The sequence below is a fragment of the Mesoplodon bidens genome (genome assembly GCF_964165515.1).
Source record: "Mesoplodon bidens genome assembly, chromosome: 11".
NCBI lineage: Eukaryota > Metazoa > Chordata > Mammalia > Artiodactyla > Ziphiidae > Mesoplodon > Mesoplodon bidens.
The window spans coordinates 40,049,648-40,121,736 of NC_138167.1; positions in this window are offsets into that span (position 1 = coordinate 40,049,648).

Genomic DNA, 72,089 nt, shown 5'->3' on the forward strand with positions numbered 1-72,089 from the left:
TGGCTTAGATGAAATGAAGCTGGAGTGATGTTAATAAGCTACATTGTCATTTCCATGGGAAGAGTAAAGGAATGACATAAAGTTTAATCCTCTATGCATGGAGGCCAAACTACTTAGCTCTACTTTTGATTTTGGTTTATTTATAAATGTATCCCACATTTTCTTTTGTAATCATTAGTACAGCAAATGTTGCATAGCACTTGGCACAATGCAGTTACTGAATAATGAATGAAAGAATTAATTAATTAGTGAAAGAATATAAATTTCAGATGTCTTTACTCATTTGCTTAACTAAGATCCCAATCAAAACCGAAAGCCTCTTTTGGGTTATCCTGTGAGTATTATAAGAGAACAATTCTCTCATTTCTCAAAAGAAAAAGGACTGACTTCTTTTTAATCAACTGAAACCCCCATCATTATTCTTAAATTTTAAAACAGAGCTTTAAAAGAATTCCTCCAATTACTTTAAAAGAAAAAAAACACAACTTCAAGTGTGATTTTCTGGTGACTTGGGTTCTTGATATTCTTTGATTTGCTTACTTTTTCTATAAAATGAATGGTGATTAAAGTATCTTATCATCCAAGTCACTATGAGTGGTGTAGTAAAGTATACAAAACATGAAGAAATATAATACGTTATATTTCTGATTAGCTGTGTGAATTTTGGCAAGTCATTTAGCCTATTTGGACCTTAGTTTCCTCGTTGTGAAAGTTTCACTCAAGAGCTGTTGTGAGGACAAATAAGGTATGAACGTAATATAAGACATGATATCAATGGAAGACATTTCTGCAATATTTATGTAAATCATATTTTTCAAGTTAGATCATTTAGAGAGAAAAACATCTAGATTTAGAGAGAAAAACATGTCTAGAAGAGTGGGTAAATGAAAAGAATACTGGACTTGGTATCAAGAGACGTATATTCAAGTCCCAACAGTTTTACCTTTGTAGACCAGAGCCCTTAACCATTCTGAACCTCAGTTTCCTCATCTACAAAATGGAGGTAATAATACCTCACAGTGTGGTTGTGATCTAAGATATAGAGAAAATTAAGGAGAGACAGGAGCTAGTCTTTTCTGTGAGGAAACTCATAGTTCAGCCTCCTTCATTCCATGAAGATGAAGGGAAAGGCTGCAGGACCAAGGTGGGTTCCATCTCCCACCAAAAAGAATCCAGAGCCTCAGATGAAGGCAGCGTTCAGGCATGTAACAGCTATCTACTTCCGATTTTAAACTCTAGGGGTTTTCCCACTCACTTTGAGAGCCTCCACCTTGTTGTTCCAACATCACATCCAGTCTCTTCATGGAAAAGCCATAACCAAGAGAACAGAATCACTTGGCCAGAAGGGATCTTAGAGGTCCTTTTTTTTTTTTTTTTTTTTTTTTTTTTGCGGTATGCGGGCCTCTCACTGTTGTGGCCTCTCCCGTTGCGGAGCACAGGCTCAGCGGCCATGGCTCACGGGCCCAGCCGCTCCACGGCATGTGGGATCTTCCCGGACTGGGGCACAAACCCGTGTCCCCTGCATCGGCAGGCGGACTCTCAACCACTGCGCCACCAGGGAAGCCCGAGGTCTTTTGATAGCAGTTAAATGTTTGCTCTTTGGTGTCATCCTTCCTGGTGTCCAGTTCCAGTTCTGCAACTTACTGGGTGTGAGTGCTTGAGCACGTTACTTGGCTTCTCTGAACCTCAATTTTCACATGCTATAAAAGAGGAATAATAATATCTATTCCAGTGGATTTTGAGAGGATTAAGTTAGAGAATCAAATGCCTGTAACTTGGGAAATTTTAAATAAACATTGGCTATTATTTGGGTTAATTCCTTCATTTGATGGGTACAAAGAAAATAATAACAATAAATATAAGTAATTCCTGATATAGCTCCTTGCCTTTTGAGTGTATTTTCCCATGTGTTCCTTATCTAATCCTTTTGGTGCCCCATGGAGTGGGTTATTATTAGTACCATTTTGTAAAACAGGAAACTGAAGTACAGGCAGATGATGTAATGCACCCAGGATCTCTTCCAGAGCTCTTAAGTTAGGTCTCTTTGACTCCCAGACAATACATTTTCAGTTGGATCAGGCTAACCCTAGGCAGAAGGATTAATAATAGCTAACATTCACTTTGGGTTAGGCATTGGTTGGGCCTTTACATGTGTTATCTTACTTAAGCCGCATAACAACTTTATAGTAAAGAAAATATTAGAGTCTCCATTTCAAAAAAGTTAAAGTAACATGCATAGGGTAATTGAGTTATTAAGTACTGGAGCCAAGTTTGAACCCAACTGATTTCATGTTTTATCATTAAACTAAACTGTCTCCCGATAGAAAGCTATGCTGGAGCACAGTGTTCAAGAAAGAATGTGTCTTTATCCAGCATTATGAGAAGTGAGGGAGAACACGGATTAATAGCAATATGCCAAGACCTTCATATAAGATCTACCGTGTTAAGCACTTTACCTATGTTATCTTCATAGCTACCTCAAAAGGTATATGTTATTACTCCCACTGAAACAGACTCAGAGAAATTATCCTTCACTTAAAATTACAAGGTTAGTGGCAAAGCTAAGATTTAAACCCAGATGTGAGAGTGAAGCTCTTGACCTTTCTATGACAATGACACTGTAGGCTTTTAAAACATAGGTGAATTTAGACATCATCTCCACTGGTTCTCACCCTTCCCTATGAGCAAACTGAGGCTGTAGGAGCCCATGTTTTTCCTCACAGTTAGAACTTGTGACAGAGGTCAACTTGCCCAACTCCTAACCCAGTGATCTTTCTAGCTCACCAGGAAGTATAAATGTGACCTCTGTCCTGGGGAACTCATACTCTAGGTGGAGAAACACAATCAGAAAGCAACACATGTTAACATGTATCAGAGGCTGCATCCTGTGCGGAAGGGGCATGTTTTCTGAAGTTACAGAGACACTGGGTCAGTGAGGACAGAAGAGATAAGTGTGCAGACTCTCCAGTTTAAGACACATAAGAATCACCCCTGAGGAACCCACTTACATGCAGATTCCCAGGCTGGGAACAGAAAGTCTGAAAACAACAGTCTACATTGTTTAATAAATAGCTCTGATTCCGCAGCATATGCTCTAATTCCCTGCTCTGAGAAATAGGAAACTTGTGAGTATGTTGAAAGAGCAGTAAAAACATAAGATTGGGTGTAGAAGAGCAGATTGAAGAGCATTTTGGAAACCAGGTAAAACAATGCACATTTGATATAATAAAGAGGGGAGCTTTGGAGAAGGGGAGCCAAGATGAGTGAGGGCTCCATGAAGAATGGAGTGAAGCAGTGAGTTCATGGGATGAGGAATAAAAGGTAGGAAGATGAAGGGGTGCGTTTTAGAAGCATTTCAAATGGCAAATCCATAGAACAGGCAGCTGGTCAGATGCAGGGCATAAAGCAGATGGACTGTACGAGCACCTGGACAGAGGAGAAGGGGTGGGTCTGGCTATGGATGTGCACACCTACGCATGGCTAAATGCTAATAAATACCACTTCAGTCGTACACGGTGACAAAGTTAAAAATTCTTCATGAAGCATATAGTCATAAAAGACATAAAGTGCTCCTTTCAGCAATTCCTATGTGAAAAAGGAGGCCAAACCTCACATTCCTCATAGAGTCCTGAAAAGAACCCTTTTAAAAGGACACAAATTAGAAAATGTTTTGCTGATACTTGATCTCCCCCAAACCGGGAGGCCCTCGGTTTGGCTCGGAAAAGGTTGGTTATTTAACTCTTCTTCAGCAGTTTTCTTCATATCTCTTCATTTTTGTCCTAAGACAGAACAGTGAAAAACTAATACTGGATATTCAGAAAAATCTTAAAATGCTCAACCAGCATCTTTTTAAATCCTTTTTGCAGTTAGAAGAAAGATGAGGCACTAAAATTGTATATCAAGGAGCTCTAGTCTGGAATGGGTAATCTTGCCAAAAAAAGAGAAAAAAAAATCAATAAGATAAGAATACAACTCAATTTCAGTTAAACCAGATAAACCACAAATAACTCTAAGAACTTTCTAATTGTTTTTTTTTATAACTAAACGATCCAGGTCTTTGAAGTTTTTTCCATTAACACTTGAAAATAGAAGCAGGACACTACGGTCTATATCAGTGGTTCCCAACCTTTTTGACACCAAGGACTGGTTTCGTGGAAGACAATTTTTCCTGGGGTGGGGAGGGGGGATAGTTCAGGCAGTAATGTGAGAGATGGGGAGCGATGGGGAACGGCAGATGAAGCTTAGCTCGCTCACCTGCGGCTCACCTCCTGCTGTGCAGCTGGCTACCATCCGAGGCCCAGGGGTTGGGGACTCCTGGTCTATATCATGTTTAAGATGCATGCGATGTAAAATGAAAACCTGAGACTTAAAGGCTAACCAACTAAGTGACAGTATGTGTACGTTTTCTTAACAACTCATACATTATCACTGAGCACTGCAGAGACACTGAAGGGGTTGGGTAAAAAAAGGAGGGCATTATAATTCAACTACAAAGTCTAGTTCACTAGCTAGAACATTAGTAAATGTCAATGGATCAGCTTTGTTAATCTATGAACTTCATACTTAAAAATTTTTGCTTTATACATGATCGTTGATATAACCTAAGTTTTTCAATTTGAGGACTTCAGGTCCCATAGTATAAAAAGGAAAAAAATCATCTGCTCTTATTTAGACAGTTTATTTCAGTAAAACAACAGGGATCTTTTGGTTGTTTCTGCCTCCACCCCCCGCCAAAATATACTAATGTTACCGAGTCTAAGCTTGTACTGCTTGCCGCACGACAGGCCAATAATCGAGAGATGAGCTGTTGGGGCAGGGGATAATGACTTTATTCGGAAAGCCAGCAAACCAAGAAGATGGTGGACTCGTACCCCAAAGAAACATCCTGCCTGAGTTAGGATTCAGGCTCCTTTTATACTAAAAGGGGAGGGAGTAAAGTCAAACACTTCCTGGTTCCCATCAGCCTCCAGAGGGTATGTATTCATTTCTTCCTCCCTGCAGTCATTCACGGGTGGGCCTGGTCAGGATGTTCCCTGTGAGCCAAAGGTATTTTAGCGTAATGTTCTTTACCTGGGAAGCAGGGTTCCCAGAGATGGGCCATTATGTATAATTTAAGCTTATAGGCAACATCCGTTTAGTGATTAACTTGTAATAGAATACAAAAGGTTCTTCCTTATTACACTGAGAGTCCACCTACTCATCAAGGAATTCTGATTATTATAGCAAATGTTATTAGATGAACCAGTCATTTTGGGCTCACATGAACAGAATCTGGAGTATTTCTATGCTAAAACTAATCTGATCATTGGAAATATTTCAATACTTTATTTAAATTGTGGTCATCCTCATTTATTCATTTATTTCTTATTAAACTGAGTACCTATTATAAAACAGGTACTGCTAGGTGTCAGAAAAAGGATAGTTGAAATATGTGGGAAGGTGGGATTCTAAAAATGAAGAGCTCACAGTCTAGTGAGAGAGAGTTAATTATGCAAATAGCTAGAATTTAATGTGAGAAACACCATAACAGATAAATGCCAAATGCTGTGGGTACACAGAAATATGAGGGGGAAGGTTTCATTTGAACCCAGTCTAAAAGAATAAATAACAACTAAGTAAAAGGGAGTGACATTCAGGGCAAGGCATTCTTGGCAGGTAACAAGCTATGAAAATGCTAAGATATATGAAAAGAGAGACTGTGTTGGCGGGATCATGAGTATGTCTATGTGGTAAAACAAAGGGAATCTTAGGATGTCCAGATCTTAGAGAGGATCTTAGGAGGACGATGATAGGAAAACACAATCTAGCCAGATTGTGAAGGAGGTTATATGATGTATCCTATAATAAAGTGGGAGCTGTTGGCAGTATTTACATAGAGGGAGCTCCATATAACGTTTGGATCTTAGAGAACTTCCATCTTTGTCAGAAGGATGGATTGGAGTGTGGAGATGACTCAGTTTAGAGAGAAAGCTGGCACAGATGTGGACAAGGATATGGGGTGGATAGAAGGAGGTATACTGAACACCACTGGCGAAGGGGAGAGGTAGGCTGAGGATAAAGATGTGGTTTCCCACTTGGGTTGCTGGTAGGCAGTTTTTTGTGTACCAGTTAAGCTATAGGATAAAGCCTACCGTATTATATGATCTCAAGGACTACCTTAAGTGTCTACTAAGACTTAAGACTTAAGTGTCAAGAGAATATGTTCCACTCTTAGCTTTCTTCTTATTTATCCAGGACCCTAGGAAGTGAATGTGGTATCCGTTTACTGTCTGCATCATGGAAGAGGACACATGTCCCACAGCCACTGATGCCATTTGGTGGAGGACAGGGTGGGTAACAGGATGCAGCTGGAGATTCTTAGATTTCTAGGCTGCATATAGTACATTCCCATCTTTGTCCAGGTGAGTGATTATCCCCAGGAGGAATTCAAGTCAGTTCTATTGTTAAGAGAGGCCATGGAAGTCAGGGTTTGGGGAGGTACAGAACTCATGGCTATGGAAGATGTGATAGAACACAGGAAGTCAAGTGCTGTAAGATGTTTAATCCCTGGGGAGTTAAATGGTTATCTGAGGGATCCTTTTCTATGGCCCACCACTTCCTATATACGTCATCACTCAGAATATGCAATTTGGTGGGCATATAAAACCAAGTACATAAGTGACTACTACCACAGAGTTAGGAAAACTATTTAAGAGAAGTTCAGAGTACCACAGTGCTCAGAGGAGGGTAAAGAATACCCAATTAGTGAATCAGAAATAATATATGGAAGTAAGAGCATGAAGCTTTGAACAATAGCTTAAAATTCAATGAATTTTAGAGAGATTAGAGAGGAAGAGCATCCCCGTCAGAAAGAATAGCACGTCCAAAGGCTCACAGAAGGAAAATGCTTGGTTTTTTAAGGAACAGCAAGTAGCAGGGAGGATTGGAAAACAGACATAGGAAAAGAGAAGTTCTTGGCAAGGTTGGGGTTAGAGAAATGTACATGATGGGAACAAAATATTAAAAACAGAAGGCACATAATTGGTAATCTGTATTCTGGAGTCCCCTGTGCCCAAGCTTCTCAATATATATGATAGAAGAATACCTTCCCCTCTCTTTTTCACCATAAGCAATTATGAATTTTCACTCTGTTCCTAAAAGGTGAAAAGAAATCCAGGATATTATTATGAACCTGAATAATAATAGCTCATGTTTATTGTGCTAGGCATTGCAATAATAGATTATCTAATTTAAATAACAACACTATGAGGCAAGTGGTATTATTATTCATACTTTACAGATGAGAAAACTAAAGTTTAGTGATGTCAGCTTTCCAAGGTCACAAAGATAATAAGCGGGGAAACCAGAATTCAAACAGTAAATGCAAAACTCAGGAAAAGGATTTGTTCATGTGCTCTAGATATATGATCTCTATAAGGGCTTCCAATTAAGTCAAGTTATACAAATAACCAAGTTTACCATTTTTGTTAAAAAAAAAAGTAAATCAACTGAAAATAAACGTCTTATTCTGCTAGCAGCTCAGAGGAACGTTTCCCATCCATTCAATCAATCACAGCTTTCTGACAGTTCTCACCATCAGGATCAGCGTAGCATAATACTGAAAAATTCCTGCCAGAGCCCAAAGGTCCCAAATGACCTTGGAAGATCAGATAATCCCTCTACTAAATGCCATCATCAAAAAATCATTACTTTTTCCCCTCAAAAACAAACTACCAACATTGGGAGAAAATTTACCTTAAATGAAAGCAAGACACTGATCATAAGAAGAATTTTCTTGAAAATTCACTACTTTGCAATGGTTTTACTTTTCTTCCATAATGTAAGAAGAAAAATATGCAGGATTACATGTATGCTGTCTTACCATGTCTCAAGGGACTCCAAGAAAGAGTCATACTTCAAAATAGAGGGAGTATTTCTATGTAAAACCCACATAATGGTAATTATGATCTTTTCTTTAGTTTTATAAAGCCAGCCCACCTCAGTGAATTCCTACATCCCAGATGGAAACTGAATCAGCTAAACAAAAAGAATAAAAGGTAGAGATGGGGCACTAAATAAAATACATTTTCCAAATTCTCCAGAATTCACCCATATGGAATATTTGAATTAAGCATTGAATACAGGAGCTTCTGAGGGAAATTCTCACTATTAGAAAAGCAGTAGACAAGGAAGCAAGAAGTGGTACCAGTTGCCTCCCGCTTTCTCTACATTTTCCAACTTTAATCCCAAGGAAGAATGCACCAAACTTCTTATTCTTTCCTGGAACGATAGAATCTCTACAGTGCCCCTGAAAGCAGTGATCCTGATAAGTAAAATGCCATTAAGCCTGAAAGCAGCAGTTTTATGGACAACATTTAAATTATTTCCATGCGCCCTCTGCTCACGCAGGATCAATCACCGTGATTGGTGTATTATAATTTCCCCTGACTAAATTGGTCTCTCTTTTGCTTTTTTCCCAAGGAACTCAATTTGCCAGCAAGGAGCCTTCCCTGCCGCCCTCTATTTTTTTTTTCTTTTCATATTAACTATAATACAAAGGACTAAAGTAAAACCCAAACTCAGAGATTCTCATTGTTAACCACTGGCAGACATTTTGAAAAGCTCCAAGCATATTTTATCCTACATTTCCATACATTTTTGTGTTAATTTCCAAGACCAAGTTTTGGGACAAAAAAAAGCTCTTAGTATTAACGAGGAAACAACTTAGAGGGCAAAAAAATTTAAGTTTACAAATTATTGTTCTATTTCTGATACAATGTTTAACATTTCAGATATTAGCCTTTACACATAATTAAAAGAAAAGTGAACTTCAGAACCAGGTGCATTTTTTAATGTACTTGATATAGGAAATGGAAAAGGGGAAAGATGTTATTTAAATTCTAGTTCTAAAGCACATCTTTCCCGTAATTGTCATAGAACATTGGAAAATTTTACCGACTATCCCTTGATCCTAGACACTGTTTCACCAATAGATTTTTGCTTTCGTTTCATAATTTCTTTTAATATTTGTACATGTCTTAAAGGCAATGGCCAAGTCTCTTTGTATTAAACAAAATGTATATGCCATCAATGCCCTAGAATCTCTATGAATGAAGGTAATTATCTACAAAGGGGCAATATGAAAACAAGATCCCCACCCCTTTCAAAAGTATCTCTATTTCCACGGTTTCATAGAATGCCATTTGCCATGTTATTCAAATCAAGTTGAAACATAAATGTGCTTAAGAGGGGTCATGTCTGGCACTTCTCAAATTTTTCTGCGAGGCATCGCTGATGAGGAGGAGACTGAAGAGTGAATACATACAGCCTGGCTTTGGAGGGCAGCTCCCAAAGCAACCCACTTCCAAACTTGAAATTTCTTTGAAATCTTGTGATATAGTTTTAAAATGCATGCAAATTGTGCCTACTGGTGCCTAAGGTATCTGTTTGATTTAATATGAAGATTAAAGTACTTATCTGGATAAAAACCAGCACATAAAAACAGTGTTGCTTGGCACTTCTGGCACTCCTTGAAGATCTACTGAGGCATGCTTACCTTTAAGCCATGAACAGTCATCAGAATGATTCTGTGAAGACGGGATCAGCAATGAGAGATCAAGTGCCTCAACTCTGGCGAGGAGTTGCTGCTCCAATGTGACTATAGGTCTAGGAGGAAAATGATGCCATAAGAAAGAAACAAGTGGCTAGAAGGAAAGCTTAAAGGGAAACAAAGTCAAACTTACTTCACGATTTGCCCAGGGTCAAAGAATGATGCTTAATAATTACAATGACTTGATTTAGAAAAAAATGCTATTAGAAAATGAATGGAAAAAGACAAGGAATTAAACTGTTCTTATAGCATAAAAAGAAGAGGTAATTTCTCATTCATTTGCACACTTTAAAAACATAAAACTAAAGATTTTTAGTTTCTTGTTATATAGTAAAATAAAGTTACATAGCAAATCTCATTTTAATAAGATGTCTTTAATTACATGAGATTGAGCAGAATGTAGGTATAATTGTTTTGATGACATAGTTTATTAACAAAAGAAAAATTATGACATGCTAGTAGCATAAAGGAAGCTATATGCCATTATCCTTTAGGATCTAAATATTATTTGAATGGAAGTATTATTTTTAATTAAAATTCAGTGAAAACATATAAGATTTGTATTAAAGTGATATTATAGTGCTATCTTCAGGGGACAAAAATTTGAGTTTAAATACCGAAAGTCAGGTCTCTTTTGGTTGAGAATATACATTATCATATATCTCTGAGATTCATACCTTTATATCATTAAGTTATATCTTATCGAAAAATATTTAATGAGATCAGTGCTTGCTGAAAATATACACTCTGGATGCTGCCTGATTATGCTAACGATTTGAAACACAGATTTTTAACCATACAAAGTAGAGCTAAAAATCTGAACATATATTCAATTGGAGCAATCAAACTTTTCTGGTTTCTCAGCCTCAACCTAATAGCTATGAGTAGTTGATTGCTTTTTTAAACTATTTATTGTATAAGTTTTCACATATATACAACAGATAAATTCCCATGTACTGTCAACTTTAACAATTTTTCACCAATCTTGTTTCTTCCATCCAACCCACTGTTTTGTTTTGTTTTTATGTTTTGTTGTTGTTGTTGTTGTTGGAGTATTTTACAGCAAATCCCAGACATCATGCTGTATTACCCATAAATACTTCAATGTGTATATCTAATTGATTCTATATAATCTCCGTTGCCATTATAATGCAGTCCTTTAATGTCTTACTTTATTATGTCTCCTAGTAAATTTGTCAGTTGAATTTTACTGAATAGAGTGTATATGATTTAGTATCTCAATAATATTATTTCAGTGTAAATATTTAGTCTGGCCATACCTATACCATCCAAGTCTAATATTTTAATTGAATTTGGTAAATTCAGTTATGAACTGCACTAAAGGGCTTTTTTTGTTTTGCTTTTTTTGCAATATTAAATAGTCAAACCAGTAAAAACCACTTGTGGTTTTACCATCTGAAAAATAAGCATCTGAATGTGTATATACTGGACCAAATCAACCACATCATAGTCAAGTTATATAGATGCCAGATTATGAAATCCTTAGAATAGTTGACTACTATTTAAGCAATTAGATTATGTCAAGATCACTTCAAAACAATAAAACACAGAGAGGCAGTAAGAGTGTGGAAAGAGAACTTTGGAATCCACACAAGCCTAGGTTCCAATCTCTACTCTGCTACTTAATTAATGCCTTTGTTAACTTCAGCTAGTTAGTATTCTTAGTCTCAATAACCTCATCTGTATTATGGGGATAAAAATGCCATTGTAACTATCATAAAACTTGTTTGAATTCAATGTATGTAAAGCATCTGCTATATGATAAATAAAATTCCTTCCTTAATAGCTTCCCAGTCAATAGTCAACAGTGAGATGGAAACAACCTAAAAATTATCCTCAGTTCATATGTCTTTTAAAATCTTGTAGATCGCCCCGGAGGAAGATGGCGGAAGAGTAAGACGCGGAGATCACCTTCCTCCCCACAGATACATCAGAAATTCATCTACACGTGGAACAACTCCTACAGAACACCTACTGAACGCTGACAGAAGACCTCAGACCCCCCAAAAGGCAAGAAGCTCCCCACATACCTGGGTAGGGCAAAAGAAAAAAAGAATAAACAGAGACAATAGGATAGGGACGGGACCTGCACCAGTGGGAGGGAGCCGTGAAGGGGGGAAGGTTTCTACACACTACAAGCCCCTTCGCGGGCGGAGACTGCAGGTGGCGGAGGGGGAAAGCTTCGGAGTAGCGGAGGAGAGCACAGCAACAGGGGTGCGGAGGGCAAAGCGGAGAGATTCCGGCACAGAGGACCGGTGCCCTCAGGCACACACCAGCCCGAGAGGCTTGTCTGCTCGGCCGCCGTGGCGGGCGGGGCTGGGAGCTGAGGCTCGGGTATCGGCTTTCAGTCGGAGCGCAGGGAGAGGACTGGGGCTGGCGGCAGGAAGAGAGCCTGAAGGGGTTAGTGCACCACGGCTAGCCCGGAGGGAGTCCGGAGAAAGGGTCTGGAGCTGCTGAAGAGGCAAGAGACTTTTTTCCCTTTTGTTTCCTGGTGCGCGAGGAGAGGGCATTAAGAGGGCTGCTTGGGGAAGCGCCGGAGACAGGCACGAGCCGCGGGTAAGGCACGGACCTCGGAGACGGGCGTGGGCCGCCGCCGCCGCCGCCCGCCGCCGCCCGCCGCCGCCCGCCGCCGCCCGCCGCCGCGGCCCGCCGCCGCCCGCCGCCGCCCGCCGCGGCCCGCCGCCGCCGCCGCCGCCGCCGCTGCCGCGGGGCCTGTGTGCGAGTGCGGGTCACTGTCCGCCCCGCCTTCCGGGGGGCCTGTGCACCCCGCCACTGCCGGGGTCCCCGAGACCCGGGGACGGCTTTCCCGGGAAAGCGCACGGAGCGCCACGGGCTCCTGCAACATCACGCCGGCATCTGCCGCCGCAGGCCCGCCCCACACTGCGCGCCCCTCCCTCCCCTCTGCCTGAGTGAGCGAGAGCCCCCGAATCAGCGGCTCCTTTAAACCCGTCCTGTCTGAGCGAAGAACGGACGCCCTCCGGCGACCTACGCGCAGAGGCGGGGCCAGGTCCAAGGCTGAGACCCGGGAGCTGTGAGAGCAGAGGCAGGGAAATCTCTCTGTGCAGCCTCGGAGGCAGCGGATTAAAGCTCCACGGTCCATTTGATGTGCCCTGCGTCTGTGGAGTGCATGAATGGACAGCGAATCATCCCAAATTGAGGAAGTGGACTTTGAGGACAAGATTTAAGACTTTCCCCCCTTTTCCTCTTTTTACAACGAATTATTCCAAATTAAGGAGGTGGACTTAGAGAGCAAGATTTCAGACTTCTCGCCCTTTTCCTCTTTTTACAACGAATTATCCCAAATTGAGGAGGTGGACTTGGAGAGCAAGATTTTTGATTTTTCCCCCTGCTCTCTTTTTGTGAATGTGTATGTGTAATCTTCTGTGTAAGATTCTCTCTGTATAGCTTTGCTTCCACCATATGTCCCAGGGTTCTATCGCTCTGGTTTTTTTTTTTTTAATAATTGCTTTCTAATTTTAATAACGCTACTATATTTCATACTTTATTCTATTTTACTTTACCTGCTCTTTCTTTTTTTCCTACTCTCCCTTCCTCCCTCCCTCCCTCCGCTCCTCCTTTCCTTCTTTCTTTTTCTTTCCTCCCTCCCACCCTTCTTCTTTCCACTTTCTTTTACTTTCCTTCCTCCCTCCCTCCTGTCTTTCTTCCTTTCCTTCCTCCCTCCCTCCTTTCTTTCCTTCTTTCTTTCCATCCTTCCTCCCTCCCTCCCTCCTTTCTTTCTTCCTTCCTTCCTTACTTTCTTCCCTTCTTCCTTTCTTTCCCTCTCTCTTTCTTTCTTCTACTAATTCTTTCTTTCTACTTTTTCTCCCTGTTATTCTGAGCCGGGTGGATGAAAGGCTCTTGGTGCTGCAGCCAGGAGCCAGTGCTGTGCCTCTGAAGTGGGAGAGCCAACTTCAGGACACGGGTCCACAAGAGACCTCCCAGCTCCACATAATATCAAGCAGCGAAAATCTCCCAGAGATCTCCATCCCAACACCAGCACCCAGCTTCAGTCAACGACCAGCAAGCTACAGTGAGGGTCACCCTATGCCAAGCAACTAGCAAGGCAGGAACACAACCCCACCCATTAGCAGAGAGGCTACCTAAAAACATAATAAGGCCATAGGCACCCCAAAACACACCACCAGACGTGGACCTGTCCACCAGAAAGACAAGATCGAGCCTCAACTACCAGAGCACAGGAATTAGTCCCCCCCACCAGGAAGCCTACACAACCTACTGAAACAACCTTAGCCACTGGGGTCAGACACCAAAAACAACGGGAACTACGAATCTGCAGCCGGCAAAAAGGAGACCCCAAACACAGTAACATAAGCAAAATGAGAAGGCAGAAAAACACACAGCAGGTGAAGGAGCAAGATAAACACCTACCAGACCTAACAAATGAAGAGGTAATAGGCAGTCTACCTGAAAAAGAATTCAGAATAATGATAGTAAAGCTGATCCAAGATTCTATTTCCAAGATCCATAATCTTGGAAATAGAATAGACAACATGCAAGAAACAGTTAACAAGGACCTAGAAGAACTAAAGATGAATCAAGCATCGATTAAAAACACAATAAATGAAATGAAAAATACTCTAGATGGGATCAATAGCAGAATAACTGAGGCAGAAGAACGGATAAGTGAGGTGGAAGATAAAATAGTGGAAATAACTGATGCAGAGCAAAATAAAGAAAAAAGAATGAAAAGAACAGAGGACAGTCTCAGAGACCTCTGGGACAACATTAAACGCACCAACATTCGAATTATAGGGGTTCCAGAAGAAGAAGAGAAAAAGAAAGGGACTGAGAAAATATTTGAAGAGATTATAGTTGAAAACTTCCCCAATATGGGAAAGGAAATAGTTAATCAAGTCCAGGAGGCACAGAGAGTCCCATACAGAATAAATCCAAGGAGAAATATGCCAAGACACATATTAATCAAACTGTCAAAAATTAAACACAAAGAAATCATATTAAAAGCAGCAAGGCAAAAACAACAAATAACACACAAGGGAATCCCCATCAGGTTAACAGCTGATCTCTCAGCAGAAACCCTACAAGCCAGAAGGGAGTGGCAGGACATAATTAAAGTGATGAAGGAGAGAAACCTGCAACCTAGATTACTCTACCCAGCAAGGATCTCATTCAGATTTGATGGAGAAATTAAAACCTTTACAGACAAGCAAAAGCTGAGAGAGTTCAGCACCACCAAACCAGCTTTACAACAAATGCTAAAGGAACTTCTCTAGGCAAGAAACACAACAGAAGGAATATACCTACAATAACGAACCCAAAGCAATTAAGGAAATGGGAATAGGAACATACATATCAATAATTACCTTAAATGTAAATGGACTAAATGCTCCCACCAAAAGACACAGAGTGGCTGAATGGATACAAAAACAAGACCCATATATATGCTGTCTACAAGAGACACACTTCAGACCTAGAGACACATACAGATTGAAAGTAAAGGGATGGAAAAAGATATTCCATGCAAATGGAAATCAAAAGAAAGCTGGAGTAGCAATTCTTATATCAGACAAAATAGACTTTAAAATAAAGACTATTAGAAGAGACAAGGAAGGACACTACATAACGATAAAGGGATCGATCCAAGAAGAAGATATAACAATTGTAAATATTTATGCACCCAACATAGGAGCACCTCAATACATAAGGCAAATACTAACAGCCATAAAAGGGGAAATCGACAGTAACACAATCATAGTAGGGGACTTTAACACCCCACTTTCACCAATGGACAGATCATCCAAAATGAAAATAAATAAGGAAACACAAGCTTTAAATGATACATTAAACGAGATGGACTTAGTTGATATTTATAGGACATTCCATCCAAAAACAACAGAATACACATTTTTCTCAAGTGCTCATGGAACATTCTCCAGGATAGATCATATCTTGGGTCACAAATCAAGCCTCAGTAATTTTAAGAAAATTGAAATTGTATCAAGTATCTTCTCCGACCACAATGCTATGAGACTAGACATCAATTACAGGAAAAGATGTGTAAAAAATACAAACACATGGAGGCTAAACAATACACTACTCAATAACGAAGTGATCACTGAAGAAATCAAAGAGGAAATTAAAAAATACCTAGAAACAAATGACAATGGAGACACGACGACCCAAAACCTATGGGAGGCAGCAAAAGCAGTTCTAAGGGGGAAGTTTATAGCAATACAATCCCACCTTAAGAAACAGGAAGCATTTCGAGTAAACAACCTGACCCTGCACCTAAAGTAATTAGAGAAAGAAGAACAAAAATACCCCAAAGCTAGCAGAAGGAAAGAAATCATAAAGATCAGATCAGAAATAAATGAAAAAGAAATGAAGGAAACGATAGCAAAGATCAACCAAACTAAAAGCTGGTTCTTTGAGAAGATAAACAAAATTGACAAACCATTAGCCAGACTCATCAAGAAAAAAAGGGAGAAGACTCAGATCAATAGAATTAGAAATGAAAAAGGAGACGTAACAACTGACACTGCAGAAATACAAAAGATTATGAGAGATTACTATAAGCAACTCTATTCCAATAAAATGGACAACCTGGAAGAAATGGACACATTCTTAGAAATGCACAACCTGCCAAGACTGACTCAGGAAGAAATAGAAAATATGAATAGACCAATCACAAGCACTGAAATTGAAACTGTGATTAAAAATCTTCCATCAAACAAAAGCCCAGGACCAGATGGCTTCACAGGTGAATTCTATCAAACATTTAGAGAAGAGCTAACACCTATCCTTCTCAAACTCTTCCAAAATATAGCAGAGGGAGGAACACTCCCAAACTCATTCTACGAGGCCGACATCACCTTGATACCAAAACCAGGCAAGGATGTCACAAAGAAAGAAAACTACAGGCCAATATCACTGATGAACATAGATGCAAAAATCCTCAACAAAATACTAGCAAACAGAATCCAACAGCACATTAAAAGGATCATACACCATGATCAAGTGGGTTTTATCCCAGGAATGCAAGGATTCTTCAATATACGCAAATCAATCAATGTAATACACCATATTAACAAGTTGAAGGAGAAAAACCATATGATCATCTCAATAGATGCAGAGAAAGCTTTCGACAAAATTCAACACCCATTTATGATAAAAACCCTGCAGAAAGTAGGTATAGAGGGATCTTTCCTCAACATAATAAAGGCCATATATGACAAACCCACAGCCAACATTGTCCTCAATGGTGAAAAACTGAAACCATTTCCACTAAGATCAGGAACAAGACAATGCTGCCCACTCTCACCACTCTTATTCAACATAGTTTTGGAAGTTTTAGCCACAGCAATCAGAGAAGAAAAGGAAATAAAAGGAATCCAAATTGGAAAAGAAGAAGTAAAGCTATCACTGTTTGCAGATGACATGATACTATACATAGAGAATCCTAAAGATGCTACCGAAAAACTACTAGAGCTAATCAATGAATTTGGTAAAGTAGCAGGATATAAAATTAATGTACAGAAATCTCTGGCATTCCTGTACACTAATGATGAAAAATCTGAAAATGAAATCAAGAAAACACTCCCATTTACCATCGCAACAAAAAGAATAAAATATCTAGGAATAAACCTACCTAAGGAGACAAAAGACCTGTATGCAGAAAACTATAAGACACTGATGAAAGAAATTAAAGATGATACAAATAGATGGAGAGATATACCATGCTCCTGGATTGGAAGAATCAATATTGTGAAAATGACTCTACTACCGAAAGCAATCTACAGATTCAATGCAATCCCTATCAAACTACCAATGGCATTTTTCACAGAACTAGAACAAAAAATTTCAAAATTTGTTTGGAAAAACAAAAGGCCCCGAATAGCTAAAGCAATCTTGAGAACGAAAAACGGAGCTGGAGGAATCAGGCTCCCTGACTTCAGACTATACTACAAAGCTACAGTAATTAAGACAGTCTGGTACTGGCATAAAAACAGAAAGATAGATCAGTGGATCAGGATAGAAAGCCCAGAGATAAACCCACGCACATATGGCCAACTTATCTTTGATAAAGGAGCCAGGAATGTACAGTGGAGAAAGGACAGCCTCTTCAATAAGTGGTGCTGGGAAAACTGGACAGGGACATGTAAAAGTTTGAGATTAGATCATTCCCTAGCACCATACACAAAAATAAGCTCAAAATGGATTAAAGACTTAAATGTAAGGCCAGAAACTATCAAACTCTTAGAGGAAAACATAGGTAGAACACTCTATGACATAAATCACAGCAAGATCCTTTTGGACCCACCTCCTAGAGAAATGGAAATAAAAACAAAGATAAACAAATGGGACCTAATGAAACTTCAAAGCTTTTGCACAGCAAAGGAAACCATAAAGAAGACCAAAAGACAACCCTCAGAATGGGAGAAAATATTTGCAAATGAAGCAACTGACAAAGGATTAATCTCCAAAATTTATAAACAGCTCATGCAGCTCAATAGCAAAAAAACAGACAACCCAATCCAAAAATGGGCAGAAGACTTAAATAGGCATTTCTCCAAAGAAGATATACAGACTGCCAACAAACACATGAAAGAATGCTCAACATCATTAATCATTAGAGAAATGCAAATCAAAACTACAATGAGATATCATCTCACACCAGTCAGAATGGCCATCATCAAGAAATCTAGAAACAATAAATGCTGGAGAGGGTGTGGAGAAAAGGGAACACTCTTGCACTGCTGGTGGGAATGTGAATTGGTACAGCCACTATGGAGAACGGTATGGAGGTTCCTTAAAAAACTACAAATAGAACTACCATATGACCCAGCAATCCCACTACTGGGCATATACCCTGAGAAAACCATAATTCAAAAAGAGACATGTACCAAAATGTTCATTGCAGCTCTATTCACAATAGCCCGGAGCTGGAAACAACCTAAGTGTCCATCATCGGATGAATGGATAAAGAAGATGTGGCACATATATACAATGGAATATTACTCAGCCATAAAAAGAAACGAAACTGAGCTATTTGTAATGAGGTGGATAGACCTAGAGTCTGTCATACAGAGTGAAGTTAGTCAGAAAGAGAAAGACAAATACCTTATGCTAACACTTATATACGGAATTTAAAAAAAAAATGTCATGAAGAACCTAGGGGCAAAACGGGAATAAAGACACAGACCTACTTGAGAATGGACTTGAGGATATGGGGAGGGGGAAGGGTAAGCTGTGACAAAGCGAAAGAGAGGCATGGACATATATACACTACCAAACGTAAGGTAGATAGATAGTGGGAAGCAGCCGCAGAGCACAGGGAGATCAGCTCGGTGCTTTGTGACCGCCGGGAGGGGTGGGATGGGGAGGGTGGGAGGGAGGGAGATGCATGAGGGAAGGGATGTGGGAACAGATGTATATGTATGACTGATGCACTTTGTTATAAAGCAGAAACTAATTAAATAAATAAATAAATAAACTTTAAAAAAAAAAAAGAGACATGTACCAAAATGTTCATTGCAGCTCTATTCACAATAGCCCGGAGCTGGAAACAACCTAAGTGTCCATCATCGGATGAATGGATAAAGAAGATGTGGCACATATATACAATGGAATATTACTCAGCCATAAAAAGAAACGAAACTGAGCTATTTGTAATGAGGTGGATAGACCTAGAGTCTGTCATACAGAGTGAAGTTAGTCAGAAAGAGAAAGACAACTACCGTATGCTAACACATATATACGGAATTTAAAAAAAAAAAATGTCATGAAGAACCTAGGGGCAAAACGGGAATAAAGACACAGACCTACTTGAGAATGGACTTGAGGATATGGGGAGGGGGAAGGGTAAGCTGTGACAAAGCGAAAGAGAGGCATGGACATATATACACTACCAAACGTAAGGTAGATAGATAGTGGGAAGCAGCCGCAGAGCACAGGGAGATCAGCTTGGTGCTATGTGACCGCCTGGAGGGGTGGGATGGGGAGGGTGGGAGGGAGGGAGATGCATGAGGGAAGGGATGTGGGAACAGATGTATATGTATGACTGATTCACTTTGTTATAAAGCAGAAACTAATTAAAAAAAAATAAAAATAAAATAAAAAAAAAATCTTGTAGATTATTTCAAATACTAACTGTCCCATATAACTAACAATTAATAGATGGCACTCATTCAAAAATACATAATAATTTTTAAAATGTTTTCACTAGATAGATGTATGAATTTATTTGTTTCTTTCATGTTGGATAATACAGTAAAGAAAGATAATTAGCAATCTCAACTTTACTTGTAATTAGTTGGTATGAAATAAAACTCCTCATTCGTATTTTTCTCAGGTAAAGTACTTCAATGAGATGTGTACTTTGGGAATCAAGAACTTTTTGAAGTGGTTATTATGAATCTTTAAATTCACGAATGAAGAAACCAAGACTCAAGGATACAATAAGGGTCAGAATAGAAACTTAGACTGTTGCCCAAAACTAAACACATTCCAGTAACTCATCTCTCCTCTACTTAATTGAGGATAGTTTGAAAAGCATTTTATTCCCCCCCCCAAAGTAGGAGAATACATTATCATGTATTTGGCTATGGTACTATTTTACTATATAATATTGGAATATCAAAACTAAATTCTGATGTAGCTATGCGACAATGACCTTGTGAAAATAGCATACATACATGCATGCAAATCCCACCTGTTCTAATAATCCCACTATGCTTTTGCGGCTCCCTGAAACTCTCTTTGTTGATGAAGATGCTTTTTCATGCAGCAAGGTTGAGGGTTATTGATCTATAAAAGTCTTTATGATTCAGCTGCTGTGGAACTGTCTAGTGTCTGTGTCTCCAGAGTGTGATTTTCCAGTGACACCAAGTTGATTCTTGGAAATTTACATGCTGTTATCTGTTTGACAATAAATTGCTGTGTAAATCCTTTATGTGATACACATGCAGGGCACTTTTTAATAACAAGCTATATATCTTAATGACTAATCTGTGTTTTTTCTTTTTCTTTTTTTTGGGGGGGTGGAGTGGGGGGTTGCTTTTGAAAACTGGCCTTAATCTGCTACAGAGGTCACTTATAAATCGAGCGCATAGGTTCTGTGTGAAGCAAGCAAGTTGTTTTAGCTTCAGATTTCACCCCAAAGTAATCATTGCATTGAGTTGCTTACCTGAGAAACTGACAAGATTCAGTTATTAATGATTTATTTCTAAATGAGAAAACACACTTTAGGGCACAAGCGCCAAAACCAGACGGCCTGGTTGGAATCCTAGTTCTTCCATTTACTGGCACTGAGATCTTGGGCAAGATGCCTAATTCTCTGTGCTTTTGGTTCCTCAGATGTGACACAAGGAAATATGTAAAACTGTTCCTACACCATAGGATTGTTGTGAGGATAAAATGAGTCAAAAACACTGGAAGTTCTTGAAGCGCACCTGATACATAATAGTTCTCTATAAATATGAATCATTGCTATCATGAACATATATAAAAGATCTGTCTTGCTATAAGTAATATTTGAACCCCTACTGCATGCCAAGCATAGTGCTAGATGCTTTCAAATATTTTAATCAATTTCATAGTAATATTAAAGTACATGTTTTTCCCCGTTATGCTAATAAGTAAACTAAGACTCAGAGAGGTTACCTAAATTGCCTAAAGTCACAGAGCTGGTAAGTGACTGAACTGAAGGTCGACTTGAAGAGCAAAGAGAACGGCAGGTGCACCCTGAAGACCCAAAGGTCAGCCCTCCAGGAGTCAGCTGACAGTATGCCATGTACTCACATTTCTCCAAAGGTTAGGGATTTTTTTTAAAAAGTCATTTTCTATACCAGTTAATATCAATATTGTAGTTTATTTTAAATGCAGCTACAATAACTGCTAACTAATCTGACAATGAAAATATTTTAATGCATGTGTGGTTTTGCTAGTAGGGGCTGGCGGATGGAAGCAGGTAGATGGGCCACAGAACTTTCCTGGAGGGAAAATAAACTCACTAAGCAATGAGTTTAAAGTCAAGTTCTCTCCTCATATTCTTGGAGATGCCATTCCTCCGACTTGCTTGTGCTATACTCCTTCCCACATTCTTGCACGTGGCTGGCTCTTTTTCATTCTTAAGCTCTAAGCTGAAATTCTCTCAGAAAAATGTCCTCTGACCAACCTATATGATCTCTCTATTACTCTTCATATCCCCACCCTCTTCATGCTGCTGGAAGCCCTTGTCAGAATCCTCACGTTAATCATATATTTACTTGCTTGTCGAATACTTCCCTGTTTATAGATCATGAGGGAATGGACTGTAGTAAATATTCAATAAATAAATGCATCAATGACCCACAAATATTTCGATTTCATCTCACATGTCTCAATTTTCTGGTCTTAAAAATATGACTTCTAGTGTCCAAATGTAATACTTTGCTTATGGAACTCTTTGTTTTTTTGATATACCACTATAGCTTTAAAAAAATCATAATACTTAAGTATATAGCATTATAACTCACTTAAAAAATAAACCTCTAAATTAACCCTCCATTTTATATATTATTATATAAAAGTGGATTAACTCTTTTTTACTCCATTAATGTAAAATATGTATTACAAATGACACGTTACAAAGTGTACATTGTAAAATGAGGACAGTAAGAGAACTGAATTCATAGGATAGTTAGGATGATTAGATCATGCATGGTAAGCACTTAGAATGAGGGCCAGCACATAGTAGCACTTGTGTAATTTACTGTTATTTTTTAAATGATGATGAAGATAGGTTTTCATGACCTTAGCATTGTCATTGCTTGGTATGTTTTAATAATGGTAAAAAATCACCAATGCTACCCAACACTGTTTGGCATAAAATAGGTAGCCCACAAATATTCATTGTTTTCTGCAAGAGGTGCACCGCAATTTAAGAAAATGTATACTATTAAATGTTAATAGTACAGTTATTTTAATCAGAGAAAGATTACTCATCCTGTGAACATTATACATAGTTTTTGTTTTGTTTTGATTTTTTTTAAAATTATACCTTCCACAATTGGATAGACAATGTTTTTTAAAGAGTTATAGATCCTTTCAAGCGGATAGAGCATCACACAAATTATAATATAAATGAACAGAAAATGTGTTTCAATGTACCAGACTCTGATTTACATCAGCTTTTCAAGGACATATCAATTGGATCAAGCAGCATGACCCCTGCCATTTAAGGAGTCAATACGTTGTGGAGGATGAAGGGCTGGTGTGATGATTTGAGCCACAGGAAGTGAAAAAACTATTCGTCCTTATATCTCCCGATCTCCTCTCAGAGAACACAAAGGGAGCCTTTTTAAAAAGAGTGGTTTGGGCAAGCAGTACTAAATAATCACTTCTCTTACTGTGTAATCTTAAAATTAATTGCAAAGTCTATGTACTCTTCAGGTGTGGTGCATACAGGGGTTGGAAAACTTTTCTAGAAAGAGCCAGATGGAAAATATGTTAGGCTCTAGGGGCCATAAAGTCTCTGCCACAACTACTCAATCCTGCCATTGCAATACAAAAGCAGCCACAGAGAATACATAAATGAAGGAGCGTGGTTGTGATACAATGAAACTTTATTTATACAACACTAGTGGGCCAGAATTCACCTGCAGGCTTGACTGCTGGGCTAGGGGATTATCAAAACTAGTGTTTCTTGAGTCATTGCCATATCTTCAGTCCACTGGAATGTCTTTCACTTCCAAAATCTTTTTTGTTACTTTACACTCTGAGGTCACTTTCCCTACACGTTGTGAAGATTAAATGAGATAATCCATGTTAAATGCCTGGGACAAAGTATCCAAAACAATTTAGCTCAATACATGTAGACCTGAAAGCTCGACTGAATTCTAGTTCTGCTACTTATTACTGTGTGGCCTTGGACAAGGTGCTTAACTTCTCTATACCTCAATCCCTTATGAAATGAGATAATAACTACTTATTTCATAGGTTATTGAGAGAAAGTGAAAGAAGATGGATATAAATTGTTTAGAACAGTACCTAGCACATGCTAAGGATTATATGAATGTCAACTATTATTATTATTATTATTACAGGTTCACAACTCTTAGGCTCACTAAATACTGTTTTCTCCATTTAACTAAAAATCAGGAAGAGCAGCATTAGAATGTTATATTAAAGAATTAATTGTAGGAGAGCCAGGAAAGACAGAGACCAGAATGGGCTAGTTAGTTGCTCTAGGTGGTTAGTTGCTGGAGTTAGTTGGGGTTAAATTATGCGGAATGTTAAATAAGACAAATATTTTGGACTTCATCTCCCAAAGAAGAGAGGAGTTGCCTAGGGAAATTGCTACTCTGGACCTGAATCTGATGAATGATGAATAATCAGTTGGTGAAGCTGACAAGACTTTTAAAAACCATGTACAAAAGATTTCAGAAAATAAGAATTAAAAAAGAGAGGGCCCCAGAGACTCATGCACTCCAAGTATCATGGGTACAACACTGACTGTTTTGCATGAATTTATGCACGTGGAACCTGACTGGTTTTCCCCAGAGCTCCTATTGTCCTCCAGTTTACCTGGAATAGAGTGGAGAGGGGCAGGGAAGAAGGGCTCAAAGCCAAAAACTAAAATCAGCTTTCTCCTAGAATGTAAGGACTGCAACAAGAAGCTAAAGCCAAAAATGACCTAATTTTCTCACACAAGATTGAGGAAAAAGAAGAAAGTCTAGTATAGACACTAAAGCCATTGTAGCAAATACACAAGGGAATGGACAAGAAGGAGTAGGGTTATTCACATAAAGAGACAAACATCAAAGTGAAAGTTTAGGGCTTCCCTGGTGGCGCAGTGGTTGGGAGTATGCCTGCCGATGCAGGGGACATGGGTTCGTGCCCCGGTCCGGGAAGATGCCACATGCCACAGAGCGGCTGGGCCCGTGAGCCATGGCTGCTGAGCCTGCGCGTCCGGAACCTGTGCTCCACAACGGGAGAGGCCACAACAGTGAGAGGCCTGCGTACCGCAAAAAAAAAAAAAAAAAAAAAAAAAAAGTGAAAGTTTAAGGTATATCCATTTGTAAGTAATGGGCCAAACAAACAGCCGTCTATATTTTACTCCAATGGCACATGATAGTCCAGGACTATGTTTTTAAACTCAACCTCAAATTGATAATGGTAGGATCAGGAGAAGGCCAAAATGCACTAGAGTTCTAGATGACCAATAAACATCACTGGAGTAGTTGGCCCTGAGGTCCAGGTACATGTAGGAGTTTAGTTTAGATCTTATTTATCTACAGCAGTGCCATCCAAAAGAGATATACTGCAACTCACATGTGTAATTTAAGATTTTCTAGTACTCATCTTTTTAAAAGTAAAAAAAAGAAAGAAAGAAATTTTAAGGATGTATTTTATTTAACCCAACACATCCAAAATATTATTTCAGCATGAAATCAATATAAAAAATTAATGAGATATTTTATATTCTTTTCTTCACAATCCATGGTATATTTTACACTTATAGCACATCTTAATCCAGATGCTAAATTTTCACTGGTAATATTTGATCCATATTTAGATTTTAAAAGTGTACAGCTGGAAAACTAAACTTACAAACCCAAGTTGTTCCCAATGTATATACAAGTTTTCCAACAGATGAATTGAATATTAGTTTTTAAACCTAAATTTATAATTAAGTAGAATTAAATGAAATTAAATTTCTACTCCTCAGTCACATTGTGACCTGTCAAGTGCTTCATAGCCACAAGCAGCTAATGGCTACCATATTGAACAGCTCAGAAAACTAGAACTGGTTAGGGTTGGCCCTGGACAGGCTCTCTAAAGGAAGAATACTAATTGTCTGAGGGAAAGAAATGCTTGAGAGATTGAATGTCCTTAGGATTTAGAGTCTTGTTCTTCAACCATTCAGTTGTATCATATTTTACCTGTGTTTATATCACAGTATTTAGTATTTCACGTTAATAGTGTGCTTTAAGTTGTAATTCTATCAAAATTGAAGGCAAAGAACTATCTTTTATAATTATTTTATAATATTTACAATGCTTACCATAGTGCATAAACATCGTGATAAGTAAACAATTAATTCATTGATTTAATTCTTTATAAACAAATTAAATACTGAAGAGCCACAGGTTATTCTGATCCTTGAACCAGAGAAAAGTCTTATGGAAAGAAGGAAGTGCTGGCGGATGAAGAGGGAAGATTTTCTAGATATGAGAATAGGACACAAAGGCTCACAATAAGCTAAATCTAGGGGTAGTGAGGTAAGGGGAGCATGAGGTAGTTGACTTTTGGGTAGGATGGAGAGGATGAGACAGTATGTGGCTTAGAGGGTAGTCTACAGTATTGAGACCCAGTCTTGAACCACAAAATTAAAATGGGACTTAATATAAAGGAGGAGCTATTGCATGTATATAAAAATAAAAGGAATGGAATAATCAAAATGGCACTGGAAGAAAATTAACTCTTGCTGTAATATATCAAATCCTGGAGAGGTACAGGCAGTTTTGGCACTATTGTTTGTATCTGTGGAAAAGAGTAAATCAGAAGATGCTGCAGTTAATGTTATTAAAACTGGCCCAGGAATAATAGAGTACTCATTTAAAACTGTTCGTGGAATTTCCAAATGTGGCTGAACTCTAGCAAGAGCTATTTTAAACACTGTGTAAATCTGGCTCCAAAGTTTTGTGTGAGGTACCCTACCCAACTGTTCATATTGCTGAAAATGCCTGGAGTCATTTCTGAAAATTCAGATAGCTTATTTAAATACCTACTTTTCATATATCAACAGATTTTTTCCAGTGGAGGGAAATGGGGGCAATGCAGTTCTGGGACCTTCCAACCCCTCCAGAATGAGCACTGCTTGACAGTCTGTGAATGAGTTAATAGTGAGACAGACAGGGTTTGTAAGGCCAATAATTTCCGTCTCTGCAACTTTTTGAAATATAAACACACGTGATGAATTGCGTGTGGATGGATTAACTTTCTGAGCAACTCTACTGAAAAAGGATTCAAGAAACGACATGGCAAATATCTGCTCCAGATTGAATTATGGAATTGTTTTTAATTGAACCTTATTTATTTTGCTGAGGGTAGGCAGTGTCCTGTCCTGCAAAACCACAAGGAACCCAGTGACCTCTGCACAAGGAGATTGGTTTCCCACCTTTGTAGCCGAGGAGAGCTGCACTGAGGCTCAAACAAACAATTCACCTGGAACTTCCCTTTTTCTGAATGTTATGACTCAGTCAGGCAAGATCTCAGCTGAATAGTAACATAAGCTAAGTTGACTTTCAGGATATTCCTATCAACATTTGGACTCCTTTCCATGCCTGCTCCTACTCACAAAGTTTTCAGTGCCCCAGGTCACTCTCACTGAACAATGGAATGTCCCCTCTAATAACCCACACACTAAACCCTACTGACATCAAAATTTACCATTTCTGTCCACCAATCTCTTCACTTTCAGATAAGCTAATCCTTGCTAATAGGCTTGTTGCTTTGTTACTTTTTATTAATCCTAGACAAGATAATGTCTTAACCGGGTTAACATGTACCAAGACCTTTAGGTGATCACTAAAAGGGAATTACAGATATCAGCAACAAGCCATTTGTAAAGACAAATTGAGGAGACTGGGTTCATTGGTATCCTACAAATAATACTTACTGGGCAGACACCTTCACCAGTTACATCTAGGAGGAACTCTGCCCAAATCCTGATGCATATGCTCTACACAGTTCATCTAGACAATAACTATGAACTGACTACCTAACGTATAGTGGACACTATGCTAGATACTGACATACAAAGGCCAGTAAGACGTGGTTGGTGTTCTCAAGTTGCCATCAAGCATGGTAAACAAACATATTAAATAATAATTACAACATAATAAGTCCCAATGATCAAAGTCCAGTGAGGACCCAGAGAAGGGAAAAATCAACACTTTCTGGAAGATTAGTGAAAGGTTTTATGGGGGAGGTGAAAACTGGGCTGAGTCTTAAAGAATGAGTAAATGAGCAAGAGTTACTAAGGAAAATGAAGAAAGGGAGCTTATACAGGCAGCTGAGGTTGGGAGAAAAGAGGATGGGAGAGGCAGGGCAGGAAGGGGGGAGAGGGAGAGAGAAAGAAACTGACAGATTCCCAGGAGATTTTATCTGACCAAATAAAATTGGGGCAAGGAAATGGAGAAGCTGGCGATTAAAGTTCTTCTCTCTACGCCCCCGAGGGAATATTCTCTTCACAGTAAGAAGAATAACAAAAGAGAGGAAATAGAATTTTCCGAAAGAATTTGAAATGAATTTACATCTAACCCCAATGGGTTTTGTTATAAAGCAACTTTACTTCCTTCTTGGTCTCAATATATCCAATTACTAGAATTGCCTTAAGATGAATTCGCATGCCTTTTTTGTAATACATAGATGGAAAATACTTTGTAACTCTAACAATAATTATTGATAAGTCAAAATTTCCTTTGGTGAAATATTATTAAATACTGTATATTTCAAAGAGAACATTTAAGTCATTTTTATATACTCAAAATAGCAACTAATGCTATGCACTGGATGCTATATAAGCATTAAACATATATTAACTTATTTAATCCTCACAAGCATACACAAGGTATTACTAAAATCTCCAGTTTATAGATGAGGATTCTCAGGCACAGATAGGTAAAGTGCTTGTTCAAGATCACACAGTGGATGAGTGGGAGGGGGCAGAGCTAGGATTCAAACCCAGATGGTCTGTTTCCAGAGTCCAGGTTTTAGTTACCAGACCAGACTATTTCTTCTAACAATGGAAATGGAATTACCAAATGTACCAACTCTGACAAAACAGAGAATCTGGACAAAAATTTTTAGAGTTATATCGTCCAGTACTCATGTCTATAGCAAAATGCCTATCGTATGCTGATCTGACAGTCTAGTAAGATAGCTTCCATCTTTAAAGACGGTGATGGGAATGAACAATGAAGTTATAATTAAGTGAATGTGATTAAACTCTGAAAATGAATCATCTCTAACTCAGAAGCATTTATTTGTGTTACCATTTTGTCGTAGTAGGTAAATAAAAACTTAAACCAACCCAGTCACTAAATAATGATCCTCCCTAGGGTGACAAAGGCATAGCCTCTCCCTATTTAAGTAAATGCTGACAGCAGAACCTGCAGTAATTGGAGCCAGATGGTTTAGAAGAGTGAGACTTCTCTGCTCTGAAATGGAAAACACTTCCATGAAACTTGAGGCATGGGCTTCCACCCCAACTACATCTTTGCAAATTTCTGTGTATGCACATGTGTATGCGATGTGTTATATATGCATGGCTGCAGTGCAATACCTCTTTAAAAGAATAAAAACATGTCAGAACTTATCTCCTATTTATCACATGTAAATTGTTCTGCCTTTAATTACATGGGGTGTCCTGACTGCCCTACCTTCAAGGACAAGAGTGAAGAAATCAAGTGTTAACATGTGCATAGCGCTGTTTTAGGGAAAGCAACTTCTTTGTTACCAAAAAAGAAAAAAGAACTTGACCATGAGTTGCTCACAGAATAGTTAGCCACTAAATATAGAAAGAAACTATTTAAAGCCAGTAGAATGTAGTCTATTCCCTCAATGGAAAGACCCCAATTAATTTCCAAAGCTAATATTCTGCTTGAATGCAAAGAAAGCTAAGGTGGAAATCAAAAGAACTCAATGTTAATCTCAGCTCTCTCTGCCCCAAAATCACTCTACCTTTTTTTTTTTACCATAGTCTTCTCTTTTGATAATTGAAGACAATAATACCTCATAGGATTATTATGGAAATAAAAATAAAATAATATTAAATATTTGCAGTTTGCCTATTGATAACTGATATAAAACACTTTAAAATATTAACAATGTAGGAATTATATTCTTTCTTCAGGCTTATAGTTTCAGCAGAAAAGGCTTATTCCATTTTCTATATAAGAATTCATGCCATGGAGCGGCTGGGCCCGTGAGCCATGGCCGCTGAGCCTGCGCGTCCGGAGCCTGTGCTCAGCAACGGGGGAGGCCACAGCAGTGAGAGGCCCGCGTACCACAAAAAAAAAAAAAAAAAAAAAAAAAGAATTCAGCCATTGTTGTAGCAAAATGGATTAAAAACAAGTGTTCAGGAAAAATAATGGTTGTCTTACTAAACCACATTCTTCAAAATGTGTTAAATGTGGATGATAAGATAGAATATATGAAATTGTGCTTGATGGTAAACACATAAAAATCTGTAGCGAGGAGAGAGGGTGGTGGAAAAAGCAAGAGGCTTATTACCCCACCAAAACACATTTGGTTTACACACTGGAAAGCCATAGACAAAAAGCGAGCAGCTGTAGGAAACCATCATGTTGATTTAATTAGCTTTGAGGAGGTGTTCTATGACCTCCATGTTGTACAACTGTGGAAGTTTACTCAGATGAATGGCTAAAAACACAATTACACATTCTACTCTAATTCAACAAAATTGAAACTTATAAAAAAAAAAGAGGAAAACACTCTTTATGTGACTATCAGCCATCTTTTTTCTTTTTTTTTAATACGTTTAAAGGAAAGGATCTCATAGATAGTAACAATAATTGGTGAGTGAGACTGACTCACTGATATGGCTGGCTCAAGAAGGCCTGGTTTAACAAGGATTGTTTAACCAAATCTATCCGATTAAATATGGTATTATCACATTCAATTTAGATCACCCATTTTTCCAACATATCAAAAAGAGCAGCTGATAATTTGTTCCTTAACTATAAACTCAGGAAATATTTGCTGTAAAAACATGACCCACAAAGCCGGACTGAAAGCCTTTAAAAATTTTTTGGCAGCACCAGCTTAATTATTCCCAAACTTGTCCTTTTATTTTTAGTTTGAGACTGGTTTTGGAATTAAATACTGTAACTGAACATCCTTTTGCATTGGCTGTTGCATCGGCAAATCCAATAGAGGACAGAGCATGTGTACATGCATATTTTTAAAACTAGCCTGGCTGCATTAACTGTCTAAATTTTTTCTAAATTCAGTCCAACATTACAGATTATTTTAAAGAATATTTTGCATTGTATTTAACTTAACTGCCAATGCTTACACATCTTCCTTCAGGCTTACTCCTTCCCCCAGATGTTTTTGGTACCATCTATTAGTCTAAAATAAATAATAAATACATAAAGTCAAAGTATGCCAATAGCAAACTTATTGACAACTTTAAAATTCGAAAAATTTCACAATGGGACAACGAAGAGTTTCTGAAGTGGATATACACCACCGTGAATTCCTCCTAATGATCTCACATTTCAAGAAGAATCTATATGAGCAATGATTTCACTAGAAAACACAGATGCCATTGTAGAACGCATGCCAAGACATCCTCTTTGAGGTTTCAGGTACCAGGTACCTCAGTGATCTCTAACAAGTCTCATATTGGGATCTGTTGTAGGACTTATGAATGGATTGACCCTGATACATATATACCTATACACATGTATGTATATATATATATATATGAAGTTACTCTTCATTTAAAGATCAAAATACCATAAAATCTGGTTTAAAATATTTTAGAAACTGTGCAGAGGCTGATGCTAAAATCAAGTTTCACTTTGAAAACATCCCTAGGAGAACTTTGCATTGTCAGAACATGCTCCCTACCTAAACAAGTCTCTATAGCTTCTGAAGGGTTGATGTATTCATCCACAGCACATTTTCAACTTGAGTTTGCTCACAGATGGTGGAACTATGGAAGTTGCACTTTACCCATGGTGTTTCCTTCATAAAAATAGATCAGAAAAAAAAGATAGATTCCGGACCAAGATGGCGACCTAGGAGGCTCCTGAATTTTCCTCCTCCCATGGACATGCCGAAGAGACAACTACACACAGAATAGTTTCCTTTGAGGAAAATCCAAACACCAGTTGAGTGACTCCTACACATTCAGCAACTGAGAAAACAGCTGCATGAAAATGGGTAGGGAAGCCTGAGACACAGAATCACCATAACCTCTCCCCACCCCAGCACAACACCATACAATCAGGAGGAAACCCTTAACTCCCAGCTTCTCCCTGAGGACTGAAGGTTTGGACCGCATATCTAGCATCCCAACTTTTCAGGCTGCCACCTAAGGGGCGTGCTTCCTAATCACCTAGGTCTGAGAGCCAACAGGGCTGACATTCACACGTCCCACAGGATTAAGGCAGAAAAAGAAGTAGTTTTTACAAAGGTGCAGGAGCATCTCCTGCAGCTGTACACCTGTGCTCAACACAGAAGCAGGCAAAAATGCCCACATCCCAGTTTCTCCCCAGAAAAGGTTTGATTGATTGCACACTTTCCTAGCTGCTGCCTGCGGGTCAAGCTTCTAATCCACCCACAGCTAGGTGCTGACTATGATCGTCCCTTTTGAAACACTGATGGGTCTTGGCACACTTTATACTACAGAGAACCACAAAATACAAAGACAATGGCTTGGATAAACACAAAGATTTGAGAAGCAACCAGAAGTCTGGGCCAAGTTGATTGAGGAGGAAAACCTCCTGCATTTACCTAATGCACGGAAACCAACACAGAGAATCAAGGAAAATAAGAAACAGGGGAATATGTTCCGAACAAAGATACATATCCAGAAAGCAGTCTTAATGAAACAGAGATAAGTGATTTATCCAATACAGTGGTATACACGCGCATGCACACACACACACAAAATGGAATATTATTTAGCCATAAAAGAAGGAAATTCTGCCATTTGCAAGAAAATGAATGAACCTGAGGGACATTATGCTAAGTGAAATAAGCCAGACAGAGAAAGACCAATACTGCATGGTATCACTTTATGTGGAATCCAAAAAAAAAAGAGTCGAATTCAGAATAGAGAGTAGAATGGTAGATACCAGGAGGAGCTGGGGTGTGGGGGGGCTGGGAGGAAAGAGCAGAGGTTGGTAATAGGGTACAAACTTTCAGTTATAAGATGAATAAGGTCTGGATAGACCTAGAGTCTGTCATACAGAGTGAAGTAAGTCAGAAAGAGAAAGACAAATACCATATGCTAACACATATACATATATGGAATTTACGAAAAAAAAATGTCATGAAGAACCTAGGGGTAAAACAGGAATAAAGACACAGACCTACTAGAGAATGGACTTGAGGATATGGGGAGGGGGAAGGTTAAGCTGTGACAAAGCGAGAGAGTGGCATGGACATATATACACTACCAAACGTAAAATAGATAGCTAGTGGGAAGCAGCCGCATAGCACAGGGAGATCAGATCGGTGCTTTGTGACCGCCTAGAGGGATGGGATAGGGAGGGTGGGAGGGAGGGAGACGCAAGAGGTAAGAGATATGGGAACATATGTATATGTATAACTGATTCACTTTGTTATAAAGCAGAAACTAACACACAATTGTAAAGCAATTATACAATTGTAAAGCAATTATACTCCAATAAAGATGTAAAAAAAAAAGATGAATAAGGTCTGAGCATCTAATGTATAACATGATGACTAAAATTGATTATATTGCATCATATAATTGAAACTGGCTAAGAGAGAACTTAAGTGTTCTCACCACTAACAAAAAAAAAGGTAAATATCAAAGGTGATAGATGTGTTAATTAACTCAATGGTGGGAATCCTTTAAAAATGTATGTGTATATCAAATCATCACATTGTACACTTTAAATATATTACAATGTTATTTGCCAATTATACAACAATGAAAAAAAGATAAAATGTGTTAAATTCATTACAGCTCTCTGAATTCATATTTCATAGTTTTCTACATAAACCTTACCTGATATTTTATGCCATACATCCAATTTAAGCCAGAGGTATAACCAATCTTTGTGAGTTAAAAAGAGAAATCTATTTCAAACTTCACATTCCTTAATTTCAGTCAAAGATTCCCAAAAGATTTAATACTCTTTCAAGTCAGTTTAAGAATGATCCTGAATCCCTAATAATTTTCTCTTATAATATTAAGATTCAAGATCTGTATTATGAATTTTTTTCCTAAGGAGTTATAGAAATTCCCAGTAGCTAGAATAAAAATTATAAATTAAACAGTGGGTTAAAAAATAGTATTTAACTTACTAACTTTAATTCTAGAGTTTTATATAAGTGGAATCATATGGCACAGTGTACAGTAAATGCAGTATCTACTCTTTCTTACCTGGCTTCATTGACTCAGCACATTTCATGATTCTTTCCTGTTCTTGTGTTTATCAATTGTTCATATAATTTTATTGCTGAGAAGTGTTCTATTATATGAATACAATATAAATTGTTCATCCATTTATCTGGTAATGGACATTTAGGTTGTTTCTAGTTTTTACCTATTACAGATAAAGTTTGTTAAAAAAATACTCATGTAGATATTTGGACATATGCTTTATTTTCTATGATAAAATTTTCTAAGTAGTAGAATGGCAATTCATATGGGAGTTATATATTCCCTTTTTAAGAAACTGCCAAACTGGTTTCCAGAGTACATTATTACCACATCCAGACCAATACTTGGTATGATCAATCTTTTTAATATTAGCCATTCTAATAAGCTTATACTGTAATCTTGTGATTTTAACTTGCATTTCTCTAATGACTAACAATATCAAGCATCTTGTCATGTCCCTATTTGCCATCTGTATTATCTTCTTTGGTGAAGTATCTGTTCACATCATTTGCCCATTTGTATCGGATTGTTTGGCTTTTTACTATTGAATATTGAGGGTTCTTTTACATATTCTGAATCAAAGTCCTTTATCAGAAATATGCTTACTAAGTATGTTATCCCAGTCCATGGATTATCTTTTCATTCATCCTCTTAACTGCCTTTCAAAGACCAGGAGTTTTTAATTTTGATGAAGTCCAATTTCTCAATGTTTTCTTTTATAGCTTTTAAGTGTCATATCTAAGAAATCTTTGCCTAATCCAAAGTCACAAAATTTTCTTACTGTTTTCTTTTAAAGGTTTTATAGTTTGACATTTTATGTTTAGAACTATAATCCATTTTGAGTCTTTAATTCAGTACCAAGTGTGTGTTAAAGTCTATTTTTTGGCATATGCACATCCAATTGCTCCAAGTCCATTTGTTAAAAAAGATTCTCCTTTCTCCACCAGCTTGCTTTGGACCTTTACTGAAAATTAATTGACCATGTATGTGTGGGTATATTTCTGGACTCTCTATTCTGTTCAACTGATCTGTGTCTACCTTGATACCAGTATCACATCATCTTGATTACTGTAGCTTTATAAGTTTTGAAATCAGGTAGCATAAGTCCGTCAATTGTGTTCTTCTTTTTCAAAGCTGTTTGAGCAAATCTAGATCCTTTCCATTTTCATATAAATATTAGAATCAGTTTATCAGTTTCTTTAAAAAAAATAGTCTGTTGGAGTTTTGATAGGCTTCCATTGTATCTCTAGATCAAATTGAGGAGAACTAACATCTTAAGAATAGTGAGTCTTCTGGCCCATTAACATGGTATATCTCTCCATTTGTGTCTTTTTTCCTGTCTTTCATCATTAGTATGTAGTTTTCAGCATACAGATCTTGCACATTATTGTTAGATTTATGCCTAACTATTTCATATCTTATAATTGCATGTTTACTTAATTTCGATTTTTAATTTTAGTTACAACTCTATCAAAATACAAGTGATTTTTGTGTATTGATTTTGTATCCTACAATCTTTCTAAACTTATTTATTAATTCTAAAAGCTCTTTTGGCAGATTCCATCAAACTCTACATTGAAAATCATGTCATCTATGAATAAAGACATTTTTACCTCCTTCTTTATCTTTCTTTTATTTCCTTTTCTTGCCTTTTGCATTGGCTAGAACATATAGATCAGAACTGAATAGAAGAAATAAGTGTGAATATGTTTGTATCGTTCCTAATCTCAGGGGGGAAGCATTCAGTCCTTCGCCATTATGATATCAACTGAAGATTTTTCTTAGATGCCCTTTAGCAAGTTGAGGACACTCCCTTCTATGCCTAGTTTAGTGAATTTTTATAAGAAATGGATGTTGGATTTTTTCAAATGCTTTTTCTGCATCTATTGAGATAATTATATGGTTTTTAGTTAATAAATTACCTTGATTGATTTTCAGATGTTAAACCAACACTACATTTCCTGAATAAACTCTATTTAGTGACAATGCATTATACTTTTTATAAATTGTTAGATTTTATTTGTTTAAAAAAATTTCTTAGAATTTTTGCCTCCATTCTCATGAGGGGTAATGACGTGTAATTTTCTTTCCTTGTAATGTCTGTCTGGTTTTGGAATCAGCATAACAATACCCTCATTGAATGAAAAGGGAAGTACTCTCTTCTTTTAAATTTTCCGGAAAAGTTTGTTTAAAACTGTATTATTTCGTCCTTAAATGTTTGGTAGAATTCACTAGTTAGGGCATCTAGGCCTGGAGTTGTCTTTGTGGAGAAGTTTTTAACTACAAATTCAATTTCTTTAATGGGTATAGGGCTATTCAAGTTATTTATTTCTTCTTGAGTGAGCTTTGGCAGTTTGTGTCTTACAAGGAATTTGTCCATTTCATCTGAATTTATTCCTATAAAGTTATCCTTCTGATATTTGTAGACTCTGTAGTCATCTTATCTCTCTTACTCTTTATATAGGTTATTTGTGTCTTCTCTCTTTTTTCCTTAATCACTTGGACTAGAGATTTATCAATTTTATTGGATTTCTCAAAGAACCAGTTTTGTTTTCATTTGTTTTTCTCTACTGTTTTTCTGTTTCCTGTTTCAATGGAATTCCACTCTGACCTTCATTATTTTCTTTCTTCTGCTTACTTTGGGCTTAAATTTGCTCTTCTTTTTTTCTAGTTTCTTAAGTGGTAGCATTTAATTTTGATATGTTCTACTTTCATTTTTATTCCATTCAAAATAATTTCTAACTTCACTTTTTATTTTCTTTGACCCATGAATTATTTAGAAGTCTGTTATTTCATTTCCATACATTTGGGGATTTTCCAGATAATTTTCTAAATGTATTGAGACTTGTTTTGTGGTCCCAAATATGGTCTATTTTGGTAAATGTTCTCTGTGCACTTAAAAAGAATGCTTACTCTGTTGTTTTTTGGTGGAGTGTTCTACAATTGTCAACTAGGTCAAACTGGTTGATAGCATTTTTCAAGTCTTCCATATTCTTGCTGACTTTCTATACCAAATGTTAAGACACTGAAACCTTCATTTATAATTGTGGATTTGTCTATTTCACCTTTCTTTCAGTTGCTCCACTGATTTGCTTTGTTGCAGAGAAATCTGCTGTCATCCTTATCATTTTTCCTTTCAGTGTAACATGTTGTTTTTTCCTCTGCCATCCTTCTCATTTTATCTTTCTACATAACATGTCTTTTTATTCCCCTTTGCCTGCTTTTAGGATTTTCTCTTTATCATTAGTGTTGAGCAGTTTCATTTTGATGTGTCAGTATAGTTTTCTTCATATTTCTGTGCTTAGGATTTGTTGTGTTTTATGGATCTGTACATTTATAGCTTTCATCAAATTTGGAAACTTTTCAGCCATTATTTCTTCAGATATTTGTTCTGCCTTTTCCTCTTCAGAGCCTCTAATTACACATATATTAAGCTGTTTGAAATTGTCCCATAGCTCAATGATGCTCTATTCAATTATTTTGTACTTGCTTATCCCTGTGTTTCATTCTGGATAGTTTCTATTGCTGTACCTTCAAGTTCACTAACGTTTCCTCTGTAATATCTAATCTTCAAGTTAATTCTATCCAGAATATTTTTTCCTCTTAGAAACTTTGATTTTCTTCTTTAGGAGTTCAATTTGGATAATTTTGTATCTTACAGGTCCCTACTAAACTTTTGAAACCTATGGAATACAATGATAATAGCTATATTAATGTCATTACCTACTAATTCTACATCATTTTTTTAACCAGTTGATTTTTCTCCTCATTATTGGTAGCATTTTTCTGCTTCTTTGCATGGCTGGTAATCTTTGATTGGTGTCAGACATTATGTATTTTACCATGTCAGACACTAGATCTTTTTGTTTTCCTCTAAGTATTACAATTTATTCTGGGATGCAGTTAAGTTACTTGGAAATAGTTTGATCCATTCAAGTTTTACTTTTAAGGTATGCTAGGTGGTATCAGAACAGCATTAAGTCTAAGGTTAACTATTCCTCAGTAATGAGGCAAAACCCCTTCTGAGTTCTCTATCCAATGACCTATGAAGTTGTCCAGCCTGACTGGTAGGTACCATCCATATCCCTGTGTGAGTGCCAGTCACTCTTTTCTCTGATACTCTCAAGTGGTTCTTCCTCAGCCTCAAGTATTTCCCTCACACACATGTGCCTAACAGTACTCCACTGAATATTCAAATGGAACTCAGATCTCTAAACTCTCCTCCATGCAGCCCTCTCTCCTCTGGCACTCTGTACCCTGAACTCCTGCTTTTTTTGATCCCCTCATATCCTGGCTCTATCTCTCTTACTCAGAGAGTCCACCAAGCTCTGCCTGGGGTCCCTCTACCTGTACTATGGTCTGAACTTATCACACTCACACCATTAGTTTCCCATCTCTCAAGGATCATCATCCAACACTGTCTGATGCTTGGTGTTTCTCACATATTTCATCTTGTTTTTTAGTTGTTTCACATGGGAGGGTAAATCCAGCCCCTGTTACTCCTTTTTGTTTGGAAGCAGAAGTTGCAAAAGTATATGTAATTTGTTAAAGTTTCCAAACTTGTTTCTTAAGTTATATATATGAGTTTATGAACTTAGATATCATTTTATGCAGAGGGCAGTATACAATCTCTAGGTATGAAAACAGTTTCTTATAGGAAAACGTACTTAATTCATTAATGTGTAAGGAACCCACTATAAAATTATTTAACATTCCTGCCGAACCACTTCACTCTTTTTTTATTGAAGTATAATTGATTTACAATATTATATTAGTTTCATGTGTACAGCATAGTGATTCAATATTTTTATAGATTATACTTCATTAAAAGTTATTACAAAACAATGGCTATATTTCCCTGTGTTGTACAAATAGATCCTTGTTGCTTATTTATTTTCTACATCCAACCACATCATTCCTTAATGAAGCTGTGAAAAAATTGTTCATTCAACATGTAGGCAGTCTTCTTAAGCTAAGCTCTTCACTATAGATTCAAGAGAACAAAACCAGACCAACTGGCCCCTCCCTCTGGGGCCCTATCGAGTTCAGAACAAAAGAATTGCTTTCGCTAAGAACATATTAAAGCACAGTTTTAACTATTTCTTATCAACAAGATATTTCCTTATAGCCCCTACAGTAGTCTCTTAGGAAGAAGAAAAGTAACGGAGCTTTCCACATTTAATATACTGTCAGTCATGCCATTTGAAACTTTCTCACATATTTTTAGCATAAAAAAGAAAAGTTTAAACTTGATATGAGAAAGTATAAGTTAGAACATTTTTAAAGCAAGCAAATGGCAGTGAAAACTCTAGTGTCTCCCTGTATTTTCAAGACTCAGTATGTGAACAAAAGAGAGAAAGAGAAACCCATCTCACCTAGCTAAGGAAGCATGTAAGCAAAGGGCATCACCTCTTTCTTTCAAGAGAGTAGAATTTCAAAGCCTTACAATTTGGTGGGGGGGGAGTGAGGAGGGGAGAGGAGTCAACTGATACCATTAAAGTTAATTGGAGATTTGGGAAGGTGTGGATGAGAAAACTCGTTGTCCGCTGCTTTTCCCTGTATTTCTTCTTTTCTTTCTTTTTTTATCATAAAGTTTCATTTTTGTGTTCTAAGATATTACAAATAAGTTATGTAATAAGTAAGATGATGTGAGCTAATGAGTCTACTTTTATCTTTTTATATATATATATAGAATACACACACACGTGTATGTGTATACACATGTATAAATTATTGCTGATATTTCAATTTAATACTTAGAATTACAATGATCAGAAACATGTTTCACACTTGAAATGAGATTGTTCTTATAAAAATTTCCTATTAATTTTGACAAATGTAAGTTTGAAACTTTGTGACCTCACTCAGATACATCCTAGAAATCAATGAGTTTAGTTTTTTTAAGAGTAAAATAGGACATTATCAATGAGTGGTGTGTCTGGAATTATAGATGGTATCAGTAACCCTAACAACTTTAGGGACGGAGGCTTGCACCCAGGGATGGGGGGGGGGCAGCAGCAGCTGCACTGTGTTTGAAACCGGAGCACTGGTTAGTGAAGGACACAGTGTCATGCTTGATTTACTTAGAAATCAGCTCACTTGTTTAGGAGCTCAGTTAGAAAATGAACTTAACACATTCAAGCCAAATCGGAATCATCTGAAATTCCTTCCATCCACACCTCATCTCCCATCTAGGAGAAAAAGGACAATTTCAATCAGAATAAGTATATACTAAGAATTCATGTAAATTACTAGGTAAAATCAGTATTAACTGGAGAGTAGGCTATGTGATCTGTATCCAACAATATAAAACTTCTGAAAGTGGTTTAAATTTACAGGACTCCTCCATAGTGCCTACCAATAAGTTTTATACCTAGGATGCACGACAAATGATTTTAGACAAAATGTATTCACAACCAAACGGTGGATGATCTTTTTTTACTGGACAAATCCCAAGGCTGGGGATTAGAGAATTAAAGAATTCGTGTGAGTTACTTAAATATTTTTACCAGTTTTAACATGTTGATCAGTTTATTAAGGTCCAGTTTACCCTCTGGACCTTAATGAACTTATCAACATGTTAAAACGGATCAATCTTACAGCAATCTTCAAGGTTTATAATATCTCAGAATCCTTTATGAGAAGGTAGATTATGTATCAGTGTCTGGCATGGTGTAGGCACTTACTACATGTTGAACTTACTGAATATTTAGTGAATGAATACCCTTTAAGAGCAAGGACTGTACCTTTCAGGCTGTAGCTCTTTACTGTTGCTAGTAAGATGACAGTCATATCATTGTTATATAGGATCTAAGTCACTGAAGATTTTCTAGAAGCTAAGAAAAGTTCACCTAAAAAGTTGATTTCATAACCCCTTCTTATTATTTTTAAAATAACAAAATCCATATAGAGTTCCAAAATTAAAGCTACATATTTCATGTAGACATTCCATATTCATTTACACCTTCATCTGTTTACCAAATATTAATGAGCTTCTATTAACATTACACATTATACTATGTCTTGTGAATACAGAACAAAGGAGATGGTTCTGATCAGCAAAAAGTTCACCATTGATTGAGGAGACACACATCTAAACTAATAATTATGATACCTATGGGGAACAGACCGGAAAGAACACATGTAGTAGATTCAAAGAAGAAGGAGTGATTGAGTCCAGATAGGGAAATCAGAGACTTTATTAAGTAGGGGTGGAAGTGGGAGGAGGAGATACCTGAGCTGAGACTTTAAAAACAATATAATTCTGTTCATGAAAAAGCTGTATAATGTAAAAAGTCTGCAATATTATAAAAATTATTTGCATCTAAAATCCTATCTTATCTTAAAAAGGAGGTAGAGGGAAAAGATCAAAGAGAGTTAATTAAATTTAAATATCATACCTCAAACAGAAACACTCAAATATAGTAATTTAGTAGTTTACTCAATGTTGAAAGTGAGCTGAACAGAGATTAAACATAACTTTGGATAATTTAAAGGAAGCTGCTTTGCAAAATTTTACTTTCCAAAAAAGTGGAGGATGTATAAGCAAAGAAAGTAGACTGTACAGAAAAAAGACAAAAATTTTACTTTTTTAATTTATTTTTTATGACAAAAATTGTAAAGGAACATCAGGGAGGGAAATATAGAAAAACAGAGAACAAAGGGAAGCATGACAAGAGTATTAATTAAAACTTTGCAAGCATAAAATGGATAATCAGTCTAGGTTAAAAGACCTGTGGGGCTTCCCTGGTGGCACAGTGGTTGAGAGTCCACCTGCCATGCAGAGGACATGGGTTCCTGCCCCGGTCCGGGAAGATCCCACATGCCGCAGAGCGGCTAGGCCCGTGAGCCATGGCTGCTGAGCCTGCGCGTCCGGAGCCTGTGCTCCGCAACGGGAGAGGCCACAAGAGTGAGAGGTCCGCGTACCACAAAAAAAAAAAAAAAAAAAAAGACCTGTGAATTGAATCAAAAGAAAAAATCCAACTAGCTCTTTATAAGAAACATACCTTAAAAAAAGTATCTTAAAAACCTGAAAAGTATGAACAAATACAAATTATGCAAATGCAGAATAAATTAACAACAGAAAAAAAGAGATAAAAATCAAATAAGTAACTTAGGAGAGTGAAATTTTAATGTGATAAAGGGTAAATTTACAATATACATGGAAAAATGAGATACATTTGTATGCCCTAAATTATGTTTCATTAAATATTGTTAAATACAGGCAGAAATGGGCAAAATCACTACAGTTAGTATTGACAGTTGTTCTTGAACAGATCAAAATTCAGAAGCATTAAGTTTATCTTTCAATACACCATATTGAAATCAACATTTGTCTCAGAAATTCAAGTCTTAAAGTAGGAAAATTGTTTTTTAGCGAAGAAAGTAATTATTGAATTTAGAAACAGCTAATTAAAATTTCAAAAGGCAAGCCTCAAATAGTCAGAAATAAACATGAACATAGAGGATAATATAATTAGCAAGGCTGATTTCATGCACATACACACACACATGCATGCACACACATATACACACACATCAGACTGTACTTCATTGCTCACAGAATATTTGTAAGGAGTAAAAGTACGTTGGAACATAAAATCACAATAAAAATCAAACCAAAGCAATAATCAAAAATATAATAAAATATTTTCTGAGTTGAAGAAAGAACTCCATGTGTAGATTGAAAGGTCACACATGTTCTAGATTAGACCACCAATAAAAGTACCCATACTTACATACATATCAGCAAAGTTTTGGACTGCAGAGACATAGAAAATATTACAAAAGTAATCCAAACTGATTAAACAGGTGTCCTACAATGGAAATAAATATGGTGTCTCTCATCCTTCTCTGCAACTGTGAATTCCTAAAACAGTGGGAAAATGGCAAGAGTGATTCCAAATTCTATATGCAGTGAAATGAATATAAAGACAATAGATATTGTCAGAGAAATGAAAGAGACCTGAAAATGTCCCAAACATATTCCCTTCTTGAAGGTACTATGGCAACATTATGTTAAATAGTTTGCACATACTATTTCATGTCATCTTCCTATCATCCCTACAATACAGGTCTTTGGTTCCACTTAAAAAAGAAGAAACTAAAGCCTAGATTAAGTAACTCCCTCAAGATCACATATCTAATACCAGATGGAGTCAAGATTTCAACCCAAGTCTGTTTGGCGACAAAGTCCTTGCTCTTATTCGCTAGTTTTGATAATTCCCTTAAATAGTTATTAGGATATCTTTCCATCAAAACATTAGACCAAAAAATACACAAATTTCATGACTATTCAAGAGCTCCCTAATCACCCCCATAGCGTTCTAAGTGTATGCTTTTCATGGCACCCATCAGCATCTCGTTCCTTTTATTTCTCTTCTTTTGAATCTCAGGTGGATAGAATTAAACATGGCATATATCAACATTAGTTCAGGCACATTCTTCTGATTTGTATTATTTCCTCCATCAAATACTATCCCCAATCCTCTTCCTTTCTCTCCTGCATGAGCAACATTCTCTTTATTTTTTGTCTTTGTCTTTGCTTCCAACCTATCTTCCAAATAATTATATTCATGGTCTCTACACATTCCTGATCTATTGTTCCTCTTTGTCCCTTATGAAGCTTTGTTGTTTTGTTTTATCTTAAGCACATGGTTCATATTTGCCTGGAAAATCTTTCTCTATCTCATTTTTTTCAATTCAGTTAACTAATTTGCCCAGCGTGATCATTGAAAAGGCATTCTGACACCCAACACTGAACGCTAGCTTTCTAATGCTTCTTAACAGAGGAAGAGAGGAGGCCAGAATATATATATATATATAAAGTCAAACCAGAAAACCTTTCTTTGTAGTGTTCAATAATGTTGCCTTATACTATTTGAAAATTATTAGGAAGAACAGTAGGTAAAGAACAGAAGTGGAAATATGTTAAAATATATTTCCAGTAAATTTCTAACTTCCTCATCTCCATTTATGAAAAGTTAACCTCATTGCCTTCCTCAAAATGCTCTCAGCTTGACAAGACCTTTTTCATAATAGAAACTAATTCCTTTCTATTTCATTGTCCGTCATTAAATCATTTATTAAAGTGTGCTATTTATTAGAGTTAGTTGTGTTTGAACTATCTCCCAACTGAACTGTAAATCATCTTTACCATTTCTAACAGGGCCTTGCACATTGGTGCCCAATAAACATTTGCGTAATTGAATACATTAGCGCACAGAAGTATCTTTATGTATTTTATGATTTTAAAACATTGATTATGTGACTGCCATCACAGGGAAAAAAAGATGATTAAGACAATATATGCCAATATATTTAGAGATCAAAGATAAGTGTTAATATATAATATTAGTATGTTGTGATTTTTATTATTCCCATTATCTTAATCAACAAAACAAAACTGCTTCTAGCTTCTGTGGAATTACCTTGCTTTGAAAGTACTTAACTCTTTTTAGCAAACTAATGTCTTTATTCTTTTTGGTACTCGTTTTACAATTCTGCATATTATAATATTGCTATAAACTGAATGCTTGTGTCCCCCTAAAATTCATATGTTGAAATCTAATCCCCAATGTGATGGTATTTGGAGGTGGGACCTTTGGGAGATGACTAGGTCATGAGGGCAGAGTCCTTATGAATGGGATTAGTGTCCTCTAAAAGAGACCCAAAATACTCCCTCACCCCTTCTGCCATGTAAGGACACAGTCAGAAGATGGCCATCTATGAACCAGGAAGTAGGCCCTTACCAGACACCAAATCTGCCAGCATCTTGAGCTTCGACTTTTCAGCCTCCTAATTGAGACATAAATGTTTTGTGCTAAGCCACCCAGTATTCTGTTAGACCAAGACAAGTATACAAAATGTTTGTATCACCCATTCTAAATACTTAATATCTGGAATTTTAAGTGATATGAAACCTTACTTTATATTTCCATGAATATTATAAAGCTCTCCCATCATGATTTCTTTATCGTATAATCATTTTCAGCACATATGCAAACAAAGGTAACACTTTGAAACCTTTATGCTATTTGATTGAATATTTTGTTGTAAAGAAGCAATTTCATTAGAACTTTGAGCGGATTTATTTGCTGTAAAGTTATCTTTCTACACCTTTGGTACATTTTAAGGAGATATTGTCATGTTCAAATTATTATTAACTGCATCCTTAACTACAGATTACAGATGAAATGGTTGTATAGATTCATCTCAGAGAAAGAGAGACCTGCCCCCCCCCAATTTTGTTAATTACCAGTTCAGCCAGATGTCTAAATAAACATGCCTTGAGACATTGCCCAAGGGGCAAGATAACCTGGTCTGTGTAGAACTATAGGAGTGTATGCTCTTATCAACAAATGACACTGCATATGGACCTGCTTAGAACTTGTCTCTGAGAATACATGGGAAAAAATATTTTTTTGGAAATAAAATACAAAAGAAGAAAAAGACAGCAGTAGAAGTAGTCTGAAATTTAGATTCCAAGTCATTCTGGACTTGAACAGAACAAATCAAGACCTTTACCACGACACAGTAAGTAGGAAGTTAGTACGGACTACAGGTTAGTGCAGATGATTCAGAGCCCTCAGTGGGAAATAATGGCTAAATCCAACCAGGAGACAGGAAGCTGGGTGTCTCTACTGAAGACTGTTAGTACCATTCAGGAGAGCCCTTTGGAGAATTTGAGCTTAGAAACCATAAAACCAGGCAATCCTCAGGTGTAGGTGCTATTCAAAATTTTGACTTCTTTGCATTACTCTTAGGCAGTTTATGTCTGTTCAGTCCTTTCCAAAGAAGGCTCTTGACTGAAACTGAATCAAAATTCTCACACTGCATTCTTCAGTTCACCCTTCTCTGACCTTCACTGTGAAGACTTTTAAAACTTAAAGCCTCTCCTGAGGCATGGTTATGCTTCCTCTGATCTGATAATGAAAATTAACTGATCAAAACTCCCTTTTCCCTCAGAGCCAAATCTGAGACTGAATAATAGTGACTATTTAGAATCTAATCAACTGCATATCTCTTTCCTACCCTGCACTTGACTTCCTACTTCTGCTTATGTTTCCCTTCCTCCTTATTTTCTATGTCTACTTTATCATTATTATAAATATGTATTCCCACTGTAAGGATTCAAATCCTTTGTGCATCAAGGTGGTGAATATGTAAGGAACTAAATGAATATTTATGATCTGTCTCCTTAATACCTTGATCCACCTATGAATTTCTTTATCCTCTGTCCCAAGGCAACCTCTCCTCAGTAAATGGCTCCACTGTCTACCCAGATCTCGTGCCAAAAACCTAAAAATTATCCATAATTCTCTTTTCACCATCCTTCACATACAATTCATCAGTAAATTCTACTGGCTCTTCCTCTTAATTACATCCTGTTTGATTTTTTTGGATTTTCCCCCCTCCATCTCTATCACTTCTGCCCTGGAATACCAGCTCTCTTCTGGAGTGCAAAAAGAAATCACTAACGATTCTCTATTATTCCCCTCTTATGCCACTACAATTACAATTTTAAGACTCTATAGTTTTAGAGCAGTTTTAGGTTCATGGCAAAATTGAGAGGGAGGTACAGAGGTCCCCATATACCTCCTACCTCCACATGCATAGCCTCCCCCATTACCGACACCCCCACTAGAGTGGTACAGGATGAACCTACATTAACACATCATCATCACCCAAAGGCCATAGTTTACATTAGGGGTCACTTTTGGTGTTGCAGATTCATTGAGTTTGGACACATGTATAATGACACATATCCACCATTAGTATCATACAGAGTATTCTCACTGCCCCCCAAACCCTCTCCTCTCCACCTCTTCATCCCTCGCTCCACTCCTAACTCCTGGCAACCACTGATCTTTTTACTTCTCCACAGTTTTGCCTATTCCAGATTGTCATATGGCTGAAATCATAGAGTATGCATCCTTTTCAGATTAACTTCTTTCACTTGGTAATACATATTTAAGTCACCTCCATGTCTTTTCATGGTTTGATAGCTTATTTCTTTTTGGCTCTGAATTATAAGCCACCATCACCACAGTTTATTTATCCATCCTACCTACTGAAGGACATCTTGGTTGCTCCCAAGTTTTGGCAATTATGAATAAAGCTGCTATAAACATCTGTGTGCAGGTTTTTGTATGGACATAAGTTTCCAACTCCTTTGGGTAAAAATACCAAGGAATGTGATGGCTAGATAGTATGGTAAGAGTATGTTTAGTTTTGTGAGAAACTGTCAAACTGTCTTCCGAAGTGGCTGTGGTCTTTTGCATTCCCACCAGCAATGAATGAGAGTTCCCGTTGCTCCATACATAATTACTTTTTTAATAGAGTGATCTTTTAAAATATAAAGCAGATATTTCTCTCTGAGAACATCCTTCTGAGGGGTTCTATTGCACTTTAAATAAATTCAAAACTTCTTTCTATGGCCAACAAGGTACCACATAATCTGGCCACTGCCTATGTCTGTCCTTCCAATCACAGTGGTCTCCAAGCATGTGGGCCATCCTTCTTCTTCCTCAGGCATGCCAAGCTTACTCTCATGTTTCCGCCTGCTGTTGCTTCTGGCCAGATCACTATGCCCCAGAATGTCTCGCAGCTGCCTCCATCTTTCAGGTCCCGCCAACCTACCTCAAGTTCTATCTTCTCAGAGATGCTTCCCCTCACCACACCACTCTTCCCCCTCCCCCTGGCATCATTAACAAGCTCACATTGCTATCTCCCATCACTTATCACCTCTTTCCTCAGTTTTACTTTTTTCCATTGTACTTATCTCCATCTATGTCATTATATTTGTTCATTACTTATTTATCTTCTGCCTTCCAATATGTTTCTTGAAAATAAGGGCATTGTCTTTCATGAGTATTGTTTCATCTCCATGTCTAAAAACACATATACTAGGTGCTCAATAAATATTCATTGAGCTAATGAATATTTAATGTTTCTTAAATATAAAGCTCAACTACTTGAACTAGGCCAATGAGAAATAATAGAGAATAGTAAGACACACTGCCTTCTAAGAGCTAAGATCTCTTTGGAGGGACAAGCTCAATACATACAACACAAATAGAAATACAAGGACAATCTAGGGAGGGTCAACACTGTGCTACTGTAAATGAGCATGGCAAGTTCAGTGCACAGTGGAGGAAAGCAGCCTGTCTCAAACTTACGGTGGCCCAGAAATTGCTGCTCCTTGAATGCTAGGCTGAAAAGCATGGAGATTAATCTTTAAGCTATCTATCCTGTGCCAATGGTAGACAGACTACATGTGTCAAAATCCTGGTTCTGCCTTTCACTTTCTGGGTGCATGTCTCTGTTTCTTATTTTCCGTATTTATAAAACAGGAATAATGATAACTAACTCATTCTCTCAACATGTTCACTCATTCATTAATCTAGAAATAGTTTAGTCTTTCACTTCAAAAGACAAGGGTTCTTGGGGCTTCCCTGGTAGCGCAGTGGTTAAGAATCCACCTGCCAATGCAGGGGACATGGGTTTGATCCCTGGTCTGGGAAGATCCCACGTGCCCGTGGAGCAACCAAGCCCCTGCGCCACAACTACTGAGCCTGCATTCTAGAGCCCACGAGCCACAACTACTGAAGCCCACGTGCCTAGAGCCCATGCTCCACAAGAGAAGCCACTGCAATGAGAAGCCCACGCACCGCAACGAAGAGTAGCCCCTGCTCGCTGCAACTAGAGAAAAGCCCACGTGCAGCAACGAAGACCCAATGCAGCCAAAAATAAAATAAAAATTAAAAAGACAAGGGTTCTATTCTCATTGAACTTCCTTTCTAATAGGTTAATTTTATAATAAATATCGCATGTGTTTATTATGTAAGATAATGCGTGGAAGTGCTTGGCACAGTATCTGGCACCAAATAACCACTCAGAAATTTAGCTATTATTGTTTTTATTAGGCATTAGGTAACATTGTAGGTTTTGGAGCAGGAAAAAAAGTTAAAAGCAGTGTTTTAGAAAGAAGAGTCTATTTACAAGAAATAGAAATTATTAGAAAGGATTGAAATCAGAGGCAGAGAAACCAGTTATGATTTCTATAATTTGTATGGCCTCCTACCATTCTGCCTAAAGTAAGTATAACTCAAAACCACATCTTCAGTTTTACTGGGATTCTGATCATCTTCCTTGGGGCAATTCGGTTGCCTCAGTCTTGCCAATAATAGATTCTGGCAATGAACTTCATCTTGGTAGCACACTTAGAACCAAGAGTAGATAATAAATATAGCAAAAACCATGTTATATCATGGCATGCTCTCAATTTTTATTTATGAACTAATCACAGCTGTCTAATATACTGGGTAGTATGCTGTGCCTTCTTCCCAAATTAAATAAGTTCTGATATCTGAGAGTTCAAAAGTGAGCAGAGAAGAAAAATACACAAGCATATACTTGGAAAGTGGTGGAATTTTAATATGAAAGTTCCAAAGAAGAGCAAATGGCCATCAGAGAAGACTTCATGGAGTGGATAATGGGATATCCAAGAATTAGTAGGGGTTTACCAGTCACAAGTGGAGAAGAAATAATAGCATTCTTTATTGATAATAATGGTTATCACTAACATTCATTGAGCACTTACTATGTGTCAGTTACTATTAGGAGTGTTTTATGAGGATAAACTGACAATCCTAATAATAAACCATGAAATGGCTACTAGTGTTATTCCTGTTTTGCAGATGAGGAAACTAAATCCCAGACTTATTAAAAAACTTGCCTATGGACACATAGCTCTGAAGCAATAAAGGACGTATTTGAATCTGAGGAACCTAATTCTAGACCCCATGCTCATAATCATCATGTGCTCTTTCTCTATAGCATATATTGCATTGCACTAATTTCCTATCTAATTAATGTTCTTTAGCAAAAAGATGTGTATACACATCATGTATACACTAATATGTATAAAACTGATGACTAATAAGAACCTGCAGTATAAAAAAACAAACAAACAAAACAACTAATACTAAATTTTCTTTGGGTTATTTGTATGGAAATATGTTAATATAAATGTTTCAGACATGAAATTTCTAAAAATCTTACATGTTCTGGTATAATGTTATAAGTCATAATTCTAGTTATTACTTTAAAATGTATATCTCATAAATAAATAAATTTCCTTGTCAATTGCATTATTATGAACTTTCATCAAATATTTAACTGTGGTCATTTTTAAGTCTTTTGTCATTTACAGTTCTGGGTGTACTCTGATGCTTTTGCAAACGTGTTCCTATAAAAGGGTTTCATCTTCAAGGAATTCATGGAAAAGACTCTGACGAGTACAGGTTTCTGGTAACTGACTATACTGCTGAACTGAATGAATAAGCATTTTCAAAACTCCAATGGAAAACTGTTGAACTCATAAAAGTGCTAACAAAAGATCAAGATGGGGCTTCCCTGGTGGTGCAGTGGTTGAGAGTCCGCCTGCCGATGCAGGGGACATGGGTTCGTGCCCCGGTCCGGGAGGATCCCACATGCCATGGAGCAGCTGGGCCCGTGAGCCACGGCTGCTGAGCCTGCGCGTCCGGAGCCCGTGCTCCGCAACGGGAGAGACCACAACAGTGAGAGGCCCGCGTACCGCAAAAAAAAAAAAAAAAAAAAAAAAAAAAAAGATCAAGATGAAAAAAAATTAATTACGTGGGACTGAATGAACTGATGAGGATGATTATAATTTTTGTGACTTTCTGTTTGCATAAAAAAAAAATCCCACAAGGACTCAGAGGCAAAAAATATACAAATCAATTTTCACTGCAAAGTAAAGGAGCTGTTACAGTGGAGGATTACTGGACTGAATGTCAATTTTATGACATAGTATGAGTGTGTTTCGTGTTTGGTAATTGCAATCATTGTTGCTTTTGTTGTGGTCATCCGTTTACAATGCTTGGTGCCAGTCTATTTATCTCTTGTAAAAATAAAATACAGTGTGTGTGTGTGTGTGTGTGTGAAAAAAAATTCACAAGCTAATTCTGAAATACAGAATTGTGTATGGAATTGTAAAGGACTCCAAATAACCAAAACAATTCTTTCAAAAGAACAAATTTGGAAGATGAACTTTCTGACTTCCAAACTTACTACAAAGCAACATTAGTTGAAACAGTGTGGGACTGGCATAAAGATAAACACATAATATTGAGAGTCCAGAAATAAACCCATGTATGTATGGGTCAACTAATTTTTCACAAGTGTACCAAATCATTCAACTGGGAAAGAAGAGTTGTTTCCAAAAAAAATGGTTCTTGGACAACTGATATCCACATGCAAAAGAATGAAGTTGAAACCTTACCTTACACCATATACAAGAATTAATTCAAAATTGATCAAAAACCTAAATCTAAGAGCTAAAATGATAAATCTCTTAAAAACAATCTAGGGGTATTCTTCATGACCTCGGATTTGACAATGATTTTCTAGGTATGACTCCAAAAGCATAAGCAACAGAAACACATAGTGGAATTTCAGCAAAATTGAGAACTGCTGTGCTTCAAGAGACATTCTAGAGAAAGTGAAAAGACACCCACAGAAAGGCAGCAAGTATCTGCAAGTATATATCTGATAAAGGGTTTGTACCTAGAATATACGAAAAACTCTTCAACTCAGTAATAAAAGACTAATAATAGAATAATAACATTGGATTTTTACCCAATTTAAGAATGGGCAAAAGATCTGAATAAACATTTTTCCAAAGAAATATGCAAATGGCCAGGTAAGCAACTGAAAAGACGTTCATTGTAATTAGTCATGAGGGAAATGCAAATCAAAACCACAGTGAGAGGGGCTTCCCTGGTGGCGCAGTGGTTGAGAGTCCGCCTGCCGATGCAGGGGACACGGGTTCGTGCCCCGGTCCGGGAAGATCCCACATGCCACGGAGGGGCTGGGCCCGTGAGCCATGGCCGCTGAGCCTGCGCATCCAGAGCCTGTGCTCCACAACGGGGAGAGGCCAAAACAGTGAGAGGCCTGCGTACCGCAAAAAAAGAACAAAACAAAACAAAAAACCACAGTGAGATACCACTTCACATCCTCTAGGATGGCTGTAATCAAAAATTCGGAAAATAACAAGTGTTTGGAGGATGTGGAAAAACTGGAACCCTCATAACAATGCTAGTGGGAATGTAAAATGGTGTAGCCATTTTGGAAAACAGTCTGATAATTCCTCAAACAATGAAAAACATAGTTATTATATGATCCAGCAATTCCAATCCTAGGTGTATACCCAAATGCAAACCATATGTCCACACAAAAACTTGTACAGCAATGCTACCAGCATTATTCTTAAGTATTCAACAGGTGGAAACAACCCAAGTGTCTATCAGCTGATGAATGAATAAACACTGTGTCTATCCATACAATGGAACATTATTCGGCCAGAAAAAGAAATAAAGTACTGACATATGCTACAACATGGATGAGCCTTGGAAACATTATGCTACATAAAAGAAGACAGTCACAAAAGACCATTAATATGAAATGTCCAGAGTAGTCAAATGTATCGAGACAGAAAGTAGCTTAGTGGTTGCTTAGGGCTGGGGGAGATGAAGGTTGATAGCTCAAGAGTATCAGATTTCTTTCTGAGGTGATAAAAACTGTTCTAAAGTTGACTGCAGTGGTGGTTGCACATATATATCATTTACATAGACTTTAAATTGTACAGTTAAATGGGTGAATTACATGTTATGTGAATTACAATAAAGCTGTTAAAAAAAACAGAAGTTAAAAGGGAGAAATAAACAATCCTACTTTCAAACCCTATCTCTCTAGCCACCTCCACTGTGGACGGTTCCTCAAACACTGATTTCCCACATGTTGTGAGAGCAGAGGGTATAATCTCCTTACCTCTTCCTTGGTCATGGGACAGAAACATAAAAGGCTTTTGTGCCACAATCAATTAGATTTGGAACAAGATATCCATCCCTGGGAATCACCTGTTACTTCATCTATCAATGTCACCAAAGTATTGGTGACCTGAAAGAGCAAGGTCAGGTAAGTAAACACTGGAAGAATTTGGGAGATGCCCAGTTTTATCAATAGTTTTCCTTTTCAAATTGGTACAAAGCAGAAGTTAGAAATGCATAGTCATTCACAGTAGACGTGTCACCTGACTGTCCATATTGGATTGTCAGAAATGAGAAGGGGATTTAAGGCAAACTATGGATATTTTGTTTTATTGGGGAAGTAAACCCTCTAACAATCAAGGAATAAAACCAATCTTTCAGACTAGTAAAATATAATTTCTGTTATAAAAAAATGGTGCTTCTTTATCTTTCTTCCAAGAGGGCACAAAAAAAAGGATATTTTTTACAGCTCAAGCCAAGTACAAAGACTTCCTTAATATTGCACAAAACTCCTGGGATATAATAAAGATTTCCTAGTAACTAAACTAATTTTTATACCTATCCCAATATGGCTGTCCAATATCTAATTCACTGATTTTAGAGTAAAATAATCAAGTAAATGTAAACTCCAAAAAGTAGCTAAACCTTGCCTGTTTCCAATCATTCCATTTCCATGCAAGACATCATTTTGTAACACATTTTGTAGGCCACTTTACATGTTCATGCATGTGTTAAAATAGCAGTTTAGCATAGTGGTTACGAGAATAGATTCCTGAGGTCGACTGCCAGCATTTGAATCTTAGCTCCTCCATAGTCATGTGACTCTGAGTTAGTCACTTAGCCATCCTGTACTTCAGTTTTCTCTTCTGTAAACTGGTGAAAATATAAGTATGAACCACATAGAGTGGTTGTGAAGATTAACCGAGTGAACGCGTGTGGAGTTTGTGGAACAGAGGTAGGCACACAGTGATTCTCAGTACGTGTCTACTAGCACTCCCTAATTTTGTTTTCACACATTGTATCATTTGATGTTCAAATTAGCCAAGATATTTAAGTAGGACAGATACAAGCAGTCCTAGTTTTTCTTTATGCACTATATCCTTGTAGACTGTATTTTGTTTGAATGTGTGTGTGTTACAATCCTGATTACACACATGCCCTGTATCCTGCTTATGAATTTCACAGTGCTCTGCACAGCGTAAGCATTCATTGAGCATTCATTGAGTATATGCTATGATAGCAAAACCGATGAAAAAGATACGAGTTCACGCATCCATTTGTTGGATATTGATAGAAACTTGCAAATAAGTGGATAAAAAATAACAACAGGGCTTCCCTGGTGGCGCAGTGGTTGGGAGTCCGCCTGCCGATGCAGGGGACGAGGATTCATGCCCCGGTCCGGGAAGATCCCACATGCCCCGGAGCGGCTGGGCCCGTGAGCCATGGCCGCTGAGCCTGTGCGTCCGGAACCTGTGCTCCGCAATGGGAGGGGCCACAACAGTGAGAGGCCTGCGTACCGCAGGGGGAAAAAAAAAAAAAAGATATCTGCTGAAGTTTGACTTATTGGAAAGGAAATATAATCAAAGGTACTGAAAACTTTCGATAGGGATATTTAAAAGTAGTAGCTTCTCAAATAAATATTCTTAGTTGTTGGCTTAAAGGATACAGGAAACAGGGAATTCCCTGGCGGTCCAGTGGTTAGGACTCTGTGCTTTCACTGCCGAAGGCACAGGTTGGGGAACTAAGCTCCCACATGCCTCTCTGTGTGGCCAAAATTTTTTTTTTTAAAAAAGGATTCAGGAAACAATTGCAAGACAGTTTGAAGCCATCGCTGGTTTCTATTTTACTCAGAGCTGATCTAAAAATATCATAAGTATTTGTGACATCTTTAAACAGATTTTTTTAAACCCAGCGTAGGGAAAGCAACAAAGAAAACTAGAATTATGGATGAACTTCTGAGGAGCTCCGATGGAGGCTGACATTCCACCTCTCACATGTGGTGATCATCTGGAGGCTCATGTGCTCCTTCGCCAGGAGAAGGAGCTTCTGGCATGAGATATCTGCCGGCTGGTGGTAAGCAGCTGCCAGGCAAGCCTCCAAGTGGTTGCCTGCCTCGCTTGAGTGAACCTTTTAAAATATTTATATGTACATGCTAATAAAAACCAAACAATGTACCCAGGTACTTTTAAAAGTCACGAAAAAACTGTGCCACTGTGCTCAGGGAATTGCTGAATTTTACTTTTGAGAACCCAGTGCTTCACAGGAGTCATGCTGAAAGAATTTGTGTATGTAGAAATATGAAAGTCAGATTGATCCGCAGTGGTAAACTACTAACATGGTCTCAAATGTCTAGAATGCAGTTGTGAATGTAGATCTATGTGGGAAAGGTCATTTAGCCTACACAGAACCATCTCAGCTTCCAGGACAAAGCGGAGCGGTGTGCTTCAAAGAAGTCCTTAGGCTAGAGATGATTTACCCTGGCATTCAATTCACCCAACATTTATTGGATGGATACTCAGTGTCTTGAAGCAACTGGGGTTATAAAGCTGATCCAACAGCAAGGCAGGTGGCATAGTGGGTGGAAAAAACATTAGCTTTGGAGTCAAGTTCCAAATCCCCACTGTGCGGTTCACAGGCTCTGCTGTCCTGGCAACTCGGCCTCTCCTAGTGTCAATGTCTTCATCCGTGCGCTCGTCATCACGTCAACCTCACAGGCTGTTCTGAGTATTATCGAATGAGGCTGTGCGTGTAAAGCACCTAGCCAGGCCTTGCATGCAGCAGCATGTCTCAATAAATGTGTCTTTCTTCCTTTCCCTCTCCAATTCTCAATCCCTCCTTGATAGTAACCTTGGTTTTATGTAGGTCCTACCCTACCCCCAACACCGCCTGAGCAAGACTCATGCCATCTCTCCTGGTCCCCGAGGCAGAGGACTACATGACACGTTCAATACCTCTGGACTGAGCATAAAGAGGGGGCCCCAGCATAAAGGCTGGTTACACAGTTGTTGAGATTTGTAGGTTACGTTCAGCATTTTATATTCTTTCATTGTAGTAATAGGAGACACAAGAGTTTTAAATAGGCTTTCACTGGAGACTGAACTTTGGGGACAGGTGGGGATGCAAGGAGACTTTTGCAGTAGTTCAGTAAAGAGACAGTGGGATTCTAGATTGGGGGGACAGGGCAGGTGTCAGTGGAGAGAAAAATCATTGGATGAATTTAAGGAAAAATGCAGGTAAAATGGTGAACTGGAGACTGATTAGATATGCAGTAGAGGGAGAGAAAGAAAAAAATCAATGTCGCAAACATAATTGCAAGAGCTTAGAATAGCATCTGGCACATAATGAACATTCAATAAATGTTAGTTACTATTATTACTATACTTAATATACAATATGTCAAAATACACTAAAGCACACATAAATATGATTTTTTGTTAGTACAAAATCATGAAAGGATTTTTATAGTTTTGCTTCTGAAATTCTTTGGCTAGGCATCTCAGTGAATTTACGATTTGTTATATTTTTATTATAAGCAACTTGCATATTCAGGAATTCTTACAAAAAGGGAAATCTAAGCTACAGATCATTTCCAAATATGAAAATTTTGTGAATGCTAATTTCAACAATTAATGAAGTTGACTTAATATTATGTTCTGAAGACATTTAATTATACATTTATCAATGTTAGTTTTATGGTTTCCTTTTTCAGATTTTGGAGCATATCATTTGTTTTTAGGACTCAAAAATTTTCAAAGGGCCTTAAAAAAGCTCTCAGGCCCTAAGTCACATGCCTGTTATACCTAATTAACAGAATGGACCTGAACCAGTGGACAACTGAGAAAGAACAAAGTGAAGCCAGGATCATAATACATCAGATTCTGCTAAAGGGGACAATTTGGAGAAAATGACATCACTCGATCTAATTTTTCTCAACTTTTATTAAATGGTTCCCAGGCTATCTCCTCCTTAACTTGGGGAGTTTACTAAATGTCATTGTAGTTTAATACATACCATTTACCCTTTTATCTTACTTATGTGTAAATAAGAGCTTATCAAATTATGCCTTTCATCAGACTGTTTAGGATCAAAGTCACTGCATATTAATGATTATCCTTGTGAAAGTATGAGGTTTTCAAAAGGCAGCAAACACTACCTCCACAGGATAGCATTTTTGACCTTAAAAGGACATTAAATATCATATAATTCAAAAAGGAGAAGTGACTTGCCCAAAATCATGTAGCAGCTACTGACATGACCAGGGAAGTCAGTCACTCTGGAAACACTCTGACTAGTTCTTACCAGAGTTCTTACTTGAGTTCTTACTAGTTCCTTAAGAGACAGATGAATGCTGGTCAGTGACTTGTAGCCTAGAATCTCCGTATCAGCTCACAAAGCACTCAGAGTGTTCATACTCTGGTCCCATATGTAAAGGTAAAACCTTTAGAACTCACTCTGAGAACAAATTAGGGAGATTTAAAATGATCGAAAGAATCTGGCAGGAAATTGGTTATTTACTACGAATTCTACTCAAGGAACTTGAATGCATTTAAGAATTTGCCTGCAATGTACAATGGCAGAAGAAACAAAAACAAAAAACACTCTACCTTTTCCATCTCTTCCAGTGGAAATCGTTATATAGTTAGTGGGATTTTCCCAAGTGATTCACTTAATGGCTCGCAAGAAATGACCAACTGAAACTTGATTCATATAAAGAGTAACTTTTATTCCGGACAATTCCTACCTGTTACTGCTAGTGGGAAATATCATGAGAAAAGTGAATGCTATACTGATTTTCCAGAGGGTAACACTGGTCATACTAAAATGTTGGAAAGTGAATCACTACTTTTCAGTAGTGCTGTGATAAAGGAATTCTAACTACCAGAATAATTATTCCTTCTCATTGCAGCTACTACTAATTGAGAGCTTACTATGTACAAAACAAAATCATTTAAACTTCATGACACCCAATAATTAAATATTACTGTACCACTTTTACAGATGAAGAAACTGAGTTTCAGAGAATTTAAACAACTTATCCAAAGTTACAGAACCACTAGGCTTCAAACCCACGTCTGTGTGACAGCGCGGCCTTGCTGTTAAGAAGTATACAACTCTACATTTGAATTACAAGGTATTAGCCAGTTGTTAGGCATTTCTAAACCATCCCTGTAATTGGTTACAAGAGCCTAAAGATGGAGCTGGAGTTCTGACAAGAGGTAGAGATCTGAAAGTCATTGGTGTGTGGATGGTAATCAAAGGAGAGGATACATTGTTTCAGTCTTTTGAGGTTTAAATTTGAGACCATCTCATTCCAAAAATATTTAGGGAATATCTTTTCAGGCCAGGCACTGTTCTAGATGCTCGTGATACATCAGTGAACAAAGGAGACAAAAAGATCTCTGCCTTCCTGGAGTTCACATTCTTATGGGGGGTGGAGGGAACACAGATAAACACATAATAAATAAGTAAATTATATAGTATGTTAAAAGGTGATAAGTGAAATGGTGCTAAGGTGACTACCCGAGGAAGAAGAGAAGCAGAGAGAGCACCGGCCCTTACTAAGACTCCTGAGAAAATTCCTATGATCTGCTTAGTGGACACATCAGTAAATGGAAAGTGAGTTTCCTATCAGCTTTAGTACTATTAATATATCTGAGGTGATCCAGAGAGTCTGGGTAAAAATTAAAGTTTTGTAAATGGCTGACTAATAACTCTGGAAGCAGGCCATTGCCCCTATGTACCCCAGGGATGCTACCAGAAGCTAGGAAATCCCACAACCCAGGCAAATACAATCACAACTACAACTCTGGTTGTAACTAGCCCAGTGCCCTAATTGAAACAAAGAAACAAAATTATGGCATCTGTGTTGGGATGGTCTCATCACCATCTATCCACCCAAGTTTCTCCTTGCTCTGACCAAAATCACGCAGTAAGAACCATTGCTCAGGAATAGACCCAGAGCTTCTCAGACTCCCAGGGTCATTATAGTTCCTCACTCCAGATTTTTCCCACCCATTCAGCAGCAATGCAAAGCAGGCAGGATGAGCCTTTCTTGTGTATGAAGTAAACAGAGCAACAATGAAGTGTGACTTCAGGGGAAGGAAATGGTTTCCTGCCTACATGAAACAACACATCTATGGAGGAACAACATCTACAAGTAGTAAAATACTCAACTGTAAAATGAAAACATTAATTAAAGCAGACAAAGGTTCATATCATATACAATCCTACAAATCTTATCTTCGATTATTTTACCTGACTTAAATTTAAAATGTATGTGCCCAGACAGTCTCAAAGATATGTCCATACTACATTACAAGGATTTAAATAGCTGTATCTTGAAATTTATTCTTTTTAATGTGAATCTGCATGGTAGAGTGAATACCTCTTGTTGTTTTGTTGCTTTTTTTAAATCATAGTAAACAACACATTGACATAAAATTTACCATCTTAACCATTTTCAAGTATACAGTACAGTAGTGTTAACTACATGCACAGGATCTCTCGAACTTTTTCAATCTCGCAAAACAGAAACTCTATACTATTGAACAACTCTTTTCACCCTCCCCCCCAATGCCTAGCAACCACCATTCTACTTTCTGTTTCCATGAGTTTGACTACTTTAGATCCCTCATATAAGTGGAATCATGCAGTATTGGTTTTTCGTGAGGGTCTTTTTTTTTTTTTTTTTTGTGGTACACGGGCCTCTCACTGTTGTGGCCTCTCCCATTGTGGAGCACAGGCTCCAAACGCGCAGGCTCAGCGGCCATGGCTCACGGGACCAGCCACTCTGCGGCACGTGAGATCTTCCCGGACCGGGGCACGAACCCGTGTCCCCTGCATCGGCAGGCGGACTCCCAACCACTGCACCACCAGCGAAGCCCGTGAGGGTCTTATTTCACTTAGCATAATGTCGTCAAGGTTCATCCATGTTATAGCATATAAGAAGATTTTCTTCTTTTTAAAGGCTAAATAATATTCTATTTTTTTAAATAAGTAAGTTTTCTATAATAGGATACAGGCTAAAATATTTAAACTTTCCACAGGAAATTATAATTATGCAGGAAAAAAGAGACTTCTAATAGTCTAGGAAGGTATTCTTCAGTGGTTTCCCACATCACTTCCTAAACCAAAAGTCTTACTCTGTGTTAAGTTTAAAAATATAAGCATTTCAAATGATATTTTGACATGTCACTCTGGCTGCCCAAGTGTGAAAGAGGTAGGCATGCAGCATGGGAGCAGGGTAACTGAGCTTCTCTTGCTTATTAAGTTTCGATTAGGATGACACACTAATTTATTCGTATTTGAGTAAATCTCTTTCCATGGGAAACACATGACACAAATTATTATAAATATTAACTCATGTAGACAAAAACTAAGATAAAATAAAGCTGTTTCCTTTCACACTTAGGATTTACTGAAATCTAATTTTTTCAATGCCTAAATTGTTTTCTCCTTTAAAGCCAGCTAGAAATGTTGACTTTATATAAATGTAAGAAATTGCTATGTTAACTTTGATCAAATATGTAAAGCTATCAAAATCTTTATTATTTCAAATACTTTTTAAAAAACTAGGTGTACATTATTAATAAATGCATAAAGAATTAATATAAGCAGATATAATAATCCTAGAAGAATTCAATATGTGGTCAGGAAGTACTGGCTAGAGACGCCATCATTTTGGTTTCAAATTGCTGTATTTTTCACTCTTCTATTCTATAATACTTTCAATTAACTACATGTGTGGAACATTGATCACAAGAGTCAACCTGCTCCCTCATAAACTTTTTGTCAGAATAACTAATAAGTAAAAATCAGGCAGAGAAAAGAACTTTCATTGCTTAATTCTTGTCTTTCTTTTCCATACTCCAGCTCTTCCCAGACAGATGGTGTACTTCACTCCTTGATGCCTTCTCAGACTTCTCCTTTCAAAATATTCTTCTCTGCCCTGCTCTTACCAAACCTGAGTTCATTACTCAAAACTCAGTTCAAAAGGTACCTCTTCGGGGAGACTTTCTCAACTCCCTGAAGCAAAATTAGTCTCTATTTTAGTACTAACACTTTTTATTATAATGATTTATTTGAAAATCTATCACCCCATCACACATAATTCTCAAGGATAGAGACTATGCCTCATTCATTTTTATAGTTCCGGCATTTATTACAGTACCTAGCACATGCATAATAGGTGCTCAGTACATGTTTGTTAAAGTCTTATTATACACACGCACACAGACACACACAGATTCTGATCATCATTAACACACTGCACTGTCTCCACTTATTTCACCACCTGCAATATGGATTAGTAAATTTTTACAGTGAGCTTTTTAGAAAATTGTACCAATATTTAAAAATATTTATTAATATACATTAACTGATCTGGGGGGAAAGTACTTTAGGAGAAACTTTGGATCTTTAAAAATATACATAGATGATGCCAACAATTATGCATTTGATAAATATAATTCGGGCACTAGGCACTCACAGAGTTTTCTCTTGTATATTATAAAACTTTCCCTAAGCTCTTTAAATTGTAGCTAATTAATATTACTTATCTTTAAAATGTGATGATGATAGTAATGATAAGGCTGATGGCATTTATTTCATTCAAGAAGTGACCCAAATAATTACAGACAAGGGTAGGTAATGCTAATACAAAGAAGGGCATTTTGTAACAAAACTACTTCAAAGTCCAAAGGAGTTCCAATTTTTAACGGTTAATGGTTAGTGTGGTTAAAAGAAATAGTTCAAAATAAATAGTGCCAACCAATGAGAGCTCCCCAAGTTTGCAACGCATTCACTGTTTCCAGACGCCACAGTTTCTTGTCTCTTTTGATCTGATAGGAGTTAACCTCCTACACCATTTAGTTTTTCCCACTTCCAACATCCTAACGAATTGGTCAGAAAGAGTAAAAATAAAAACAAAAACACAACCGATCCCCCATGAAACATTAACATATTACCAAAACCATGCACTGAAAATAAAAAGACCTCAAACTTAGAGCTGGAAAGGGGCTGAGAGAGAATGTTCTTAATACTCCTCTCTTTCCTGAAATCTGCAGACAGCACTTTTACTTCCTAGCTAATTTAATACAGAAAAGCTAAGAATTAGCCCAGCTTCATTTCTTTAACTTGCAGACAAGGAGCTTGATTTCTAGCAATGATTTTATTTTAAGAAAGAACCATTGCAAGAAAACAATTTGGAATTTTCACGGGGATCATAAAATTACATTCCATCTTCTTTGTCCCTTTTCTCCTCTTCTTCCCCTCTCTCTCCCTGTTCCTTCTTCATGTTCTTTCTCTATGTTTGAAAGAAATCTAACCACCCTTGACCTTGCTTGTTTCAACAAGACCATTTCTAAATTTTCCTTTGATGGATCTAAGTAAAAGAAAATGCATTACCAGCTGTGTTTCCCCACTATTTAGCAGAACTACCTCACTGCCACAGTTCTGGGATGCCAGTAGTGAAGTCTCACCAGTGACTGCCAACACCCCTGAAATACCAATACAGTATACTAGCAGGCATCAAAGGGATTCCTAAATCACGCTGAGGACAGTTTTATTACCCATAAAGTAGAAAACCCACACAGAAGAGAAGCTGTCCTGGCTTTACTGTTTATTGGCCAGGTGGAACTGATTAAGAATGTGAGAATCTGTGGTACCAATAATCATGGGCTTCTTGTGTTCAACATAAGAAAGGGTTTCACATAACCCAGCAATAGCAGGGCATTAGTGCTCAAGAAATCCAAACTTGGAGCTATTTATACTCAGGACTGGGCTAGACAGGCTGGCTCAGAGAAAATAATCTTAAGAGACGAGTGTAGAAGACACAGGAATGACTCTAAGAAACCACAAAGAAAGCACAGCAGATTACAATTCCTTTGCAAATGATTGTAAAGATTACCCCAAGTGAAATCAGCAAAGGCTATATTAAAATGGATGGGTAGCTTATAACCAGGCCTGGCTTTATTTAAAATCCTCTTTACAAAGGAGGCCAAAAATTGCATTCCCTGCAGGAGATACTTTCTTGTCTGCAGGCTGCTTTACCACATGTTGAAATGGGGAAGGATGCTACTGAAGAAGTTAGATCAGGGAGAGAGCAGCCTTTCATCTCTAATCCTTTCATAGAGAAAAACAGCCCTGTTTTATGGAAATCCTAAAGGAGAAGAATCCAGAAAGACAAAACATATAATAGGTGGTCTGTATTCATAGTATGAATATTCTTTACATTGCAAAATGTTTTGCGGCAGCATTGCTTTTAATGTGTCCCTAGTACATTTTACAAATGGTTTTATAATTTTTTAAAAAAACCAATATGCCCTTATGTTTCCAAAGGCATCTATTGCATAATCTAAATATACTGTGTGAAGATTATGCCTAAAACCTATATAGTGCATTTACCATACAAAACCAAATGATGACTACTGAAGGCCCAAAAATTACAATAAAGTTTGATGATTTTTCATGGAATAATAAGTAACTAAGATATGAAGACAACAAGACAGATTTACAGACTCAGGTAGAAGTTTGCTTTTAATGAAATCATTCAGTCTATATCAGATAAAAATTCTCACCAGGAATTGAATTTTCAAAACTCTCATAATTTCACAGTTATTCCATAAAAACTTTATAACTTGATTCTTGAATTATAAATTATTATCAAAGAAAATAAACTTTACCCTAAATATGTGGAATGTAAGTCACTAAAAATAGCTCTTTTACTAAAGAAACTAGAACTTTAAAGAAGGGAAATATGAACACATATGTGCAGACAAAAGTGCACATGTTCATAAATCATGTATCAATCATCAATAAAATAAATGTGGAAGCACAGCAAGTAAAATTAGATCTTGGAATTTGATTACTATGGTATATACTGTGCCAAAAGAAAAATGAAACAGCCAAACATAACTGTATCAGTATGCATGAGAAACCATCCGTTCCCAGTACATCTGTGATTACTTAGAGCATAATTCTTTGTGATTCTGAGTATCAAAGATCATCAAAAGCTCTACAACAAAGCAAGAACCTTTCATGCACTTGGTACATTCTCAGTGATGAGTCCTAAGTCTGGCTTAATATTGAGAGTTGAATTTCAGAATATCTAAATTCTGTTCCATTTTAAGACTAGAAGCAACTTATTTCATTCAATGATTGCTTTCAACTTGAAGGATTAGGATATTGCTAGAACGAAGCGGCCTTCTGCTCCCTTTATGTTATTTTTTCACTATACACATGTAGAGGATTAGACATGAAGTCATGCAACAGCTGTCTGGTCATGCGTGTGCTTTGGTCCCAAGGAAATTCATCACCCACTTGCATTGCAGCGGTTAATCTGCAGCGGACACATGTTGTCTAATCAGGTTCAAGACAACCAAATGAAGAGCTTAAAGGATAGAGATTATTTTACTCATTAACTTCTAGACTTCTAACTCAATCTAAAAAAGGGGTTTTTTTGTTTTGATTTTGATTTTAAATAACTCTCAAGATTTTCTGAGCTATATTGCAATTTGTCAATATCTTATAAATCTTGAAGCTTCATTTAGAAAGTTGATTTCAGAAAGGAAAATTTCTACAACTGTGCAAATGTGTTGCAGACCTGCTCAGAGAATTGGGGGGTCATGAGACAAGACAGCAAAATAGGAGGCAAAATCTCCTATGGAAGAAGAGTTCTGTTTGCTGAGTGAAGGTCTAAACTGATCACAAGTCAAAACATGGGCAAGTCAGGAGAGGCACCCTGCCCGCAGGGAAGAGAACACTCAGGAACTTGAACACCTGACCACTCTGCAGCCAATGAGGAGGGCCTCCTCCACCAACCTGCCTGACAATGAACGAGCGTCTCCCCCGGACCCAGGCTGAGCAAGGCCTCACAACCGTCCTGCTTCCTACATGCCCACATATGGACTGACATGTGTGCATTCAGTCCTGTACTTCCCAGTGCCTTTATGTATTTTCACCTGCTTGAAAGGATCTGAGCTTCTAGAAGACTCCCCCCAAAGAGCTGGGAAAAGGTCTACCTTCATCCTGTGTGACCCCACCCCCAAACCCAATTCATTCTCCATGGGATGATTTTACAAAGTACAAATTTGATCACATTCTCCTGCTATTTGCCAGTTTTCAAAACAAATTTTTTTTTTTTTTTTTTTTTTTTTTTTTTTTTGCCGTACGTGGGCCTCTCACTGTTGTGGCCTCTCCCATTGCGGAGCACAGGCTCCGGACGCGCAGGCTCAGCAGCCGTGGCTCACGGGCCCAGCCCTCCGCGGCATGTGGGATCTTCCCAGACCGGGGCACGAACCCGCGTCCCCTGCATCGTCAGGTGGACTCTCAACCACTGCGCCACCAGGGAAGCTCAAAACAAAAAAAATTTTTTAAAACAAATTTTTCTCAGCAAAGCCTTCCATCTTTGCCCTGTTAAATTAACTTAGGTGTCCTGAGTATAACCCTAAAATATTGATTATAATTTCTTATTATTTTTGTTAATACTGTTATTCATATTATTATCATTCTTATCATTTCCACCTTCCTCTGCTAAAGTATCAGCTCTGTGAAGTCACTGCTTTTTCAGTGTTACTTCCCTAGTACAGTGTCTGGCATTCAAAAATCGTTGAGTGAATGAATGAAATGTATTGCTCTTGGTTATTATGGCTCATTTCTGTTTATAGAAGCTATATTTTGGAAGAGGAATATTTGCCCTGGAAAACTAAAGAACAATACTTTAAAGACTATTTGATTTCAGGTTTACATCTAATATAGATAATATGCTATATTGCATGTGAGCATTGTGTGTGTGTGTGTGTGTCATACTCAGACTCAGGACTGCTGGGACTTTGCCATCTGTACATGCCCAGCACACCAGAGCCTTCCCCTTCTTGCCACTGTGGTCTATGAACTCAGTACAGTAACGTAACCTTGATGTGGGGTTACTCAGGCAAATGAAGCTGCTAGGATTGCCACAAATTACCCCTGGTGAGTGAATGTTCACATTTTTGAGGTCTTGACACTAGTAAGAAATAAAGAGCATTAGAAGAATGGCATAAAGACACCCTTGCTTAAATAGTTGAAAGGTTCAAAACATCGAGTTGGGGGCAGATGCAAATTATTATTGGCATTTGTCAGCTTTGCATTCCAGCTTTCCTTTTCCTCATTACAATTCTGAACTAAATTTATTTTTCTTTGGCTTCTTCCCTACACCCTCCCAGACCCTTTTTTGTAGAACAAATCTATTTCCATATGGTGCCTGTAGCCAGGACAGGAAGACCATCGGCTTCCCTCGGCTTTCTGTGTTCTCCTGATTGATACAAACTACCCCAGTGAACTGGATTCCCTTGACCTTTAACTTCCCTCTTCCTGGTCTCCGAAATGGAATCACTTACAGATGAAGCAAGGCTGAAAAATTGCAAACATTTGGGTGCGAAGGTGATTGAGGCTCCCTCCAGAGTAGCTCTGTGCATTGTGTTTTCTTGTCATTGATTTGATTTGCAAGCCCTTGATCTGGCCTGAAAATTACAAAAGGAAGCCAGGGAACTTAAGGTTAAAAATGGAATTTTTTGTTTTTAGAAAAGGAAAAAATTGCTATTACATCAAAGTGTTTTATTTCTGAAAATTAATTCACAAGCAACTTCATGTATAGACTTTAGATTCCAGGTCTCAAAACACCTAGATATATATGTGTATATACACACTCACACATACACACACACATATATATATGTGTGTGTGTGTGTGTGTGTGTATGCATGAGTGCATGCATAGAATTTTCTCTAATTATCATAAGGTCCTTACAATACACGTTATTATTAAATGAAGAGGTTAAGAAATTTTCCCAAGGTCACACAAGTAAACCAGCAATTGTCAGAGCTAAACTTTCAAGATTGGTCTCCCTAATACCAAAGTTGATGTTCTTTCCACACACCATTCACTCATAAGTACTATATATTATACAAGCCCAAGAAGGGCTTCCGTGGTGGCGCAGTGGTTGAGAGTCCCCCTGCCGATGCAGGGAACACGGGTTCATGCCCCGGTCCGGGAGGATCCCACATGCCGCGGAGCGGCTGGGCCCGTGAACCATGGCTGCTGAGCCTGTGCATCCGGAGCCTGTGCTCCGCAGTGGGAGAGGCCACAACAGTGAGAGGCCCGCGGACCGAAAAAAAAAAAAAAAAAGCCCAAGCAAAGTGAGATATTATAGGAGAAAGAAATACAAATGACATAGAAACAAGCTACAGTCAACATAAAGATGAGAAAGTCATTGATGTTTATGATAAATCAAGGCACAAAAAAATCTTTTCATTTCCAAGTTTTTAACATTCAGCAAGTCAGTTATAAAACTCAAAGAAAGAAATAAGGAAGGGACTATTCTCATCTCACATATATCAACTTACCCTGGACATCAACTGGCCCTTCATAACTGTGTTGTCTGTGATTGCCCATTCTTAAAACTTAAATTACTTGAGACTTTACCATAATTAAGCATCTCCACCATTGTATATAACCTGGGCCTGGTATAAATTATAATGAACATATATGTCATATTATTTTGTGTATCAAATACTAAATATTCCAATGAATACAATGTTGTGCATCTCTCTCGCAGGTGCATTGAGGACTTCCCAAATTAAACAGTGGGCCCTCCAATAAATAAGAGAGGGCATAACATTTCCAACCACAAAAATCAGGTCTCTGCTAACACAGAAAAGTTATGAATTGAAACACTTATCTGGAAAACTCAAGTTGCAAATTCAACTATGACAGGAATTGAGAGCCTGAGGCAAAATACATCATAGAGACTAAGTTCAAACCCATCTCAACCAGTGTGTAATAGGTCACATGCTCAAGACCTTCAGGGTTCACATGGATTCTCAATAGAGAAATCTCCATGTGGCCACTTTCCCAGTCACCATCAATTACTCCAAATGAACAACTATCTATACATACTCTTTTCAAGTAATTACAACCACCTGATTAACTTAGGCACAGAAAAAAAGCCAAGACACTTAAGAAGTCAGAGAAGAATCATCTAAGACTAGAGACCATGGCTATGTGAATCCCCCAAGACTAAAGCTCTGAATACTGACCCCCTGAGATCCATGGGGTAGAAATATATGGCCTGCGATGGCTCAGAACTCTAGGAGTCACACTGAATGTTCCCAAATCACCCATTTGGCCACAAACAACCACTAGTGAAGGGAGGAAAAGAAGAGATTCTCCACCTTCGCATTTCCAAAAATTCATTTTTGAAAGCAAGGCTTCCCCTCAGAGATGTACCAATAAACTTAACAGCAAATACATGTTATGGTCTTAATCATGTGGCATTATCTTATGTTCAAGCTTCCCCCAAATACTTAGTTTTATGTTAGCACTGGTTCTCCTTAAATGAAAAGCCTCCTGAGAGGACGTGGAATACACACCCATCATAGTCCCGTGGGAAGACCCCCTAGTGGAGAAAGCATATGTTTCTTTCCTGGCATCTCCTGCCAGCAAGGGCTACAGGGCAGGACATATCCTGAAAGGACTTTCTTCTTCGTCGCTCTCTGGGTCCCCTATGAAGTTGACTTGCCAGTATATGTATCTACTGACATCAAAGAAGATCTAAAGTAGAGCTTTGCCAAAAGGAACAATTTTGTGAAAATAAAAATGTAAAGACAAACCTTCATGAATGCATCATTGCCTAGTTCCAGAGCCACTGTTTCAGAAAATGAGAATCAGGAAAACCAAGTGAGAACAGAACAAGACATCAGCCCCACTCAAGCTCATGATCAAGAAGCAAACTCAACAAAACCTGAGCCTTATGATCAAAACCCACTGTTGGTTCAAAAACTCGGGAACTTCTCAGGCAAAATCTGAAACTGGCTGCTACAAAGGGAGGGCAAGGAGAGACCCAGGGAGGGCAAGGCAGACCACTCTAGATCGGTAGGTGGCAGTTTTAATGAGCAAGGGAACTTACATAGGAGACCTGTCTTTGAACACCACAAAATGAGTAGATCTCTGCATCTGTCCACCAGAATCTTAAAGTTCATATGGAGGCCTGACCAGGATTCAGTCACATATTCAGTCCAGATGGTCTCAACAACACCTTACTTTCTCAAGACTGTATCCTTGAAACCACCTCCTGGTGTGGGAATGGTAGGTGGAACATACCTTCCAAGGACAGGGGAGTTAAGTTGAGGAGTCTCTGATTGCCCAGGTCCAGCTCTTAGGTCAACCAGTGGTCATGTCCTCTCAATGGCCTCCTCCAACACCAATTCCCTTGATCAAATCAAGGTGACGGTTCAGCTTCTCCACAGAGGTCCTGAGGGGGCAGTCAGGTTCCATGTAGCTCTTATTTCAATGGGTGCTTCCAACTGTGTGTCTTCTGCTCAAACTGGTGAGATTGGAGTTGAAAATACTAGCATGGATCTCTCTAGCCACACTTGTTTTATCTGTGTATTTTCTTATTACTAAGCACAGTGCTGAGAATAGAGTAAGTGCTTAATACATGTTTGCAGAACATAATTGAGTCTAAGATTTGAAAACAACTTGAGAGATGTGCATTCCTACTATTCACACAATTAGGGAATCCAGTCTACACCATCCCTGGTGAGTTTTCATTCACCATCTATTAATACTTCAAGGAATAGGGCTATCATTTCTTGTCCAAGTAATTCACTGTATTATTATCATGATGGGGGAAATTTCACCCATGAAAGTTATAAAATGCCTCCTCCAATTTTCACTCACTGCTCCCAGTATTGACTATATAAAGCAACACAGAACACAACCATTTCTGCATGACAACCTGTCACACATTTCAAGACAGCTACCCAGTCTAGCCCAAATTTCTATTTTCTGGGCTAGACATACCCTATACCTTCAGCTATTCCCTTATGACACAGGTTCCTGTAAGTCGAGAATGGAACTTTTCAGGACTTAAGATCTCCAGACAGATCTGAAAAGTAGGACACTGGTTATAAAGTAGTAGATGAAGAAGTTCCTGAAGTCTGGCTTGCCCCAAAACATCTCCTCACATCTGAAATTCTGACCATTAGACATTCCTTCTCTAGGGGAACTACCCCCGGATACCTGTTAAAATAAAAATACTCAATGGAATCAAAACACACTTTCCATCATTATTCAGTAGTCCCTTTGCTTGGATTCCTTTATCACATAGCAAAGCATTCCCTTGAAAGGGAAAAAACAGAGCTCTGTTTGAATAGGAAACTGTTTGATATTTGATAAGAGAACAGGAGAAGCCATACAAGCTGGTGTGTCTCTATTGTTATACAGTTAGTTTGATTCCAACTTTGTGGGGGGTTTTGGTGGGGTATTTTTTAATTTATTTTTCATGGAAAGGCATTTTATTTTAAATATAGCAGCGTGTTTTAATCAATCATGCTGTAACAAACATTCTTTCATATAGACGTGTATATCTCTGGTTCCATAAAATACATTACTACAAACTGAATTTACTGGAAAATGCATAAAGATTAAATTTTAAACTTTTTAATAAATGAGTAATACATGAAATGATTCTCCTTGAGAAGAAGGAGGTGGGGGGAGAGAGAAGGCAAGAGGGAAAGGAAGAGAGGCAGGGAGGAAGGGAGGTTCTAGTCTGATGAAGCTGAAATCCCCTTGGCCACATACCTTCCCAATCCAAGGCACATCCCCTAAAACAGCCACTGTTACCAGTTTGATGTAAATCCTTCCAAACTTTTTTTTCCTCTACATTTGCATACAAATATGAAATCACAGAGAATATATATGCATTTTAAACAAATATTATATATTATTTATTCTTAAATGTACTCCTCTCATCTGCTATATCATACATGTAGTTGCACGTCTACACTACTCTACAATTCCTTTATGTTTAGACATTCCTCTACTGATAAAACCAAAGGAGTTTCTCAGTCTTTCAAACAATGGTTCAGAGAATATCTTTGCAGAGGCTTCTTTGTGCTCATTTCTCTGATGTCTACTGAGAAGCATACTGGTGGCTCAAAAGGTTATGTGCATTTTACTTATTTATTTTTTCTTGAGATTTATGTTTTATTCAGGGGGAATTTTTAGGACTTCAAGCCCGGGAGGCGGCACCTCAAGTAACCCTGAGAGAACTGCTCTGAGGAGGCCAGGAGGGGAGCCACATTGCTCTCTCAGCTGTGCTGTGTGTTACTGCCTATTTCCCCATACACGGGTCCAAATGTGCTTTTAACAAATATTTAAAGCTTGCCCATCTGGTGGTTATGAAGTAGCACCTAATTTTTGTTTTGTATTTTTCTTGATTATTAATGAAGTAAAACATTTCTCTTTACATTTATTATCTATCTGTACTTCCTTTTTTATACATTGACTGTTAAATACCTGCCCGTTTTTCTGTTAGTTGGTCTTTTTCTTATTGAAATTTGGAAGTTTTTAAAATGTGAAATATAGGTACCAATTTTTTGTTATATGTGGTAATTTTCCAGTGTTTCATTTGTTTTTTAAACTTTGTTTAGGGTCTATTTTTCAAGTTGATTTTCAGTTTGCTAATGCAAGCTTTCCCTACCTCAAGGTAGGGAAAATTACTCCATATTTTTTTCTTGCAAGTTTTTAATACACTTGACTTTTATTCTTTAACTGTGGGAAGTAGAAACACATATTTTTTCAAAATATACAGTTGTCCCACAACATTTTCCCATTAATTTGAAAGGCCACATTTATCATATCAAATTATGACTTACCCATAGTCCATTTCTGGGATTCAATTGTATCCCACTAATTCATTTGTCTAACCCCACACTGTTTTAATTACCATTAACTCTTTTTATATGTTATCTTGCCTATAGATAAGGCAAGTGCCTCTTTTGTTTTCTTCTTAAAAAAATGCCTATTCTTGGATATTTTCTCTTTCATATCAGATTTAGTTTGTTAATCTGCATGAAAAATAATTTTGAAATTATAATATAAATAGTATTTAGTTACGAATTTGGGGAGACTTCACAATTTTTTCATGATTTAGTCTTCTTATCCATGATCTTTATGTCTCTATGTTTATTTAGCTCTACTTCCCTAAGCCTTGGTAAAATTTAATTAATTAACTGATTTAATTGTATTCATTTATTTTCCATTTTAATACCTGATAATACCATTAATACCTAGTTGGCTATTTACTACTACTACTACTACCCCATTACTACTCCTTTTCAAAAATTTTCTACCTCCTCTTGCTTATTTTATTAAATAATATTTAGCATACTCTTACCTAGTTCTAAAGTAAAAACCATACTTTGTCATCCTCATTATGAAAAGGCACATCTATTTCAAGCAGAGGTGAAAAAAAGGGACACATTGAGGGGAGTACATTCCAGCAAAAAGGAAAAGCTTCTGCAGAAACAGAAAAATAGGAAGCCACACGGTATGTTTGATGATTAAACTGTGATGTTAGGAGCACATGTTGAGGGGTGGCAGGTAGTGACAGGAGGTCAATCGAGAAATGGAAGAGGGGATCAACTCATGGAGAGCTCATGTGTTCCAGGAT